Genomic DNA, 67,901 nt, shown 5'->3' on the forward strand with positions numbered 1-67,901 from the left:
CAGAGGGCGATATTTACAATCTTAGATCTAAGGAAGGTACAACTCCCATGCGAAACCCTAGATTACCAAACGATATTCTATCAAGTTCAGGGGGCGATACGAAATATTTACAGAATATAAAATCTTAGCACAGTACATATAGCATAGTATTCACAGTATTATATATAATTTTGGTTCTATGGACGGCACAACATGAAATATTATATAACTTAATTCTGTGGACGGCACAACACTAACTTATTCTATAACTTAACTCTGTGGACGGCACACAACATACAAATGGGGCCTTCTCTACGTACAACAGACTTCTACACGCCTTTCCCCATAATCAACCCTGGGGAGTGTACAAGAGCACCCAGCACGTGGTGACATGGTGGGAAGGTGTACTTTTTTCTTTTGAAGTTTTATGGGGGGGCGTCCCTCTTATGAACATTTCAGATCATGTAGTTTGGCCCACCTTCCTAACTGTAAGTGTACCCGCATGCTTAATGCATTTATTCAAGGTGAATGCTATTCGTTACATTTTTTCTTTTCAATGTTTGTTTTTTTACTTATGTATTTCTTCCTAGCTTGTCTTTTTTTGTGCCAGTGCGCTCTCTCTTATTGTATATTTTGCTTGTGTGTTTGTTTTCTTAAGACTTGTATGGGTTGCTTGTTCTGTATTCTTTCTCATATTATATAGGTAGACTTGACGTCTCAACAATGTCATGTTTTTTCAAGGTACAGTTCATCATCGGACGATAGCTTGTAGATCTTTTTCCTTTTCCTCTCTCTCTCTCTCTCTCGGGGTAGTTTTCAATTGTACTTTTTCTGATTCTTTGCTTGTAGATGGTTTCGCTTTCTCTATTCTTATCCTCTGTCCTTTTTCTGCTAATTAGTTAGTGTTTTATTTGGTCGTTTTTTGCTTCTGTTATCCTATTTCATCTTGGGGTTCTAATTTTTCTGCTTCTTTTATTGTTCTTGTCGTTCTTGTTTTTGTTGTTCTTTCACTTCCATTTGCTTTTGTTGTTGGTTCTGCTGTTTACTCTGTATTTGATTTTGCTTCTCATTCGGTTCTTTTTTTTTTGGCTGTTTCTGTTTATGGATTGGTTGTTGCTTCTGTTGTTGCTGTTGTTTAGACTTTTGTTTTTGAAAATGTCTGCCTTCTTGTAACTCGTTTTCTTTTTCTGGGAATTGTTGTCTTTGTTGTTTATCCTGTTTCTCTTTTGATTTTTCTATTTTTAATGCTGGTTGTGTTTTTGTCTGTCTAGGGAAGATCGTCTTACTTCTGTGGTGTAACTGTTCTACTCGTAGTTGTGGTTTTTTTTCTTCTTATTTTTACCTGCACCTCTTTGGAGTGCGTCCCGCTTTTCCATACATACAAAATACATCCTTTGTACCAAGTTTTTATAAGGAATCCATTAAAAAGAGGACCGTTTTGATTGTGCAGAACTTCTCTTTTTCCACTTCTTGTATTCTAATGTGTCATGTTTACCCCGACCCAGGGTAGCCCAGTTGAAACATGTATTATCAAAGTGATTATGACAAGCCATTTGTTTGATGTTAAACATTGCCGCAGGCTACCACTAATCCATTACCTAAGATTGCCGTGGTTAGAAGTGGAGAGCCGGACCTCGGAGTTGCGAAGCCACAGATAGCCAATTATGACCTAGGTGTGGAAATATTTGTCCAAGATCAAAAGAAGTTGCCTGAAGAAGTGGGAGTGTCTTAACTTCTTTTCCCTGCAGACAGACAGACAGGTTGAACTGGCCACTAAGACGATTGGACAGGGTCACAGCGCCACCCAATCAGAATCGAGATGGGGAGAGACCTTCATTTGGGTAGAATGTTATCTCCGCGTCTTCCGGCAAGAATTAGTTCGCTAAGAGAAATTACCCAGAGTGGAGGTTAGCGTAACTCCGAATAGCCATTCGTTATTGGCGGGAAAATCTTAGAACAGGAAATTCTAAGTACAGAGAGCTTCAAATAAGGTCAGTTTGATATTTGTTCGGTCTTTGTGGAATGCGACTGCATTTTAATTGTAGGTCGTATGTATACTTTATTATTACTAGAATTGTAGTACGAAGAATGACTTTGTTTTGTTAATATGTTTGCATATTTTGAAGAAATGAGTTGATATTTGTAAAGAATTATATAGCTTGCTAGCCGTCGTAAGAGTTAATATTGTAATTCGTCGCTATGTGGGTATTTTATAAGCAGACTAACACATGTGTTCATATGATTATAGATTTTGCCATTGTTGAATATTTGTGTAATGTACAGACATGCGTCTGATTGTTGTCAGATTGTAGTACAATGAGATTAAATATATATGTGTATATACTGATGTGACGCAATGTATTGATGTTTGTATGACAATTCGCTGATACCGTGTTATTACGCTATTGTTTACCCTGCAAGAAGTGTGTGGGAATTTCGATGTGTACGCATGCGTGACCGAAACCGTGATGGCCTTACCTGCTGATTAATTGTCGATATAGTGTGAGGTGAGATTCGACAAAACATATGTTAACGCCTTGTGGTGTTTCACAGGAAGCTTTGAGGGACAGACCAGTTACAGTTTGGTCCCGTAGTCTCAGATAGAGAGACGGAGGAAAGGAGAAGAAAGGGGAGAAGTCAGGAGAAGTTGAAGTCTGGGAGCGAAATTGGAGGAGGAAATAGTAGAGAGGGAAACGAAGTCGAAGGAGGTGTTAAAGGAACGGAAAGAAGGAAGGAATTAGCGGGAAAGAAATAGATGAGTAGATGCAAGGACGGGGGAAAATCGAACTCACACTGTAAATCACGGGATGAATTAGGCCGTCACTTGGTCGAGGGAAAGACGAGTGATTGGAAGTTATCGTTTTTAAATTATCGAATTTATTAAATTGTTATTGATTGAATTTCATCTTCGTGTTCTCTATAATTTAACCGTCGGCATAGCTGACTGGGGGCTCAGAGCTGTAAATCAACCTCGTCATTAATTTAACTTTCTAACCTTACGAGCCAGGGTGGAACTTTCATCATAATTTAATTAAATTATATTGGAAGAACTCCACCCCAATGTGTGCAAACGTCTCATAATGCCATTTTTATTTCGTATCCCGGAACTGTATCCGTTCTAGCCCTTACAACTTTAAATTGTAACTTTTGCTGAAAATTTTTCACCGTTGCTTTGAGTTGGATTTCAATGGTATGTGTTTAATATGTAGCTCTCCTGTTCTCCTTTTAATCTTTCTCAGAAATGATTTTGGTTCTTTTAATTTAATTGTCCCACCAGCAATTTCCATATCACCATATAGCATGATTGGATCTGTCCCTTTGGGTCTTAAGATGAAACCATTCTGCCCATTCATGTTCAAAATATCCGTTAGGTTTGTGAAGTCTTTTTTTACATACTTAAAGATGCAATCATTGTTCCCACTGATGGGTTTCTTTCTCTGCTGGTAGTTTTGTCGTGTCAATTTTCTTTTTATAGGAACACCTCAGAAAAGCTCCCTCTTATGTTTCAATTCTTTCTGTGTCGAAATATTTCTCAAGTTCTTTTATTTCTCTATGCCTCGCCTCTTTTCTTTTTTTTTATTCCTGGTGCTGTTTGTGCGCTGAGTTTGGTTCTGTTTGTAATAATTCAATGCAATTTAAAATTTGTATAGTTTTATAGTTTTATACTTGCACATATTATATTGATTCATATCTCTCTTGATGGTACAGTTTTCCATGCAGTTTTTCATCGTCCGGTTTATTTTCTTGCTGTTAGCTTTGTAGTTGCCATTGCCGATGAAAAAACAGACTTTACTTCTCAAGGAGTATCAGAAGTTCGAGCTTGGAGAGAACCCCAATAATACACGGGTCTTATGCTATATAAGCTAGCCAATACTTAGAAATCTAAAAGTAGCTCACGAAATCGGGGTGGCTTATTCGCTGTTTGTAGAGGAGGCAAGAAACCTAACGGATTCAGAAAAATAAGGATAATTTTTTTTAATAAACCAACGAAAATAAACCATTATTCATCAGTAAATAATTGTTTTCAATAGATATAGGCTCTTCCTTTACCTACCAGAGTTATATCCCTTGACTTTGTCCAATGACAAAGTAATTGACGTCGAATTTCTCTGTCTTACAATAGAGTCATACTCTGAAGTAACATACCTTTATGTGTATTTCGTTGAAAATACCGATTTAGTTATATTGTTTGCAACACGATGGAAAGAAAATTAACCAAAAATTAATAATTTATAAGATAATACTATTGTAAAATACAGGCGAGATAACTTTTTAATAGTTCTATCATTTATCCGACAGAGTTATCTCCCTTCATCAAGAGTGTTTGTATGTAACAATGGGATATACTGAAATATTAATTATTTTTTTTTTATACTTCTTCGAAAACGCCGATCTGGTTATATTATTTGCGACAAAGTGTCTTGAACTCCTGCAAATATCAAAATATTTGCCAGGTGCATTTGTTGATTGAAAAATTATTTCTTCGCCTGTCTCTTCATTTGTCGCTACAACTGCTTTGGTGTTCTTATCATTACAGCCAGTATTTCCAAATTTTTCTATTCTGACTCTGTGCAATAGCTTGTAAATTACCCAAGGAATTATCTTTTGGATCTGGAATAATATGATCGATCACAAAATTTTTTCGATTAATCCATGAAAACATTCATAGATACATTTATGACAACGATACATTTTATTCCCTCCAGCATTGAATACGAGATAAACAGTATTAATAACATTCCGTACTGATTTTTTTAGTCGACAGTTCCTGATGATATCATCACGAGTTGCTTCAGAATTCTGTATGATGGTATGTTTCACAAATTCATTATGCTCCATTACATATAAAAATATTATTTGTCTAAATATATATTTTGAAAATCTGGCGAGATAGTCTTCGGCGCTTTTATGACCTTGTCATTAATGGAGTTATTTTTTTAAAAATCATGCTATCGTTTTAGCTCTCTGTACTTTTTCCACCACATTGCACACACCACTGCGTTTCTCCTCTAACCCCAAAACCACACTTCAAACACGGCTTTGGTCCTAGACTCCCTCTTCGTACGCTTTGTAGGTGAATTCTACAGAATTTGTTTACGCAGACTTTCTTACAGCGAGTTGTAAAACCCATCATTAGTCATTTTCAGTTATTCTTTGTTTGAATCATTATATATAATTATACTTCAATTTAAGTATATATTTGCCTTAATTATAATATGGAAGAATTTTAAAGATTATCTACAATCGAACCTTCTAAAGCTAGATTCGATCTTGACAGAAGAACCCATGACTTGCGGAGGCGAGCTCTGGTTCATCTGACGGAAACTCTGATTAAAAGTATTCATAGCGCCAAGAAAGAATTTCGTGACGATGTTGCAAATAAATTTGATCAGTTTGTAACACCTAATGGTGAGATTTATCGAACTGAATTTCTTCATACAAAAATGAAAGATATTGTGTCAAAATACACCAACGATCATGAAAAATTGCTCAGTAATTGTTTTACGATTCTATCATTCGCAGCTCATTTTGCTTGAGAGAAAATTCGTGGAAGCCTACAAGGTTTGATTTTCTTGACGATATAGTACTGGCATGGTGGATTATAGAACACCAGATACAATTATAAGGACGTTATCTCGGTTGATATGGTTGCATGTTATCCTGGAAACTTTCTTGGAATGGGAAAGTTTTCTTAATACTTTAAGAGATTAGGACATCCAACGCACGAGATGATAAGGGTTAAGATAAACGGACCTTTAGCAGATTTTGACTTGACTGTATTTACTTGCATTGAGTCGCTCGAATGTGTACCAAAAATCCTTCATCAGATTGTCGCTGTTTGGTTTGGAAAACATGTTAGCGAACGAGGTTGAACTGCAATAGTTTTATTACGATATATGCTCGATGTAAAATGTATTAATATCGTTGATTGTAAGTGAAACAATTACATCATATAGTCCGCAGAAACAAATTTGGTCACCACAACAAAAGAAGTATTCTGATGATGAAAATCCTGATATAACTGATTTTGAGAATAAAATTGCAAAAGATCTTGGCAGAAAAATAATTATGAAATTTACCGAAGGAGGATAATATGATCATGAACAACATTGTACAAGATTAATTATAGATGATGCTGAACTTGATTGTATTATTACTGATACAACGAAGAGAAACACATTTATAAGTCAAAGTAATGTTAACTTATCAGACAAAAAAGTTAGGTACAGTTGTGAGTCACCACAATTTACAAATGTAGAATCTTTAATGCTCGCGTACATTTCGATAAATTTATTATCGATGATAAATAAATGTCCTGATACCGCCCTTAGAGTAGCCACATATTCATTTTATATCACTAAAAAGAATGCAGTATTGCTAGAACAATTACATATCGGCGCTGATGCCTCGTGGGGCTAATGGAGAATAAAACAAAAAAGATACTTAGTTATACTGAATCTGCCGACGTTGAAATCTAGGATATTTATTACCGAAAAAATATCGAATATCAAAATTGTCATTAGCACCATCAGTATATGATCATGTGACCAGACATAAGACTGTTTATCTCAATGGACCGTGAGGTTCGGTAAACCAACACGTGTGATCGAATTATTTTGTCGGAGTTCTTCAAGATAGGTTGATATAATTGTATTAACCCCTACACATAGACTCGCCAGAGAAATGAACGAACGAGGAGTTAAATCTCATACTTATCACAGATTCTTTCGGTGGAAGGGGGATGCATAGACTCCTGAACGAATGGGTAAAAAATATATTCCAAAGATTATTATCTGAGATGAAATATGTGCAGTGTCGTTGGAGACATTAAAAATATTTTTTGATTGATTGTTGTCAAGAACATTGCTGAGATAATGTGTGGTGATCATGGTCAACCGCCACCTTTTGTTGCATGGTCTCTGCATTAATGATTAGAAACGTTCGTAGATTATTATGAGGAAATAACTAATGATTATAAGCGCTTGATCCAGAATTAAGCTAGCTTAAGAAATTAATCAGACTCCAACCAAATAAAATTCATTGTGAAATAATACGTGAGATGATTTCAGAAACTCCTATGAATGATTTTTGGAATATGTGGAGACCAGATGGTTTGATAGTTGCAAGTAGAAAGATAGTTCGTTATACACTTCAACAACAATTATTTCTGTTACATAAAGTTTTCAAATCTACCTGTAGCATTGTCTTATCGACCAGCAGATACTCGACGGCAAAATATCGACGTTGAAATTCCAGGTTGCGGTAGTAAACAAAATATTGTGTTAAATGTTATTCTTTTAGTTCCTGTAAGTGTTGTTGAGAGCGCGTTAACGATGGACAAAACTCCGTGGACGCTGGGATATGCTATAACGATTCATTCGTCACAAGGATTAACTATTTCTGATACTAATATTTGGATTTTGGATGATCGCATCGAATGGTCAAACCTAGCTTATCTCGCAGTGTCTAGAGTCAGAAGAATATCTTAGTTGCAGAGGGTTATCATAAGCATCACAGAAAGTATAAATCAAACTCAGGAAACCATTGCTGGCAATAGCGATGATGTAGTAAGAAAAAAAAAGTAATAAACAGTGTCACAAAAAATAAACCCGACTTTGATCTCGACGCTGAATTTATAAAGACATTGAAACAGCAACAGAATAATCATTGTGCGAGCCGTAACACAGTAATGTTGTGGCAGTATTCAAATAATAATCCAAGACAGTTTACCGTATATAGAATTAATAGTAGTCTTGGTGACACGCTAAAATGTGTTACTGACTTGTCTTGAGTTTAATCGACGTCAAGGCGCTAGTTCACAAAAGTGAAGACGGTGGTAATTGTGTGTCTTCAGGAATTACTTGTAATTGTTCACGTACAAATCCACGCTGAGCAGCAGTCGAATCTAATCTGTAGATTGCAGGTCTAACCGTGGATCTTACCACACTGGAAATGTTATGTGTCGTCACACTAAAATAGGATCAGTTGCTCTTTTTTACCACCTTCGAGTTCACCAGGTTCATATAAATATCTTACAGTCACATTACCTAGTACTGGTTCCTTTGAGAAGGAGTCTTGTCGTTGTATTGGTATGTTTTTTTGTGTGATTGCATTGATGGGTTTCATAGAAATTGCACGAGTAATTTCATTATTGAATGTAGCTATTATACATGGTAGTCTTGCAACCAAATCATGAGATCTCTTGTCTTTCTGAATTATTTCATTTGCATTCTCATATCCAAACAATCGCTCGTCAGTGTTTGATTAAATCGTTCAACAATCGCCTGATCACGATGATTTGCTGTATGTCCTCGTCTGATTTTGACATTATGTTTTTTCATCAGAGATGATATTGCACCAACAAATTATTTGCCAGGATCAACCGGTGAAATTGTGGCCATTGTAAGGGTCCTCGTTGATAAATTCATTCAAAAGCAGATACAACAGATGCTGGTGTAGTTGATAGCGGTTTTGCCTCTTTATATATACTTGCAACGTCAACGACAGTCAACGTGTATTTATATGTGTGTGATTGACGTCTACCAGTTTTAACGGTATAGTGTGGTATAAACAAAATATCTGTTTGATGAACTTCATTAGGAGCGCTGACATCAAAATGTGCATACTGATTTTATTTTAAGGTGCTGATAGTTAAATTTGCCATATTGCCTGTCGTGCTAACCAATTTTCAGCAACAGAACGTGTGACATTTGCTGCATCAGCAAGTTTACTAATCGCTGCTCTACTCCTCAAATATCATCTTCGGCTATAATAAATCAGTTCCATTATCATAACCGGCTGATTAATTACCGGTCCCTAGTACTAGTTTACCTTTCATCGCAGATTTTCCTACGAAACTAGCAAGTTTATCTCTGAGTGATCTATTTTCTATAGAATTTAACGAGTGAATCAACTTAACATCTGCAATATGTCGTTGTTGTAAATTTTTATACGCTACATCATGAACGTGACATGCGTGATCAATAGCATTTATTGGATACTCTCCGGGTCTTGGTTGATCTCGCTCGTCAAGTCGGATGTCAAGTCGGGTTCCAGGACCACAATAATTACATCGAGGATGATGTTTTTCTCCTGGGTATTTAGCCAATGGACCTCCTGGTGATTTTCCTAATGAAGCAGCGATATCAACACCTGTTTTCCTTGACTTGTCAAGAGAGATAAATTTTATATATATTTAAACCTCAAGCACAACTTTAATTTATGATCATGTTAGAACCCATTAGTCCCGTTTATCTGCGATGTCATAATCCGATATTATCAAGGATACATTTAAAGTTTACTGACCAGAACGGACACGCGCTTGATTGGCGACATGCATTCTTGAATATAATTTTGTATGTAACATCATAAAGATCTTTTCATAGAGGGTTTTATATAATATGTTATAGAGACTAAGTTGGAGTTTGACAAATAATTATTTCTTGATTTAATCAAGGGGTATTATATAATGTATCAGTTTTTGTATACAACAAAGCGATACTTGAAAGTGCCGTCAGAACAATATTAAAACTATCCACCCTTGACAAAGGCAAGGCTGAAAAATTTAGTTTTAATATAATTATTGATGAATATGGCGATGAAGAATTTTTATTAACGCAGGAACAGTTAAATGAACTGCAGCGAGAGCATATTATTATGATTGTGTGCGATATAGATCAGATTCTGAATTATCCATATTCCTGCATTGGATTTGACCAGCTTAAAATGATATTATCTAATTCCCTTCACAATGCAGAATAAAAATAAATTTCAATGATAATAACATCATTGAATCTGATTTTTAAAAAAAAACAGATTTAATCAAATTGATGGGTATATTAATCATAATTTTTCAGATTATCACACAATTTCATCAAATTGATGAGTATATACCCAAATTCTATCAGATTATTAGTAAAATGCATTAACAATTTTATATTCAATGATTTTAACATCTATTTCAAAATGATTTTATCGTTATTAATATTATTTCAGATTAATGGTTAATTTCACAGATTTAACGGGTATAGTACCCAACTAAAGTCAGATTATCAACCAATTTCATCAAATTGACGGGTATATTAGCCAAACTAAATCAGATTATCAAACAATTCCATCAAATTGACGGGTATATTAGCCAAACTAAATCAGATTATCAAAACATTTCATCAGATTGATGGGGGAGATGATAATCAAAATAATAAAAGTCTCATCGAAAACAAAATAAATAAATAATTACATAATGATAATTTCACAAATAACAAATAAATATACTATAACAGAATTTATTATTTACTGATTTTCGTCCAGATTTCAGGTAAATGGTACTCAGCCTGACAACGTCAAGGCAGTCAGATTTCATAATTTGCTGGGGTAGAGGGTAATCCAGATTGAGAAATTCAGATTTTTTAATTTAATCGGGTAATGAAAATCAAAATTGTTAAAATCCTGCTGAAAACAAAATTACATAATAAACATTATAATCTGAATTTTAAAAAATTGAATAAATATAAAAATATAAAAAATATTATAATCTGGATAACTATTATCAGAATAAATATTATAATCTGAATAATTATTAGAATGTGAATCATTATTTTAATCTGGATAAATATTATTATCAGAATAAAAATGAAAATCTTATTCTTCACTGATTATTGAATTTGCTGGGGTAAATGATACTTAAATTTGTGATCATCGATCACATTTCAAAATTTGTTCTGGTAAATGATACTAAAATAAATAATTATAGGATTGATTTCATATTTTAATAGAGTAAATGGCACTCAGAATAAAGAAAATCCTACTAGAAACAGAAAAAATGAAACATTATATAATAATTTCACAAAATAAAATAAAATAAAATAAAATATTATCAAAACAAAAATAAATCTGAAAAAATAAATCTGACTCAGAATAAATATTATAATCTGAATAAAATTATATCTGAATAAAATCAGAATAAATGTTATAATCAGAATAAATATTGCATGTGTTCTTATTTGTTAACACTTCCTCTATCACATTCACTAGTGACTTTATCCTTGTTTTTATTTTCACAATCCTTTACCACAGACAAAGCTGAAACGCAAGCAGTTGCAATAACTTTCACTTTCAAAATCACTACGGTCACTGCTGACAGCGCTTTCCTTTTCACTTCTACAATAAAACGTTTCACGATCTGACATACTCTTTTTCAACTGCCTTACGTGTGGATTAATATTTTCTTTGTTTCGTAGTCGTGAGATAATTCCGATCTAATTTTTTCAATCGCGCGTGAGAGAGAAACGAATTTTTCAACTACTGTATCTTTGACTCTCGCCTAGGTTTGCAACTTAGATTGTTCATTCAGCTTAATGAATCGTTATTCTTCTGGAAATATACACCTATCTTCAAATTTTCGCTCCGGTGGCCTAGTGTTTAGAGACTCCTCCTTAGATGCGGGAGGTCTGGGTTCGATCCCCGGCCGAGTCATACCAAAGACTTATAAAAATGGTACTATCAGCGCTCAGCATTAAGAGGTTAGTGTTAGGACTGGTCGGCCTGGTGTCAAGATAATGTGACTGGGTGGTACATCATGCTACATGTCTGCGGCATGATACCTCATTGCTAGACATCACTATAAACTTTCCACCCTGCAGACATCGTAGCGAGATGACTGGAAAATTGTTAAAGCTACGTTAAAAATCCAAATCACAAACTCAAACAAATTTTCGCTGATGTAATGATTCAAAATCACAAATCAGTTTCTCAGGATTCAGTTGATCAGATATTTTTATACCGTCATATTTGTAATTTTTAATTGCATAAATAATAGCATAATCTTTTCAAAATTCATTATATAATAGGGAGTCATTATACTTTACTTAGTAACCAATTGTGGTGTTTCAGCTACAAGTTCTAGACACCACCAGTAAGATGTTGCGGTTAATTTCTTATCTGCTGCATCGAGAATAGATGTTTCTTCGTTTCCTTTATTTAATATGACAGACACAACTCCAGAAAACTTATCGGTTGAATGCCGCCAGGGATACGTTGTAAATATCTCAAAATTTGCATCACTGAACACAGACAGTCTGTACACACCAGTGACTTCTGTAGTATGTTTGAGAGTTTAATTTTGATGTGACCATGTTGAGAATCCAGACGATACTGTGTATAATATGTTGGTAATCTGTTCCGGAGTTACTCCCAGGGGGATTTTAATCAGATCAATTTTTTTTAACGATTCTCAGGAATTCCACTTACGACATCTTCTAGTGTTTTCTTAATCGTTTCAATGCTCGTCTTGATGTGAGAGAGCTTCACGTCAGCAGTCAACGGAGCACCAAAGAATTCCTCTGCGATTTCACTAAGTTTTCTAAAGTTTCTACGGAGGTTTGTAAACGTACTTACGTGAACTCGTCCCGCAACGTGGATAATCTACCATCTGTGGTATAGTAGTAAACGTCCACACATTTTTTTTTCTCGCGGCATCTTCATCAGATGTTGGATCTCTTAAAACAACTATCTTTTTTCCGATCATGCTGAGTTCGCCTGTCATTATATCACCAGTGTTAAGCAAACGATTAGCAACACTTCTTGCAATTTCATGTCTAATAGTTGCAAATTATATATTTGAGTCTTTAAATTTTCGTCATTAGTAAATAATGGAATGTTATCCATGGCCGCACCAAGAACTCTACGAATTATATCATTCCATTTGATGTTGCTCGTTTTTAAAACACCGTATTTATCCTGAAAAATAGCAACTTCATCTCGGTCAACTCCAGCAAGGTTCATAAGTTCAGCAAGGTCATCTTTAGTCGCGAAATTTGACAAATCAATATCATCTTTTTTTTCTTGCCCACAGTGATAACACTGGTAGAAGAAGATCTTCCGTAAATATCAACCATTATACATTAAGATCTGTTTAAAACGACGCGGTTACTTGTATAATCATGAACGGCTTTATGAGGGGCATTGGAAGACTTTGATTTAGCGTCAAGTACATTAATTACTTCACGACCACATATAGGTGAATTTGTCATTGTTTGTGTTGGTAATGTTGAAAGGCGTTGAAAACACTTGAGTTTTTATTGTGTTTATGTATTTTAAAAACTCAACTGGTGGAGGAAGCCCATACGAATCAATTAAACGATTCCATGTGGAACAATTGCGTATGCCACCCAATGAGTACCAGGCCCTGAATTATCATCAAGATTAATAATACCTGTTCCAAAATTGTTTGGTTATTTTGATCACGCATAAAAACACCTCTAAAACTTTTTATATTTAATTTTTTAGCAGCATCAAGTAAATTGAAATTTGAAATCGGTAAGAAACTAAAGATTTTTGCTAACGAAGTGTTCCTGGAAGGTTCAGACCTTTTCCGTATCGATAAGGGGTTCATGGTAATCTTAGACCTTTCCCTCTTTCCTTAATCCTTTTCCTGTTGCTTTCTTTAATGCCATTCCAGCAGCGGTTACAACAGCACCTAACGCGGCTGCTTTTGCTACAGCTGGAGCGGCAGCGGCAATTAACGCTGGTATAGCTGCAAGAAGTAGAAATATACCACCAACTTTAACCATATCTTTAATAGCGCTCGGAGAAAGGTGAAGTTGAACCCCTGTTTTTGATTCCAAGGCTTAATTAAAATGTTTAAGTTGAGTCTTGGTTAATGGTAATTTGTTTGGACCGCCATTAGAAATTTGATCTTTTTTTAGTGATATTTTTGTTCCGCATTTACCCGCGAGTTTTGATTGTAACTTTTTCACCTGACCGGCAGTCAGCGTGACATTAACCTGGCTATGCGACATTTGTATAATATGATACGTGATTTAATTACATGTTTTCTACTGAAGCGTCAATAACCCTCATTCTTCCACCAGCACCTTCAAGTAACATTGATTTATCTGAAAGAATTACTGCAATTGCTCTGTAATTAGCACCACCAGCTGGGTTTACACGAGCTCTAAAGCGTATATCAACGACAGATTGTCTGGATAAATCAAGATGTTCCAATGAAAAATAATAGAACGGATACAGATTTCTAAAATCTAAGTGTGAAATTTGTAGACCGGTATCTATATGTTGATCACGTCTCATAAATGTCATTAAACGATGATATGCACGTACTATGTAGTGTCCATTTATTCGTACAGAAACCTCACTAGTATTAAAATTATCAATTATCATATGACTACGTTCTTGATTATTTAATCGTTCAGCATTTTGTAAAGCGATAAATATGTGTCTTGGTGCAGAAACTCCTTGTTGTGATGCAATATGCCATGTAAATAACCCAGCAATATTACTATGAATACTATCTGTGCTCATTGTGCTCATTGACATCCATGATAGCAATGATTTACGACCTGAATCCATAAAAGAAAGTAATCGCTGTTCTTCAGCAAGCTATTGGGTCATTACTGGCATCCATTATGAAAGTTTAAATAAAATTACTTTACCTTCAGCAACAGCGGCTAGTCGCAAAATAGCATCATTATCGTTACCCTTTCTCACAAGTACAACTATATGTTTCGCTCCAAAGATAACTTTTCTGACATTTCTAAAATAATCCAAAGATATGAGATAATGGAATAGCGCATGAAAATCTTCTACGACCATCTTTCAAGATTAATTTGCGTCTAGCAAAACCTAAGTTGTAATTTGGTATGGTGTTAATAATCATGTTTTCAGCATCAATATCAGCAGCGCCTGCATTATTTCTTGGTCGTCTTATATCATACTGGTTACTTTCAGGATGATCAGCGTTATCTTTGGCGAACATCATTGACGGCCTAGATGATATAGTATAATCATCTGAATATCTTGCTAAACCTATTATTGTTGTAGCAACATCAACGTCCTTTTGAATTGTTTCAACATTTCTTCCATCAATCATGTAGGTGGCACTTTCAAATAACGCCATAATACCATTGTTAACAAACTCAACTATGAGATCAGCTCCATATGCTGTATTAAGAGGAACATCTGTTACAAGCTCTCCTTCTACCTCAATAAATGCCTCAGCGCGTAAGAAGTATCTGCTTGTATCTTGAACTTGTAATTCGATTTGGCCACGCTGATTTGGTTGTCTTGCGTCATAAGAACAAAATTGATAATCGTGTATTGATTCATCTTTGAGAACCGGGGCGCCCATATCGATAACGCCAGATCGGATACACGTTTGAACATTTTATTATAATTGCCATGATCTAAATCATGGTCGTCTAACACGAAGACCACTTCCTGAAATAAAACTTGTATTCGTCGGTATCATTTCGTTAGCAAACTTTGTGGGAACAACTTCATTAGCAGCCGGTTCCGCTAGTTTTTGATTTGCGGCTTGATTTATTATTTTATTGACATTTGCGGGCATAACTGCAGTGCTGGGTAATTTTACTCGCTGCGGTTTTCGTCTAATTAACCGTGCTAGTCTATCCCTCATTGTCGAGAACGCTTTACCGGCAAATTATCAATTGCGCCAGGAATTTTTTCACGAACAACTTCACTAGATTTCATTCCTAGTTGTTTTGCAATCGGTATTGCTTTTTGGGGCTTTAACAACATCGCCGATCTATCACAGTAAACGTCTTCGTAAGTTGGTAATATTGAATTTACTATCCCGACGGTGATCGGTCTTGAAAAATGATTTTATCCATTCCTACTTCTTTCTTGTCATCATTTCACATGATATTCCGTTCGATCCATAGCTTGTATAACTTTTGCAATTTTCTCTAATCTAGTTTCACTTCTTATTCAGACCTTCCACGTCCAGCAAAAATTATATCATCTGATATAGTGAAAAAACCATCCAAATCTCCAGCTGCTTTAGTGAGTTTTCTTTGAAATATTTCGCTCTAGACCTTTAGTCCAAATGGTGACCTCGCCCATCTGTAACGCCCGGATGGTGTAATTATTGTAGTTAGTTCACTTGATTTCTGATCAAGTTTCACATGCCAGTATGCCTCACGGACATCAAGTTTACTGAGGACTTTGCCATTAGCAAGTTTCGGTACCACGTCATCAAGTGTCAAAAGTTTATCATGTTCTCCCTTCATCCTCACCATCATCGTCATTATTACAATTATTATTATGATATTGTTTACTATTTCAGAAGCTATGGCACACAGAGACACGGCAGATACCTTCTCGCAGATCTCATTGATTCTGATGGAAATATTGCATCAACTTGGAGTCAATGAAGGGATCCGCTGTAGAAGGAAGAACACATGGAAACAGTGTGAGCAACTGAAATCATTCATCGACACATATGTCAGACGAACCGATGTTATAAACAACTCATCCTGTAAGATATTTGGCAGTCAAATTGAAGGGTCAACCATACCGGGCCTGAAATCAGATCTTGATGTAGTGCATTTTCATTCATTCATCATAGCAACAACCAATATGCAAGATGCAGTCCCTGGAAAAGTAAATTTCCTTGTGGTAACTGACGAGCATACACCCCCTGGGTATTGTAAGCTACAAAGGCTAATATGGACTCAATATGGCTTTAGACCACTGCACAGAGGAGATATAGACCTAAACTTCATGTTGGATGCTGACTGTAACGGTCGGATAGTATTGAATTCTTCACGTCTTGTTCTAGACCTTGATCTTGACAGGCATGGGTCAGCAGTGACTAAAATATCCCCTCCATTAAATACTGACAAGACATTTGGCATTGGAGTAAATAGTTGGCTACAGGAAACTATACCATGGCTGTTGGGGACAAGAAGATCTAACTGGATTTCGCGCCATCGTTTAGAGAATATCCTTAAGACGGGGGTATTTCTAGTTCCGGTTGGATTTGCTGAAAGCAGAGAGAAAGGTCTTGAATTTAGAATCTCCTTTACTTCATTTGAGAGAGAGCGGATGTGGAGACTGAACAACATACAAATGGCTTGTTACATTTTGATTAAAATCATCAAAAAAAGTTTCATCGAACCTATCATTGGGGAATGTCTTAGTAGTTACCACTGCAAGACTGCATTGTTCTACTTGATAGATAATACAGCAGAGGATTGCTGGAAACCTAATAAACTGCTGTTCTGCTTAAAGATGCTTTTGAAAACAATATGTGACTGGGTTAAAGACGGAATTTGCCCAAATTATTTCATTCCCCAGGAAAATATGTTTTTAGGGAAAATGACGGGACTTGTGAGGCAGAAGTTGTACAAGCTATTGGTCAGCCTAATTGATATGGAATTCAAATATCTGGTGATGACCGATTGTGATCAAATTGGCCAAGCACTGTCTAATGCTTGTAGTAGAATGTCTACTTTACAGGAAATACCAAGTAAAATGGAAAATTTAGTAATAGTGGCAGGGGATGAAATACCGGTGTTCAAATTTGAAACTATCATTGCCACCGAAGTACTCAATGTTCTACAAATGGGTTACGACAAGCTCCTGAAACTGTCGGGCCAAAATGTAACACGTGATCTTATGTTCACACTGATCCATGGATTCCAGACAAGCAGCAGACATATGAAGGACATATTGTCTGTACTGACAAGGTTTCTCTCCAGTCACATTGGCTGCCAATTGGCATCATCATGTTTAGCATTACAGATCTTTCATCTTGAAGATTTGGATAATGCACATAAGTTCCTCCTTCATGGAACAGGATCGGACGTTGCATCAGGGAAACTCAAACTTGCTGGGTTCTATCTCAGGTTGGGATATCTAGCTCATGCTGATGCAGTGCTAAGTGCTGTAGAGCAGGACTTAGTGGTACACCATGTGTCTGAAGTAATGCGTTATTATCCACGTATGGAGAACCATCTAAAGGTTCCAACCATGGAGAAAATTCTCTCGGAAAACATGACAACTAGCCAAATGTTTGAATCATGTATAGCTGCATCTGTTACATATCTACCGTCAGAGACTCACATCATTCTGCCTCCCTTTTGTTATGAAATGTTCCGGTCAATAGGTTCTGATCCTGCCCTCAGAGATCCAGACAAACACTACTGGTATGATTGGGCAGTGGTGGATGCCAGACCCTACCTGTACTTTTTTCAGTATCTGACCTACTCAGCCCTAAATATGCTAATGCAAAGACAAATCTCTCTGATTAACCTAGCCTGGTCATACACTAATGAAAGAACAATATTTCCTGATACATGCCTGAATCTACTTGCATATTGTCTTAGACAAGAAGGAAATCTACATACAGCTCTTCTGGCTCTCTACCGATCCCTTCAAATTAAGCCAGAACACAACGCAGCAGTCTGGCAAATTGGAATCGTATTGAACCAACTATATAACAGCTAAAAGATCCCATGATAGAACGATAAACTTGACATCAATCTGAACAGCACAAGTGATATTACAATATAATAAGAAGAGCTACAATACGAGGTTATGTGATATAGATGTAATTCATCAAAAAGACAAAAGTGATTAGTAAAAACATATGAAGAATTATTATTCTTTATTCCTTGAGGTTACACATGTTCTAAAATTATCAATACTTACTAGATTAAGGCAGTACTGAGAATTTATGTTGCAGACATGGAATGTGACCTACTTTCAAAGCGTTAACTAAAAGTATTGAGCATTAATGTATGACTATTAGACAATCAGAACATAAAAAGTACAACTGCAAATGATATATCCTTATCGTGCCCGCTGCCCTAAAAATAAATCTTGAAATTTAAGTTAATGGATGAATAATGTCTGATAAGGTGCAAACCCGTGTAAAGTTCTATCAGAATATCTTTGGCAGTTAAAATTTGACAGCCTTGATAAGAAATGGTCACAGACGAATATTATCCGTTACCGTAACCTTGCTCAAATAGTAAGAATCACAACCTCAAATTCTATTTTGACATATTTTTCACAAAAATACAAAGACAAATGAAAAATGAGTAAGTTGTATCGTTCATCGTCACAAGAACTAATTTAGCGGACAGCGTTCATTAAATTCTACAATTCATCCTTGTATCTAAGATTAAAGTGTGACAACCACTTGACATCTCAAAAGTCAATTGACAATAATAAATGAATGTGTTCATGAAATACGGATATGCCACCAAAGTTTACAAAATGACCTAAATGTAAAACTATCTCATGCAAAGACATATTGACGGATCTACAATCTCAATATTCTATTCGCCTGCTACTGACATGGTGATACATACAAAACTACTTACTCCACATCTACAACAAGTATATACCTAGACTACAAAGGTTAATAAAATCCTTGGAACAACGCTGGAAGAAAAGCCTCCTACGTTACGATGTGTGTGGTGAGTGTAAAACAAACACTAAGAAAGTGACTGAGCGCAATCTTTGCAGTCCAATAGTACAGTAAATATCATCATTAGTGGTAAACACGGTACTGATGGGATAATATTTTGAGTTATAGAAAGAACATCTTTTGTCTTAGAAGTATTACAATTGCATAATTATGTTTTTAAAATAACCGATATATTCAATTCAATCAGTACATTCAACTGATTCTTATCATTCAAGTTTTTGTTACTTGAAGTAAAATAGCCCCACTAGTAGCTATTCTTAAACATAACAATGATCCATACGGTGGAGGTAGTTATATTTCACCCGGTGTTGTAAATATAACATCAACGATTGCAGTCAATCTTGTATCTGATGCAATTGATAGCACTTATCAAATAGATCTTGAAAAATCCAGTCAGGCCCAGCAGGAATATATCTTATATACACGTACACCTCAAGCACCCCTTGGATTATGATCATGTTAGAACCCATTAATCCGATTTATCTGCGATGTCATAATCCGATATTATCAAGGATACATTTAAAGTTTACTGACCAGAACGGACACGCACTTGATTGGCGACATGCATTTTTGAATATAAATTTGTATGTAACATCATAAAGATCTTTTCGTAGAGGGTTTTATATAATATGTTATAGAGTCTAAGTTGGCGTTTGACAAATAATTATTTCTTGATTTAATCAAGGGGTATTATATAATGTATCAATTTTTGTATACAACAAAGCGATACTTGAAAGTGCAGTCAGAACAATATTAAAACTATCCACCCTTGACAAAGGCAAGGCTGAAAAATTTAGTTTTAATATAATTATTGATGAATATGGCGATGAAGAATTTTTTATTAACGCAGGAACAGTTAAATGAACTGCAGCGAGAGCATATTATTATGACTGTGTGCGATATAGATCAGATTCTGAATTATCCATATTCCTGCATTGGATTTGACCAGCTTAAAATGATATTATCTAATTCCCTTCACAAAGTCAATGCAGAATAAAAATAAATTTCAATGATAATAACATCATTGAATCTGAGTTTTAAAAAAATCAGATTTAATCAAATTGATGGGTATATTACCCGTAATGTTTCAGATTATCACACAATTTCATCAAATTGATGAGTATATACCCAAATTATATCAGATTATTTGTAAAATGCATTAACAATTTTTATTCAATGATTTTAACATCGATTTTAAAATGATTTTATTGTTATTAATATTATTTCAGTTTAATGATTAATTGCACAGATTTCACAGGTGCATTACCCAACTAAAGTCAGATTATCAACCAATTTCATCAAATTGACGGGTATATTAGCCAAATTAAATCAGATTATCAAACAATTTCGTCAGATTGACGGGGGAGATGATAATCAAAATAATAAAAGTCTCATCGAAAACAAAATAAATAAATAATTACATAATGATAATTTCACAAATAACAAATAAATATACTATAACAAAATTTATTATTTACTGATTTTCTTCCAGATTTCAGGTAAATGGTACTCAGCCTGACAACGTCAAGGCAGTCAGATTTCATAATTTGCTGGGGTAAATGCTAATCCAAATTGAGAAAATCAGATTTTTATAATTTGATAGGGTAAATAAAACTCAAAATTGTCAAAATCCTGCTCAAACAGAAAATTACATAATAAACATTTTAATCTGAATTAAAAAAACTGAGTAAATAAAAAAATCTAAAAATAAACTATAATCTGAATAACTTTTATCAGAATAAATATTATAATCTGAATAAATATTATAATTTGAATAAATATTATAATGTGAATAAATATTTGAATGTGAATAACTATTAGAATGTGAATAAATATTAGAATGTGAATAAATATTAGAATGTGAATAACTATTAGAATGTGAATAACTATTAGAATGTGAATAAATATTAGAATGTGAATAAATATTATTATCAGAATAAATATTAGAATGTGAATAAATATTATAATCTGAATAAATATTATAATGTGAATAAACATCATTATCAGAATAAAAATGAAAATCTTATTCTTTACTGATTATTGAATTTGCTAGGATAAATGATACTTAAAATTGTGATCATCGATCACATTTCAAAATTTGTTCTGGTAAATGATACTAAACTAAATAATTATAGGATTGATTTCATATTTTAGTAGAGTAAATGGCACACAAAATAATGAAAATCCTACTAGAAACACAAAAAAATTTAAAATTACATAATAATTTCACAAAATAAAATAAAACAAAATATTATCAAAATAAAAATAAATCTGACAAAATAAATCTGACTCAGAATAAATATTATAATCTGAATAAAAATAAATCTGAATAAAATCAGAATAAATGTTATAATCAGAATAAATATTGCATGTGTTTTTATTTGTTAACACTTTCTCTATCACAATCACTAGTGACTTTATCCTTGTTTTCATTTTCACAATCCTTTACCACAGACAAAGCTGAAACGCTAGCTGTTGCAATAACTTTCACTTTCAGAATCACTACGGTCATTGGTGACGGCGCTTTCTTTTTCACTTCTACAATGAATCGTTTCACGATCTGACATACTCTTTCTCAAGTGCCTTACGTGTGGATTAATATTTTTTTGTTTCCAATTCGTGAGATAATTCCGATCTAATTTTTTCAATCGCGCGTGAGAGAGAAACGAATTTTTCAACTACTGTATCTTTGACTCTCGCCTAGGTTTGCAACTTAGATTGTTCATTCAGCTTAATGAATCGTTATTCTTCTGGAAATGTACACCTATCTTCAAATTTTCGCTCCGGTGGCCTAGTGGTTAGAGAGTCATCCTTGGATGCGGGAGGTCTGGGTTCGATCCCCGGCCGAGTCATATCAAAGACATAAAAATGGTACTAACAGCTGCCTCGCTAGGCTCTCAGCATTAAGAGGTTAGTGTTAGGACTGGTCGGCCTGGTGTTAAGATAATGTGACTGGGTGGGACATCATGCTACATGTCTGCGGCATGATGCCTCAGTGCTTGACATCACTATAACCTGCCACACTGCAGACATCGTAGCGATATAACTGACAAATTGTTAAAGCTACGTTAAAAATCCAAATCACAAACTCAAACAAATTTTCGCTGATGTAATGATTCAAAATCACAAATCAGTTTCTCAGGATTCAGTTGACAAGATATTTTTATACCGTCATATTTGTAATTTTTAATTGCATAAATAATAGCATAATCTTTTCAAAATTCATTATATAATAGGGACTCATTATGCTTTACTTAGTAACCAATTGTGGTGTTTCAGCTACAAATTCTAGACACCACCAGTAAGATGTTGCGGTTAATTTCTTATCTGCTGCATCGAGAATAGATGTTTCTTCGTTTCCTTTATTTAATATGACAGACACATCTCCAGAAAACTTATCGGTTGAATGCCGCCAGGGATACGTTGTAAATATCTCAAATTTTGCATCACTGAACACAGACAGCCTGTACACACCAGTGACTTCTGCAGTATGTTTGAGAGTTTAATTTTGATGTGACCATGTTGAGAATCCAGACGATACTGTGTATACTATGTTGGTAATCTGTTCCGGAGTTACTTCCAGGGGGATTTTAATCAGATCAATTTTTTTAACGATTCTCAGGAATTCCACTTACGACATCTTCTAGTGTTTTCTTAATCGTTTCAATGCTCGTCTTGATGTGAGAGAGCTTCACGTCAGCAGTCAACGGAGCACCAAAGAATTCCTCTGCGATTTCACTAAGTTTTCTAAAGTTTCTACGGAGATTTGTAAACGTACTTACGTGAACTCGTCCCGCAACGTGGATAATCTACCATCTGTGGTATAGTAGTAAACGTCCACACATTTTTTTTCTCGCGGCATCTTCATCAGATGTTGGATCTCTTAAAACAACTATCTTTTTTCCGATCATGCTGAGTTCGCCTGTCATTATATCACCAGTGTTAAGCAAACGATTAGCAACACTTCTTGCAATTTCATGTCTAATAGTTGCAAATTATATATTTGAGTCTTTAAATTTTCGTCATTAGTAAATAATGGAATGTTATCCATGGCCGCACCAAGAACTCTACGAATTATATCATTCCATTTGATGTTGCTCGTTTTTAAAACACCGTATTTATCCTGAAAAATAACAACTTCATCTCGGTCAACTCCAGCAAGGTTCATAAGTTCAGCAAGGTCATCTTTAGTCGCGAAATTTGACAAATCAATATCATCTTTTTTTTCTTGCCCACAGTGATAACACTGGTAGAAGAAGATCTTCCGTAAATATCAACCATTATACATTAAGATCTGTTTAAAACGACGCGGTTACTTGTATAATCATGAACGGCTTTATGAGGGGCATTGGAAGACTTTGATATAGCGTCAAGTACATTAATTACTTCACGACCACATATAGGTGAATTTGTCATTGTTTGTGTTGGTAATGTTGAAAGGCGTTGAAAACACTTGAGTTTTTATTGTGTTTATGTATTTTAAAAACTCAACTGGTGGAGGAAGCCCATACGAATCAATCAAACGATTCCATGTGGAACAATTGCGTATGCCACCCAGTGAGTACCAGGCCCTGAATTATCATCAAGATTAATAATACCTGTTTCAAAATTGTTTGGTTATTTTGATCACGCATAAAAACACCTCTAAAACTTTTTATATTTACTTTTTTGCAGCATCAAGTAAATCTAAGTTTGACATCGGTAAAAACTAATGCTTTTTGCTAACGAAGTGTTCCTGGAAGGCTCAGACCTTTTCCGTACTGATAAGGGGTTCATGGTAATCTTAGACCTTTCCTTCTTTCTTTAATCCTTTTCCTGTTGCTTTCTTTAATGCCATTCCAGCAGCGGTTCCAACAGCACTTAACGCGGCTGCTTTTGCTACAGCTGGGGCTGCAGCGGCAATTAACGCTGGTATACTGCAAGAAGTGGAAATATACCACCAACTTTACCCATATATTTAATAACGCTCGGAGAAAGATGAAGTTGAACCCCTGTTTTTGATTCCAATGCTTTATTAAAATGTTTAAGTTGAGTCTTGGTTAATGATAATTTTTTGGGCCGCCATTAGAAATTTGATCTTGTTTTAGTGATATTTTTGTTCCGCATTTACCCGCGAGTTTCGATTGTAATTTTTTCACTTGACCAGAAGTCACCGTGACATTAACGTGACTATGCGACATTTGTATAATATGATACGTGATTTAATTACGTTTTCTACTGGAGGGTCAATAACCCTCATTCTTCCACCAGCACCTTCAAGTAACATTGATTTATCTGAAAGAATAACTGCAATTGCTCTGTAATTAGCACCACCAGCAAGATTTACACGAGCTCTAAAGCGTATATCAACGACAGATTGTCTGGATAAATCAAGATGTTCTAATGAAAAATAATACATCGGATACAGATTTCTAAAATCTAAGTGTGAGATTTTTATAGACAGGTATCTATATTTTGATCACGTCTCATCAATGTCATTAAACGATGATATGCACGTACTATGTAGTTATTTTCAAAATTTAAAGTTATATCTTCAGATGGTTCCTGGTGTCCATTAATCCGTACAGAAACCTCACTAGTATTGAAATTGTCAATTATCATATGACTACGTTCTTGATTATTTAATCGTTCAGCATTTTGTAAAGCGATAAATATGTGTCTTGGTGCAGAAACTCCTTGTTGTGATTCAATATGCCATGTAAATAACCCAGCAGTATTACTCTGAATACTATCTGTGTTCATTGTGCTCATTGTCAACAATAATAGCAACGATTTACCATCTGAATCCATAAAAGAAAGTAATCGCTGTTCCTCAGCAAGCTATTGGGTCATTACTGGCATCCATTATGAAAGTTTAAATAAAATTACTTTACCTTCAGCAACAGCGGCTGGTCGAAAAATAGCATCATTATCGTTACCCTTTCTCACAAGTACAACTGTATGTTTCGCTCCAAAGATAACTTTTCTGACATTTCTAAAAAAAATCCAAAGATATGAGATAATGGAATAGCGCATGAAAATCTTCTACGACCATCTTTCAAGATTAATTTGCGTCTAGCAAAACCTAAGTTGTAATATGGTATGGTGTTAATAATCATGTTTTCAGCATCAATATCAGCAGCGCCTGCATTATTTCTTGGTCGTCTTATATCATACTGGTTACTTTCAAGATGATCAGCGTTATCTTTGGCGAACATCATTGACGGCCCAGATGGGCTAGTATAATCATCTGAATATCTTGCTAAACCTATTATCCTTGTAGCAACATCAACGTCCTTTTGAATTGTTTCAATATTTCTTCCATCAATCATGTAAGTGGCACTATCAAATAACGCCATAATACCATTGTTAAGAAACCCAACTATGACATCAGCTCCATATGCTGTATTAAGAGGAACATCTGTTACAAGCTCTCCTTCTACCTCAATAAATGCCTCAGCGCGTAAGAAGTATCTGCTTGTATCTTGAACTTGTAATTCGATTTGGCCACGCTGATTTGGTTGTCTTGCGTCATAAGAATAAAATTGATAATCGCGTATTGATTCATCTTTGAGAAACGGTGCGTCTATATCGATAGTGCCGGATCGGATACACGTTTGAACAATTGCCATGATCTAAATCATGGTCGTCTAACACGAAGACCACTTCCTGAAATAAAACTTGTATTCGTCGGTATAATTTCGTTAGTTAACTTTGTGAGAACAACCTCATTAGCAGCCAATTCCGCTAGTTTTTGATTTGCGGATTGATTTATTATTTTATTGACATTTGCGGGCATAACTTCAGTGCTGGGTAATTTTACTCGCTGCGGTTTTCGTCTAATTAACCGTGCTAGTCTATCCCGAGAACGCTTTACCGGCAAATTAACAAATGCGCCAGGAATTTTTTCACGAACAAGTTCAGTAGATTTCATTCCTAGTTGTTTTGCAATCGGTATTGCTTTTGGGGCTATCCTCGCAAGTAAACCTTTAACAACGTCGCCGAGTCCATCACAGTAAACTTCTTCGTAAGTTGGTAATCGTGAATTTATTACCCCGACCCTGATCGGTCCACGTTGATCATCGTATTTGTTATTCATTTATTTAATCAAAGCGATCTTAATCACTATAATAATCATCAACGATTTCATCAATGAGAGATCGATAAACATTGATATCCATGATACCGCCTGTAAATAATCTTCGCAAATATCAGATATTTCATTAACGATTTCTGGAAAATTATTTCCAGCACGTTTTCCTCCAATCAGAATTTCTAGCCGTTCAACGTCATAGAGAACATTGTTAGGACAAGTAATAAAACCACTTCCTTGAGTAGTCAAAGGGAAACTACTCCCAATAGCGCCGGGAGCATATCATAAAATTCTTCTTTAGAATCTTTCTTTCTTGGTAAAAGAGACGATTTCTTTCTCCACTCAGTTTCTCTCTCATTCAATTCTTCTCTTTTTTGTCTCGCTTTTTCTTTTTCTTGATCCATTTCTCTCAACATCTGTTCCATTTCTTTTTTAAACTCTTCAATTGACTCCCGCCTCGATGAAGAAGATTGTTGTTTTCCTATTTGTTGCAGAGGTGGAGGAAGTTGATATGAGGGCTCTTGATTAAAAGATTTTAACATCCTTGGTAATTTTGATAGTTTTTGTCGTTCTATTTCTCGCTGCCGGGGAGACGATTGTTGTTGTTATATTTATTTCAGTGCCTCTCCATAAAGAATTTGTACTTCTTTAACTAGACCTCCGTATTCTAAATCATCATATCAGGCTTGTTTTTTGTTTTTATATCTGCGGTATATCCATTTAATAAGATTATTATCACTTACGCCCTCATCACCAGGTTTTAAGATGTTAGATTTATTGTACATACCAATTAATATTGGTATTAATTGTCAGTATTTACTGAGAACACTTTTGATTTTTGGTCAATAGAAGTGAGTTAAGATGTTTTGATAAGTTTTATTGATCCCTAAATGCTCATCCAATTGAGTTTCATGGACCAGACTAAGTATTTCCTATCTGTAAGGTTTTGGAACTACAATTTGATAGTTCACTGACCATTCATCATCAGCAGGTACCTCGGGAAGTCTCCATTTTCTCATAAGAATTCAATTTTTAATGAATGACAGACAGGAACTTCAGTAGCTTCAGTTTCACTAATGGCCCTTTGAAACAAAAGGTAGATCACAGGATCTTTATCATGTTCGATAACAAGTGATTGTCGATTATCACCTTGATTATAATAAAGAGAATGAGTCGATAAAAGAGGTTCCCTGTGATGAATATCTTCTGATTGATCCAAACATGGAATGAAAGTGACCTCATCATAATCCTGACCAATACACGTGTCAGCTAAAGGAATACTTTCCTTATCAACATCATTTTCAAGAGCTTTCTTTGTCATAGCGCTGGTTACTGCACAAGCTGGAAATAAATCAGGGAATTCGTTTTTAATTGGAACGACTTTCTGATTCAAGCGAGGCTTGTCAGTTACAAGTGGATTAACCACAACCTTGTCAACAGCTAAGCCATTGGCTACTAAGAAATGAAAGCCCTCGACGGGTAAAACAGAGACTGTTCTGATTGTCACGGGTCCTGAGACTAAGTCTGATGACAAATTTACACAATGAAGAGAAATTTTAACATAGCTGCACTCTACTCCCTGAATAAGAAACACTCTCATTTCTCATTAGAAGAAGACTTCTCAGAAAAAGGCAAAGGACCTGACAATAAAAGACTCTGAGAAGCTCCTGAGTTCCTTAAAATATTAATAGGGATAGAATAGGCTGAATCACCGAAGAGTGATATAGAACCCTTCGATACGAATGGTTCATACTTCTCCATAATCAAATCAGACTGGGGTTTATTAGACCCAACAAATGTATTGCTTTCACTACATGACCGTGACCTTGACCTCGTAAAAATAAGAGCATTTGGAATAGGTCTGTCCTAATTATGATGTCCATTTTGCAGTTTTTAGCAATCAGAAATAACGTGTCCTTTTTTCTTGCAATAGGTACACGTAGGACGAGACAAGGATCTTGAATCAAGCTTCTCTGAAGTTTGATGTTTAGAAGTTGTGCCAGTTTAAATTTTAGAAGGGCTTGTATAAGGGTGAAATACCTTTCTGCCAGAAGACTGTTGAGTAGAAGTCTTATTTACAAAAGAAGATTTATGAATTAAAGAATACTCATCAGCAGCACGAGCAGCATTTTCCAAGGTTTCAATCTGATGCTCATCAAGATAAGACTTAATGTCACTATGAACACAGTTTTTGCAATCTTCAAGTAATTCAAGTTGTTTGAGACTTTCATAATCTTGTTCAACTTTCTTGGCTAAGCACCATCTATCAAATAACTGCTCTTTTTCTCTAGCAAATTTGACATGGGTTTGTCCAGCTTCTTTTCGTTAGTTGACGAAGTTTTGCCGATAAACTTCATGGACTAACTCATAACTTCTTAAGATGCATTCTTTGACTGTATCATAGCCACCACTTTGTTTTTCATTTTACATTGATATTCTCTTTTCCCTCTCTCCCTCTCTCCGATTGTAAATGCATTTGTTCTTTTTGTAATTGCATTTGTCTTTCTTTCTCTCTTTCTTCCGCTTGTAAATGAATTTGTTCTTTCTATCTTTCCTCTCTCTATCTTCTTTCTCAAATTATAACTATACTTTTTCTTTTTGTAATAACATTTGTTCTTTTTTCTTTCTCCAATTTCATTTGTTCTTTTTCATTTTCCAACTGCAACGGCATTTGCATTTGTTTTTCTTCTTTATCCTGGTGAACTGACTGTGAATTGTAAATATCACTAGCCTTACCAGTGAGTACACATTATGATAACTGAGCCCAATGCTACCTTGGCCACTTCAAATTTTCAGCAAGTTTTTCCAAAAGAGTACAATATTTGTCTACTTCCTTTTCTCTAAAGGTAACTTTACAGTTCCGTCACCATGTCTAGTAAGTCTCTTGAAAGAGATTTCATTAGAATAATCAATAACCATATTCACCTTTCCATCCCTTCAGCCGATCCACCCATCCAATGCTCAGTCAATCAAATCAATCAGCCCCATCAGAAAATAAATTACAATGAATCGAAATTGGAGCTGAGAATCAATATTTTCATTGTCAAAAAATTGTATATATATATATATATATATATATATATATATATATATATATATATATATATATATATATATATATATATATATATATATATATATATATATATATAACGATTTACGCCTGCATAAGGACATTTATGGGAGGTAAGATTAGGTCTATAATTTCCCGCCAGATTGTCGTGCAACGCGCTGTCAAGGTCCAATATATATAAAGTTTTCAATCACGTGTTCTGCCCAGCTAATCTCAATCCTTTCGCACCGGTACCGTGCGGAGGGATCCTCTCTGTTAGGGGCTTTGGCGTCAGTTGAGCCAATTTCTTTCTGGGGTGTGGACGCGTTTTCTTTTAATGCGAAATTTTTTTTCCCGTTGTTATCGGTTCACTTTGTTAGAATTTCCTCGTTTCCTGGGATTTTGACAACGACGTAACGTCCTGAAAGTTAAGTATTTACTTATATTAAATTGTTTCCATTCCACAAATTCTCCTAACCTTTCTTTTGTTACACATTATGTCACTATCAAACTGGGTCATTCCATCTGTAAAAGATTGCAGCGTCATTTGAAATCAGAAATAGACGATCGATTACGTCCCGAGTGTAATATTTGGCGCTGTTCTAGAATTTACATGTGTGGGGTTGGCGGCAGAATATTCGACACAATTACCAGGCTCGATCTCTGTCGTACGCAAAATTAAACCAGAGAACCATAAAGCTAAATGTAGATATACTTCCCATTGTCTCTTGCATAAATTCATTTCATCAACACATGTGTCTAAGAGTGTTTTATCAGTCTGTTGTTCTTGGTTCACTGTTGAGCAGGATTTGCAAACGACTCGTGTTTGTTTTCTTTCAGTTGGTTCCTTACCACTGGATTGTGTTTCATCCAAATGGCTCCGTACCACTGGATTTTATGTTAGCCCTCTATTTCCCATGTGGTTCCGTACCACTGGAATTTATGATTACCAGTTGATTCCGTATCACTGGCCTGTGTGTTTACCAGTGCCGTACCACTGGATTTTATAATTACCGGTTGATTCCGTATCACTGGCCTGTGTTTACCAGTTGGTTCTGCATACTGGATTCTATGATTACCAGTTGATTCAGTATCACTGGCCTATATGTTTACCAGTTGGTTCCGTACCACTGGCAATTGTGTTTACTAGTTGGTTCCTAATGTTTTACGTTTGCTACGATTTTCATGCTTCACATACTTCGGTCCCGCATCTCACTACTAGACACTTGATCAGTAATTTAGGCTTTCTGCTTACACCACTTTGCTCCAGGTTAATGGGCTATGTGTTGCCCAGCTCGTTTACACACACACACACACACACACACACACACACACTCCATTAGCAAAAATGCGAGCAACATTTAGGCGGCCGCGGTCGCCTGAAGGATATGTCTAGCCTCGCCCAAAAGTCAATGAAGACATTCTATTGTTTCTGTCAAAATAAAAAGCGTATTAGGTTTGTGATCATAATGATGAAAATAAAGGTTAATTCGCCGGATTGGATTTATGCGATGGTTGTCCAAGAGTTATTCGTTGGTACGTTACTGTCTTTTGAATGGATACGTGTAGTTTTTCAGTCTTGTTGCGTTTCTGAAGCAATAAAAGACGCGTGAGACAAGTCGAATCGAGCAGATGGTTGGGGTCAAGCTTGCACTCCTTGTGTCTATTTAAGTACCGATAAGGTGATTTCGTGTTGTCAGAGATTTCATCGTACCTTACTGATAAAACATCTGATTCAAGTGGTGTTGGCCTTTGAGCAGGTAAACGAAATTGTGTGTCCTTGTTAGATGTTAGATCTTAACAATAACAGTTAAGGATATTAAGATGCCTCATGATATTATGACTTGCTACACGCACGTGTTTTCACTAATTTTTTAAGCATCATTACAGACACTTTTAATCCATTGCATTAAATCCTTAACTGCTTTTTAATACTTACATTTTTCAAGTACAGTACAACTTCGATTTTCCATCAGGGAGCGGAACCGAGACCATGACGGATATGAGAATAGATGGATAATATAATATGTACATCAAAAGTATTATACAATAGACCGGGTCATCAGAAAAACATAATATCTACATATGTATATGTACCTGTTTTTAATATTTTGATGTATAATGCCCTGACGGTTAACAGTGACTGACGGTTAATCAAGTGCCGAATAATCGAAGTTCTCCTGAATATCATATCCATTGGAAATGGAACATTCCTAGCATAGAGATGGACTAAGAATTGAATTTACTGTATTTGACTATTATTTTGTTAAGTACATAAAATCTGAGCCATAATAAATTTGTATAAACATGAAATTCCATAATTAAATTAAATATGAATATTTCTGATTTCTTTTTTGTCCAATGTTCCATCTCACAATAGGCTAGGATATTTCTGACGGTTTAAAAAGTATTAAAAAAAAACTTGTCTTGGCGGAGTGGATTATGTTTTATCCTTAATTTCTATATGGGATTGTATCCTACACCACAAAAACACATAGGTTATTATATATAATTTGTCGATAAATTGAAAGCGACGAATATGGGTGTATGTGGTGCCAGGAATTATAAGTTTTCTGACATGTCAGATAAATTGTAGTAAAATTTTAGTTGTAAGTAGTGGGAATTTTGTACACTTACTCCTAATAATACAATGTAATGCGTCCACCCTAATATTGATGTTGTTTATATATATTGTGCATGAGTAGGGGACATACCAGTCTGCTGCTTAACAGGCAGATAAAACCAGACGTGGTTCTCAGAGCAATACAAATTTTATTAGGTCATCATGTACATACTACACATCCCATCATATGCTAGTAAGAGACATCAGTCATGTGACTACATTGATAAGCTGAATGAATCCATTATTCTCTGTTTCAAAATATGCTACATTTTATTCAACATCCTTTTTCTTTAAAGAACTAGTAATCGCTACTTCATTAAATGATTATTACTAATACTTGGGATATTGCAGACATGTAGTGTATAGTGAAAGCTTAACTTTAAATCTGTTCTTTCTGAATCTATTATCATATTATCTGTTCATATTCTCTAAGCAAAACAATGCAAAGTGAACTGAATAGAGTCAACGTGTTAAGAGTTAATGATTCACTTGTAGCACAAAAAGTCTTTCAGATAAGCAGGCTCCCTGATGTTTCTCTTGGGTCTGACTCTTAGCAGCGGGTGAGGGGGCCTTCAGATCTCTTTGTAGGAGTCCTTATTTTGAAAAATAGAACATAATAATAAAACTTGTAAACAAAAATTGATTTCTAAGTGTCTATTTGACAAATTGATGTCTCTTAAAGCCCACAATTTAGGCTGATACAGTTTTCTCTTTTTGGGGCACTTATCTGAGGTAAGCCACCACCACCCGCTGATGTAGGTTTTATCTTTGATTTTATCCGAAGATTTTATCAAGGCTCTACGATATCTTGAATGAGGATCATGCAAATTTATCGTTATAATTCCGTGCGGAATTGATTGTGCTTTTAAGAAAAGTTTTTAAACTTAATTATATATCCATGTCTCCTGGGCACAAAGTTTGATGAACATTTCGTAAATTATGTGTATCAAGTCCATTAAACACAACTGAAATAGTACAACTATCTTTGATCACTTCAGGTATTTGTGTATATCGTTGGGTATCATAAATGCTATCTGTATTTTTATGCTGGCCTCAAGAACATATTCTTTCCGCATTCAACTGTTTGTCCAATATCATGTCACCATACACTTCTAAATTATTAATAATTCCATCGAGTTCATCTACGGATGGAGCTTCATCAGTGTCGGTAATAAAATCAATAAAGTCTTCATAAATAATTTTGTATTTTCGTTAAACTCTTTAAGTACATATTAGCATCTCTGATCATCGACTGACGGAGCTACTAAATATAATTTATTCCATTTGAGCAATCTCAAAATAGATAATAATTGTGCTTTACCAGATCCAGATGGACCTATTTTTATCATTCTCATGGAATTTGGTAACGCTGGATCATGTGTTGCAGGTTCTTTCTTTCTTGTCACTGAAAAATCAAAGACCTCCATGATATACAAATGTAATAAATGATATGGTTTATATTGTGTTCGATGTTAAACATTTACTCCCACAGAAATTTATCTGTAATAACAACAAAAAAAAAAAAAACTACACTTACGGGCAAATGTTACAGTGTGGCACAAAAAATATAAATTTATTTCTAACAATAACATTGGTGGTGATATCGCGGCTCGTTACTAAGATTACAAAGAGCCCTGTGGGCTAAATATCCAGATGAAAAACAGCTTCCAGGATATAATTATTCCGGTCCTTCAACTCGACAAGATAATCCAAGACCTGGTGAAATATCCAATAAATGCATTTGATCAAGCATGTCACGTTCATGATGTAGCGTATAAAAATAAAGATTTAGAACAACGACTTATTGTGCAGACGTAAAGTTGATTCACTCGTTAAATTCCATGAAAAAATAAATCTCTAAGAGAAAAACTTGCTAGCTTTCTTGGTTTCTGGTAAAATCTGCGACGAAAGGTAAACTAATTTTAGGTGCTAGTAATATTTCAACCAAATATTAAAATAATGGAATCGATTTATTATAGACCAAAAGGATATTGGAAAGGTAGATCAGCGATTAATAAACTTGCTAATACAGCAAATGTTACCGTTCTGTTCCCGCAAAATGGTTAGCACGAAAGGCAATATGACAAATTTACCTACCAGCACCTAAAGGAATTCATTACGCACATTTTGATGTCAACTCTCCAAATGAATTTCATCAGGCAGATATTTTATTTTTACCACACGATACTATTAAAATTGGTAGACGTCAATCAGGCACGTATATATAAGCGTCGACTGTCACTGACGTTTCAAGTAGATATAAAGAAGCAGAACCTCTATCAACTCAAACAGATCACTTGCTGATGGGACCATTAATCGGGTGTTTCTTCAGGGGAAAAACCCATTTAAGTCTAAGTCCATTATCCTGACGCGGATTGTTTCTAAGTTCTAACAAGGCTTCATATTGATCTCTACCGTCTATGAGTGTCTTCTACAACATGTTCTTAATGACTTTAACAGCAGATTCAGCCTTTCCGTTTGCTTGCTGATCATTTGAGGCTGACGTTCTGTGGTAAAAGCCCAATTTTGTAATGTACTGTGCAAACTCCTTTCCGTAAACTGGGGTCCATTATCATTAATAATCGTGGTAGAAATTCCAAATGTGGACAATTGTTTCTTAAGTGCGATTACACCTTGGCTACAACTTGCCGTACTTAAATAGCCCACTTTAATCAAATTTTAAAAAAAACCTTCATTTAAAACATACACATGACCACCTTATTCCAAGGTCTGTCTACATCACTGTGCTGTAAAAGTGGCTCTCGTTGGTTTCTAGGTTTGCATTCCTCACATGCTTCACATGATTCAACCATTTGTTTAATTTCTTCTGCCATTCCTGGCCAAATTATCCTTACTCTAGCTTGCCTGATCATGCTATCGTAGCCTAAATGAGTGTTGTCAAGACCATTCTCCATATCTTTTCTCAAATGATTTAGGAATTATAATTGCCTCACCTTTGACAATTATTCAATTTTGAACAATAAGGACATCCGCATGTCAAAATATGGTAACGATGAGTATGATACTTTGTCTCTAGCTTCAGGCCAGCTATCAATAATGAGTTCCAAATGTAACTGCATATCAGCGTCTTCCAAAGTTGCTTTCTTGACTTGTTGCAGCTCGAATCTGGAAAGTTGTCGAACATAACGTTCAGGATCCTTGTCGTTCAGGTTCTACGTCGAGACGTTCTAGATAAGTTCGGCTTTTCAGCGATAACAAGATGTATTCCTTTCACAAATCTAAATTCGATGTTATATCGAAACAGTTTCATCATGATATCTTGTAATCGTTTTGGGGCTTTGCTCAAAGGCTTCTTTAGTATCGCAGCTAACGGTTTGTCACCATTTTGTATTATGATTTTTCTTTCATATGTGTATTGGTCCAAATGTTCCAGACCCTGAAGCATCAACGAAACGTCCTCTTCAATCTGCGCCCGCCTTCTTTCGGACTGTTTCAGTGCTTCCTTAGACCAATTCCAGAGAAAATCTTTACGTGTGAGCTCAAGAATAGGTTCCAGTTCATTTGCAAGAGCTGGAAGAATTTTCGCCATATACTGCATCAGGCCCCATAGCCTCTTCACGTCATAAATATCCGTTGGTGTGGACATTTTGTGTATTGCCTTGAACTTTGTATTGCCTGCCTTGATTCCTTCACTAGTTATTTTGTGACCATGAAAAATGATTTCAGTCATTCCTACTTCTTTCTTGTCATCATTTAAGATGTTCCGTTCAATGCATCGTTTGTACAAATTTTGCAATTGCAAATCTAGTTTCACTTCTTGTTCAGAGCTTCCACATCCAGCAACAATTATATAATCCGATATAGTGAAAAAACCATCCAAATCTCCAGCTGCTTCTGTGAGTTTTCTTTGAAATATTTCGCTCGAGACCTTTAGTCCAAATGATGACCTCGCCCATCTGTAATGACCGAAAGGTGTAATCATTGTAGGTAGTTCACTTGATTTCTGATCAAGTCTCACATGCCAGTATGCCTCACGGACATCAAGTTTACTGAAGACTTTTCCATTAGCAAATTTCGGTAACACGTCATCAAGTGTCAGAAGTTTCTCATGTTCTCTCATCATATCACCATCATCATTATTGTTATTATTATTATTATTATTATTATTATTATTATTATTATTATTATTATTATTATTATTACATTGTTTACTATTTCAGAAGCTATGGCACACAGAGACACAGCAGATCCCTTCTCTCAGGTCTCATTGATTCTTATGGAAATATTGCATCAACTTGGAGTCAATGAAAGGATCCGCTGTAGAAGGAAGAACACATGGAAACAGTTTGAACAACTGCAATCATTCATCGGCACATATGTCAGACGAACCGATGTTATAAGCAACGTCTCCTGTAAGATATTTGGCAGTCAAATTGAAGGGTCAACCACACCAGGCCTGAAATCAGATCTTGGTGTAGTGCATTTTCATACATTCATCATAGCAACAACCAATATGCAAGATGCAGTCCCTGGAAAAGCAAATTTCCTTATGGTAACTGACGAGCATACACCCCCTGGGTATTGTAAGCTACAAAGGCTAATATGGACTCAATATGGCTTTAAACCTCTGCACAGAGGAGATATAGACCTAAACTTCATGTTGGATGCTGACTGTAATGGGCGGATAGTATTAAATTCTTCACATCTTGTTCTAGAGCATGATGGTGACAGGCATGGGCCAGCAGTCACTAAAGGATGTCCTCCATTTAATATTGACAAGACATTTGGTATTAGAGTACATAATTGGCTACAGGAAACTATGCCATGGCTGTTGCGGACGAGAAGATCTAACTGGATTTTGCGCCATCGTTTGGAGAATATCCTTAAGTGGGAGGTATTTCTAGTTCCGGTTGGATTTGCTGAAAGCAGAGAGAAAGGTTTTGAATTTAGAATCTCCTTTACTTCATTTGAGAGAGAGCGGATGTGGAGACTGAACAACATACAAATGGCTTGTTACATTTTGATTAAAATCATCAAAAAAAGTTTCATCGAACCTATCATTGGGGAATGTCTTAGTAGTTACCACTGCAAGACTGCATTGTTCTACTTGATAGATAATACAGCAGAGGATTGCTGGAAACCTAATAAACTGCTGCTCTGCTTAAAGATGCTTTTGAAAACAATATGTGACTGGGTTAAAGACGGAATTTGCCCAAATTATTTCATTCCCCAGGAAAATATGTTTTTAGGGAAAATGACGGGACTTGTGAGGCAGAAGTTGTACAAGCTATTGGTCAATCTAATTGATATGGAATTCAAATATCTGGTGATGACCGATTGTGATCAAATTGGCCAAGCACTGTCTAATGCTTGTAGTAGAATTTCTGCTTTGCAGGAAATACCAGGTAATATGGTAAATGTAGTAATAGTGGCAGCGGATGAAGTACCTGAATTCAAATTTGAAACTATTATTGCCACCGAAGTACTCAATGTTCTCAGACTGGGTTACGACGAGCTCCTGAAACTGTCGGGCCAAAATGTAACACATGATCTTATGTTCACACTGATCCATGGATTCCAGACAGGCAGCAGACATATGAAGCACATACTGTCTGTACTGACAAGGTTTCTCTCCAGTCACATTGGCTGCCAATTGGCATCATCATGTTTAGCATCACAGATCTTTCATCTTGAAGATTTGGATAATGCACATAATTTCCTCCTTCATGGAACAGGATCGGACGTTTCATCAGGGAAACTCAAACTTGCTGGGTTCTATCTCAGGTTGGGATATCTAGCACATGCTGACGCAATGCTGAGTGCTGTAGAGCAGGACTTAGTGGTGCACCATGTGTCTGAAGTATTGCGTTATTATCCACGTATGGAGAACCACATCAAGGTTCCAACCATGGAAAAAATTCTCTCAGAAAACATGACAACTAGCCAAATGTTTGAATCATGTATAACTGCATCTGTTACATATCTACCGTCAGAGACTCACATCACTCTGCCTCCCCTTTGTTATGAAATGTTCCGGTCAATAGGTTCTGATCCTGCCCTCAGAGATCCAGACCAACACTACTGGTATGATTGGGCAGTGGTGGATGCCAGACCCTACCTGTACTTTCTTCAGTATCTGACCTACTCAGCCCTAAATATGCTAATGCAAAGACAAATCTCTCTGATTAACCTAGCCTGGTCATACACTAATGAGAGAACAATATTTCCTGATACATGCCTGAATCTCCTTGCATATTGTCTTAGACAAGAAGGAAATCTACATACAGCTCTCCTGGCTCTCTACCGATCCCTTCAAATCAAGCCAGAACACAATGCAGCAGTATGGCAAATTGGAATCGTGTTGAACCAACTATATAACAGCTAAAAGATCCCATGATAGAACGATAAACTTGACATCAATCTGAACAGCACAAGTGATATTACAATATAATAAGAAGAGCTACAATACGAGATTATGTGATATACATGTAATTCATCAAAAAGACAAAAGTGATTAGTAAAAACATATGAAGAATTATTATTCTTTATTCCTTGAGGTTACACATGTTCTAAAATGATCAATACTTACTAGATTAAGGCAGTACTGAGAATTTCTGTTGCAGACATGGAAAGTGACCTACTTTCAAAGCGTTAACTAAAAGTATTGAGCATTAATGTATGACTATTAGACAATCAGAACATAAAAAGTACAACTGCAAATGATATATCCTTATCGTGCCCTCTCCCCTAAAAATAAATCTTGAAATTTAAGTTAGACGCCTGAATAATGTCTGATAACGTGCAGACCCGTGTAAAGTTCTATCATAATATCTTTGGCAGTTAAAATTTGACAGCCTTAATAAGAAAAGGTCACAGACGTATGTTATCCGTTACCGTAACCTTGCTCAAATAGTAAGAATCACAACCTCAAATTCTATTTTGACATATTTTTCACAAAAATACAAAAGACAAATGAAAAATGAGTAAGTTGTATCGTTCATCGTCACAAGAACTAATTTAGCGGACAGCGTTCATTAAATTCTACAATTCATCCTTGTATCTAAGATTAAAGTGTGACAACCACTTGAGATCTCAAAAGTCAATTGTCAATAATAAATGAATGTGTTCATGAAATACGGATATGCCACCAAAGTTTACAAAATGACCTAAATGTAAAACTATCTCATGCAAAGACATATGGACGGATCTACAATCTCAATATTCTATTCGCCTGCTACTGACATGGTGATACATACAAAACTACTTACTCCACATCTACAACAAGTATATACCTAGACTACAAAGGTTAATAAAATCCTTGGAACAACGCTGGAAGAAAAGCCTCCTACGTTACGATGTGTGTGGTGAGTGTAAAACAAACACTAAGAAAGTGACTGAGAGCAATCTTTGCAGTCCAATAGTACAGTAAATATCATCATTAGTGGTAAACACGGTACTGATGGGATAATATTTTGAGTTATAGAAAGAACATCTTTTGTCTTAGAAGTATTACAATTACATAATTATGTTTTTAAAATAACCGATATATTCAATTCGATCAGTACATTCAACTGATTCTTATCATTCAAGTTTTTGTTACTTGAAGTAAAATAGCCCCACTAGTAGCTATTCTTAAACATAACAATGATCCATACGGTGGAGGTAGTTATATTTCACCCGGTGTTGTAAATATAACATCAACGATTGCAGTCAATCTTGTATCTGATGCAATTGATAGCACTTATCAAATAGATCTTGAAAAATCCAGTCAGGCCCAGCAGGGATATATCTTATATACATGTACACCTCAAGCACCCCTTGGATTATGATCATGTTAGAACCCATTAATCCGATTTATCTGCGATGTCATAATCCGATATTATCAAGGATACATTTAAAGTTTACTGACCAGAACGGACACGCGCTTGATTGGCGACATGCATTTTTGAATATAAATTTGTATGGAACATCATAAAGATCTTTTCGTAGAGGGTTTTATATAATATGTTATAGAGTCTAAGTTTACAAATAATTATTTCTTGATTTAATCAAGGGGTATTATATAATGTATCAGTTTTTGTATACAACAAAGCGATACTTGAAAGTACAATATTAAAACTATCCACTCTTGACAAAGGCAAGGCTGAAAAATTTAGTTTTAATATAATTATTGATGAATATGGCGATGAAAACATTTTTATTAACGCAGGAACAGTTAAATGAACTGCAGCGAGAGCATATTATTATGATTGTGTGCGATATAGATCAGATTCTGAATTATCCATATTCCTGCATTGGATTTGACCAGCTTAAAATGATATTATCTAATTCCCTTCACAAAGTCAATGCAGAATAAAAATAAATTTCAATGATAATAACATCATTGAATCTGAGTTTTAAAAAAATCAGATTTAATCAAATTGATGGGAATATTACCCGTAATGTTTCAGATTATCACACAATTTCATCAAATTGATGAGTATATACCCAAATTCTATCAGATTATTTGTAAAATGCATTGACAATTTATATTGAATGATTTTAACATCGATTTTAAAATGATTTTATCGTTATTATTATCATTTCAGTTTAATGATTAATTGCACAGATTTCACAGGTGCATTACCCAACTAAAGTCAGACTATCAACCAATTTCATCAAATTGACGGGTATATTAGCCAAATTAAATCAGATTATCAAACAATTTCATCAGATTGACGGGGGAGATGATAATCAAAATAATAAAAGTCTCATCGAAAACAAAATAAATAAATAATTACATAATGATAATTTCACAAATAACAAATAAATATACTATAACAAAATTTATTATTTACTGATTTTCGTCCAGATTTCAGGTAAATGGTACTCAGCCTGACAACGTCAAGGCAGTCAGATTTCATAATTTGCTGGGGTAAATGCTAATCCAAATTGAGAAAATCAGATTTTTTTAATTTGATCGGGTAAATGAAACTCAAAATTGTGAAAATCCTACTGAAAACAGAAAATTACATAATAAACATTATAATCTGAATTAAAAAAACTGAGTAAATAAAAAAAATCTAAAAAGAAATTATAATCTGAATAACTATTATCAGAATAAATATTATAATCTGAATAAATATTATAATGTGAATAAATATTAGAATGTGAATAAATATTAGAATGTGAATAACTATTAGAATGTGAATAAATATTAGAATGTGAATAAATATTAGAATGTGAATAACTATTAGAATGTGAATAAATATTAGAATGCGAATAAATATTATTATCAGAATAAATATTAGAATGTGAATAAATATTATAATCTGAATAAATATTATAATGTGAATAAAAATTATTATCAGAATATAAATGAAAATCTTATTCTTTACTGATTATTGAATTTGCTGGGGTAAATGATACTTAAAATTGTGATCATCGATCACATTTCAAAATTTGTTGTGGTAAATGATACTAAACTAAATAATTATAGGATTGATTTCATATTTTAGTAGAGTAAATGGCACACAAAATAATGAAAATCCTACTAGAAACACAAAAAAGTTAAAAATTACATAATAATTTCACAAAATAAAATAAAATAAAATATTATCAAAATAAAAATAAATCTGACAAAATAAATCTGACTCAGAATAAATATTATAATCTGAATAAAAATAAATCTGAATAAAATCAGAATAAATGTTATAATCAGAATAAATATTGCATGTGTTTTTATTTGTTAACACTTTCTCTATCACAATCACTAGTGACTTTATCCTTGTTTTCATTTTCACAATCCTTTACCACAGACAAAGCTGAAACGCTAGCTGTTGCAATAACTTTCCCTTTCAGAATCACTACGGTCACTGGTGACAGCGCTTTCTTTTTCACTTCTACAATGAATCGTTTCACGATCTGACATACTCTTTCTCAACTGCCTTACGTGTGGATTAATATTTTTTTTGTTTCCTATTCGTGAGATAATTCCGATCTAATTTTTTCAATCGCGCGTCAGAGAGAAACGAATTTTTCAACTACTGTATCTTTGACTCTCGCCTAGGTTTGCAACTTAGATTGTTCATTCAGCTTAATGAATCGTTATTCTTCTGGAAATGTACACCTATCTTCAAATTTTCTCTCCGGTGGCCAAGTGGTGAGAGAGTCATCCTTGGATGCGGGAGGTCTGGGTTCGATCCCCGGCCGAGTCATATCAAAGACATATAAAAATGGTACTAACAGCTGCCTCGCTAGGCTCTCAGCATTAAGAGGTTAGTGTTAGGACTGGTCGGCCTGGTGTTAAGATAATGTGACTGGGTGGGACATCATGCTACATGTCTGCGGCATGATGCCTCAGTGCTTGATATCACTATAACCTGCCACACTCCAGACATCGTAGCGATATAACTGACTAATTGTTAAAGCTACGTTAAAAATCCAAATCACAAACTCAAACAAATTTTCGCTGATTCAAAATCACAAATAATTTTCTCAGGATTCAGTTGACAAGATATTTTTATACCGTCATGTTTGTAATGTTTAAATAATAACATTAATCTTTTCAAAATTCATTATATAATAGGTACTCATTATATTTTACTTAGTAACCAATTGAGGTGTTTCAGCTACAAATTCTAGACACCACCAGTAAGATGTTGCGGTTAATTTCTTATCAGCTGCTTCCAGAATAAATATTTCTTTGTTTCCTTTATTTAATATGACAGACACAACTCCAGAAAACTTATCGGTTGAATGCCGCCAGGGATACGTTGCAAATATCTCAAATTTTTCAGCACTGAACACAAACAGCCTGTACACACCAGTGACTTCTGCAGTATATCTGAGAGTTTAATTTTGATGTGACCATGTTGAGAATCCAGACGATACTGTGTATACTGTGTTGGTAATCTGTTCCGGAGTTACTCCCAGGGGGATTTTAATCAGATCAATTTTTTAACCATTCTCAGGAATTCCTCTTGCGACATCTTCTAATGTTTTCTTAATCGTTTCAATGCTCGTCTTGATGTGAGAGAGTTTCACGTCAGCAGTCAACGGAGCACCAAAGAAATCCTCTGCGATTTCACTAAGTTTTCTAAAGTTTCTACGGAGATTTTTAAACGTACTTACGTGAACATCATACTCGCCCGCAACGTGGATAATTTATCATCTATGGTATAGTAGTTAACATCCACACATTTTTATTGTCGCGGCATCTTCATCAGATGTTGGATCTCTTAAAACAACTATCTTATTTCCGATCATGCTGAGTTCGCCTGTCATTATATCACCAGTGTTCCGCAAACGATTAGCAACACTTCTTGCAATTTCATATCTAATAGTTGCAAATTATATATTTGAGTCTTTAAATTTTCGTCATTAGTAAATAATGAAATGTTATCTTTGGCCGCACCAAGAACTCTACGAATTATATCATTCCATTTAATGTTGCTCGTTTTTAAAACACCGTATTTATCCTGAAAAATAACAACTTCATCTCGGTCAACTCCAGCAAGGTTCATAAGTTCAGCAAGGTCATCTTTAGTCGCGAAATTTGACAAATCAATATCATCTTTATCATCTTTTTTTTTCTTGCCCACAGTGATAACACTGGTAGAAGAAGATCTTCCGTAAATATCAACCATTATACATTAAGATCTGTTTAAAACGACGCGGTTACTTGTATAATCATGAACGGCTTTATGAGGGGCATTGGAAGACTTTGATATAGCGTCAAGTACATTAATTACTTCACGACCACATATAGGTGAATTTGTCATTGTTTGTGTTGGTAATGTTGAATAACAGATAGGCGTTGAAAACACCTGAGTTTTATTGTGTTTATGTATTTTAAAAACTGAACTGGTGGAGGAAGCCCATACGAATCAATTAAACGATTCCATGTGAACAATTGCGTATGCCACCCAATGAGTACCAGGCCCTGAATTATCATCAAGATTAATAATACCTGTTTCAAAATTGTTTGGTTATTTTGATCACGCATAAAAACACCTCTAAAACTTTTTATATTTACTTTTTAGCAGCATCAAGTAAATCTAAGTTTGACATCGGTAAAAACTAACGCTTTTTGCTAACGAAGTGTTCCTGGAAGGCTCAGACCTTTTCCGTACCGATAAGGTGTTCATGGTAATCTTAGACCTTTCCCTCTTTCTTTGATCCTTTTCCTGTTGCATTCTTTAATGCCATTCCAGCAGCGGTTCCAACAGCACCTAACGCGGCTGCTTTTGCTACAGCTGGGGCTGCAGCGGCAATTAACGCTGGTATAGCTGCAAGAAGTGGAAATATACCACCATCTTTAACCATATATTTAATAGTGCTCGGAGAAAGATGAAGTTGAACCCCTGTTTTTGATTCCAATGCTTTATTAAAATGTTTAAGTTGAGTCTTGGTTAATGATAATTTGTTTGGGCCGCCATTAGAAATTTGATCTTGTTTTAGTGATATTTTTGTTCCGCATTTACCCGCGAGTTTCGATTGTAATTTTTTCACCTGACCAGAAGTGAGCGTGACATTAACGTGACTATGCGACATTTGTATAATATGATACGTGATTTAATTACGTTTTCTACTGGAGCGTCAATAACCCTCATTCTTCCACCAGCACCTTCAAGTAACATTGATTTATCTGAAAGAATAACTGCAATTGCTCTGTAATTAGCACCACCAGCAAGGTTTACACGAGCCCTAAAGCGTATATCAACGACAGATTGTCTGGATAAATCAAGATGTTCCAATGAAAAATAATACATCGGATACAGATTTCTAAAATCTAAGTGTGAAATTTGTAGACCGGTGTCTATATTTTGATCACGTCTCATAAATGTCATTAAACGATGATATGCACGTAATCTGTGGTTATTTTCAAAATTTAAAGTTATATCTTCAGATGGTTCCTGGTGTCCATTAATCCGTACAGAAACCTCACTAGTATTAAAATTGTCAATTATCATATGACTACGTTCTTGATTATTTAATCGTTCAGCATTTTGTAAAGCGATAAATATGTGTCTTGGCGCAGAAACTCCTTGTTGTGATTCAATATGCCATGTAAATAACCCAGCAATATTACTCTGAATACTATCTGTGCTCATTGTGCTCATTGTCAACAATAATAGCAATGATTTACCATCTGAATCCATAAAAGAAAGTAATCGCTGTTCCTCAGCAAGCTATGGGGTCATTACTGGCATCCATTATGAAAGTTTAAATAAAATTACTTTACCTTCAGCAACAGCGGCTGGTCGCAAAATAGCATCATTATCGTTACCCTTTCTCACAAGTACAACTGTATGTTTCGCTCCAAAGATAACGTTTCTGACATTTCTAAAAAAATCTAAACATATGAGATAATGGAATAGCGCATGAAAATCTTCTACGACCATCTTTCAAGATTAATTTGCGTCTAGCAAAACCTAAGTTGTAATATGGTATGGTGTTAATAATCATGTTTTCAGCATCAATATCAGCAGCGCCTGCATTATTTCTTGGTCGTCTTATATCATACTGGTTACTTTCAGGATGATCAGCGTTATCTTTGGCGAACATCATTGACGGCCCAGATGGTCTAGTATAATCATCTGAATATCTTGCTAAACCTATTATCGTTGTAGCAACATCAACGTCCTTTTGAATTGTTTCAATATTTCTTCCATCAATCATGTAAGTGGCACTATCAAATAACGCCATAATACCATTGTTAAGAAACCCAACTATGACATCAGCTCCATATGCTGTATTAAGAGGAACATCTGTTACAAGCTCTCCTTCTACTTCAATAAATGCCTCAGCGGGTAAGAAGTATCTGCTTGTATCTTGAACTTGTAATTCGATTTGGCCACGCTGATTTGGTTGTCTTGCGTCATAAGAATAAAATTGATAATCGCGTATTGATTCATCTTTGAGAAACGGTGCGTCTATATCGATAGTGCCGGATCGAATACACGTTTGAACAATTGCCATGATCTAAATCATAGTCGTCTAACACGAAGACCACTTCCTGAAATAAAACTTGTATTTGTCGGTATAATTTCGTTAGTTAACTTTGTGAGAACAACCTCATTAGCAGCCAATTCCGCTAGTGTTTGATTTGCGGATTGATTTATTATTTTATTGACATTTGCGGGCATAACTTCAGTGCTGGGTAATTTTACTCGCTGCGGTTTTCGTCTAACTAACCGTGCTAGTCTATCCCTCATTGTCGAGAACGCTTTACCGGCAAATTAACAAATGCGCCAGGAATTTTTTCACGAGCAAGTTCAATAGATTTCATTCCTAGTTGTTTTGCAATCGGTATTGCTTTTGGGGCTATCCTCGCAAGTAAACCTTTAACAACATCGCCGAGTGCATCACAGTAAACTTCTTCGTAACTTGGTAATCGTGAATTTATTACCCCGACCATGATCGGTCCACGTTGATCATCGTATTTGTTATTCATTTATTTAATCAAAGCGATCTTAATCACTATAATAATCATCAACGATTTCATCAATGAGAGATCGATAAACATTGATATCCATGATACCGCCTGTAAATAATCTTCGCAAATATCAGATATTTCATTAACGATTTCTGGAAAATTATTTCCAGCACGTTTTCCTCCAATCAGAATTTCTAGCCGTTCAACGTCATAGAGAACATTGTTAGGACAAGTAATAAAACCACTTCCTTGAGTAGTCAAAGGGAAACTACTTCCAATAGCGCCGGGAGGATATCATAAAATTCTTCTTTAGAATCTTTCTTTCCTGGTAAAAGAGACGATTTCTTTCTCCACTCAGTTTCTCTCTCATTCAATTCTTCTCTTTTTTTGTCTCGCTTTTTCTTTTTCTTGATCCATTTCTCTCAACATCTGTTCCATTTCTTTTTTAAACTCTTCAATTGACTCCCGCCTCGATGAAGAAGATTGTTGTTTTCCTATTTGTTGCAGAGGTGGAGGAAGTTGATATGAGGGCTCTTGATTAAAAGATTTTAACATCCTTGGTAATTTTGATAGTTTTTGTCGTTCTATTTCTCGCTGCCGGGGAGACGATTGTTGTTGTTATATTTATTTCAGTGCCTCTCCATAAAGAATTTGTACTTCTTTAACAAGACCTCCGTATTCTAAATCATCATATCAGGCTTGTTTTTTTTGTTTTTATATCTGCGGTATATCCATTTAATAAGATTATTATCACTTACGCCCTCATCACCAGGTTTTAAAAAGTTAGATTTATTGTACATACCAATTAATATTGGTATTAATTGTCAGTATTTACTGAGATCACTTTTGATTTTTGGTCAATAGAAGTGAGTTAAGATGTTTTTATAAGTTTTATTGATCCCTAAATGCTCATCCAATTGAGTTTCATGGGCCAGACTAAGTATTTCCTATCTGTAAGGTTTTGGAACTACAATTTGACAGTTCACTGACCATTCATCATCAGCAGGTACCTCGGGAAGTCTCCATTTTCTCATAAGAATTCAATTTTTAATGAATGACAGACAGGAACTTCAGTAGCTTCAGTTTCACTAATGGCCCTTTGAAACAAAAGGTAGATCACAGGATCTTTATCATGTTCGATAACAAGTGATTGTCGATTATCACCTTGATTATAATAAAGAGAATGAGTCGATAAAAGAGGTTCACTGTGATGAATATCTTCTGATTGATCCAAACATGGAATGAAAGTGACCTCATCATAATCCTGACCAATACACGTGTCAGCTAAAGGAATACTTTCCTTATCAACATCATTTTCAAGAGCTTTCTTTGTCATAGCGCTGGTTACTGCACAAGCTGGAAATAAATCAGGGAACTCGTTTTTAATTGGAACGACTTTCTGATCCAAGCCAGGCTTGTCAGTTACAAGTGGATTAACCACAACCTTGTCAACAGCTAAGTCATTGGCTACTAAGAAATGAATGCCCTCGACGGGTAAAACAGAGACTGTTCTGATTGTCACGGGTCCTGAGACTAAGTCTGATGACAAATTTACACAATGAAGAGAAATTTTAACAAACTGCACTCTACTCCCTGAATATGAAACACTCTCATTTCTCATTAGAAGAAGACTTCTCAGAAAAAGGCAAAGGACCTGACAATAAAAGACTCTGAGAAGCTCCTGAGTTCCTTAAAATATTAATAGGGATAGAATAGGCTGAATCACCGAAGAGTGATATAGAACCCTTCGATACGAATGGTTCATACTTCTCCATAGTCAAATCAGACTGGGGTTTATTAGACCCAACAAATGTATTGCTTTCACTACATGACCGTGACCTTGACCTCGTAAAAATAAGAGCATTTGGAATAGGTCTGTCCTAATTATGATGTCCATTTTGCAGTTTTTAGCAATCAGAAATAACGTGTCCTTTTTTCTTGCAATAGGTACACGTAGGACGAGACAAGGATCTTGAATCAAGCTCTTCTGAAGTTTGATGTTTAGAAGTTGTGCCAGTTTAAATTTTAGAAGGGCTTGTATAAGGGTGAAATACCTTTCTGCCAGAAGACTGTTGAGTAGAAGTCTTATTTACAAAAGAAGATTTATGAGTTAAAGAATACTCATCAGCAGCACGAGCAGCATTTTCCAAGGTTTCAATCTGATGCTCATCAAGATAAGACTTAATGTCACTATGAACACAGTTTTTGCAATCTTCAAGTAATACAAGTTGTTTGAGACTTTCATAATCTTGTTCAACTTTCTTGGCTAAGCACCATCTATCAAATAACTGCTCTTTTTCTCTAGCAAATTTGACATGGGTTTGTACAGCTTCTTCTCGTTAGTTTACGAAGTTTTGCCGATAAACTTCATGGACTAACTCATAACTTCTTAAGATGCATTCTTTGACTGTATCATAGTCACCACTTTGTTTTTCATTTTACATTGATATTCTCTCTTCCCTATCTCCCTCTCTCCGATTGTAAATGCATGTTCTTTTTGTAATTCCGTTTGTCTTTCTTTCTGTCTTTCTTCCGCTTGTAAATGCATTTGTTCTTTCTATCTTTCCTCTCTCTATCTTCTTTCTCAAATTATAACTATACTTTTTCTTTTTGTAATAACATTTGTTCTTTTTTCTTTCTCCAATTTCATTTGTTCTTTCTCTTTCTCCAATTCTTTTTGCAACCTTTGTTCTCTTTCTTTCTCCAATTTCATTTGTTCTTTTTCATTTTCCAACTGCATCGGCATTTCCATTTGTTTTTCTTCTTTATCCTGGTGAACTGACTGTGAATTGTAAATATCACTAGCCTTACCATTGGGTACACATTATGATAACTGAGTCCAATGCTACCTTGGCCACTTCAAATTTTCAGCAAGTTTTTCCAAAAGAGTACAACATTTGTCTACTTCCTTTTCTCTAAAGGTAACTTTACAGCTCCGTCACCATGTCTAGTAAGTCTCTTGAAAGAGATTTCATTAGAATAATCAATAACCATATTCACCTTTCCATCCCTTCAGCCGATCCACCCATCCAATGCTCAGTCAATCAAATTAATCAGCCCCATCAGGAAATAAATTACAATGAATCGAAATTGGAGCTGAGAATCAATATTTGCATTGTCAAAACATTGTATATATATATATATATATATATATATATATATATATATATATATATATATATATATATATATATATATATATATATATATATATATATATATATATATATAACGATTTACGCCTGCATAAGGACATTTATGGGAGGTAAGATTAGGTCTATAATTTCCCGCCAGATTGTCGTGCAACGCGCTGTCAAGGTCCAATATATATAAAGTTTTCAATCACGTGTTCTGCCCAGCTAATCTCAATCCTTTCGCACCGGTACCGTGCGGAGGGATCCTCTCTGTTAGGGGCTTTGGCGTCAGTTGAGCCAATTTCTTTCTGGGGTGTGGACGCGTTTTCTTTTAATGCGAAATTTTTTTCCCGTTGTTATCGGTTCACTTTGTTAGAATTTCCTCGTTTCCTGGGATTTTGACAACGACGTAACGTCCTGAAAGTTAAGTATTTACTTATATTACATTGTTTCCATTCCACAAATTCTCCTAACCTTTCTTTTGTTACACATTATGTCACTATCATACTGGGTCATTCTATCTGTAAAAGATTGCAGCGTCATTTGAAATCAGAAATAGACGATCGATAACGTCCCGAGTGTAATATTTGGCGCTGTTCTAGAATTTACATGTGTGGGGTTGGCGGCAGAATATTCGACACAATTACCAGGCTCGATCTCTGTCGTACGCAAAATTAAACCAGAGAACCATAAAGCTAAATGTAGATATACTTCCCATTGTCTCTTGCATAAATTCATTTCATCAACACATGTGCCTAAGAGTGTTTTATCAGTCTGTTGTTCTTGGTTCACTGTTGAGCAGGATTTGTAAACGACTCGTGTTTGTTTTCTTTCAGTTGGTTCCTTACCACTGGATTGTGTTTCATCCAAATGGCTCCGTACCACTGGATATTATGTTAGCTTTCTATGTCCCATTTGGTTCCGTAAAAACTGGAATTTATGATTACCAGTTGATTCCGTATCACTGGCTTGTCTGTTTACCAGTGCCGTACCACTGGATTTTATAATTACCGGTTGATTCCGTATCACTGGCCTGTGTTTACCAGTTGGTTCTGCATACTGGATTCTATGATTACCAGTTAATTCAGTATCACTGGCCTATATGTTTACCAGTTGGTTCCGTACCACTGGCAATTGTGTTTACTAGTTGGTTCCTAATGTTTTACGTTTGCTACGATTTTCATGCTTCACGTACTTCGGTCCCGCATCTCACTACTAGACACTTGATCAGTAATTTAGGCCTTCTGCTTACACCACTTTGCTCCAGGTTAATGGGCTATGTGTTGCCCAGCTCGTTTACACACACACACACACACACACACACACACACACACACACTCCATTAGCAAAAATGCGAGCAACATTTAGGCGGCCGCGGTCGCCTGAAGGATATGTCTAGCCTCGCCCAAAAGTCAATGAAGACATTCTATTGTTTCTGTCAAAATAAAAAGCGTATTAGGTTTGAGATCATAATGATGAAAATAAAGGTTAATTCGCCGGATTGGATTTATGCGATGGTTGTCCAAGAGTTATTCGTTGGTACGTTACTGTCTTTTGAATGGATACGTGTAGTTTTTCAGTCTTGTTGCGTTTCTGAAGCGATAAAAGACGCGTGAGAAAAGTCGAATCGAGCAAATGGTTGGGGTCACGCTTGCACTCCTTGTGTCTATTTAAGTACCGATAAGGTGATTCGTGTTGTCAGAGATTTCATCGTACCTTACTGATAAAACATCTGATTCAAGTGGTGTTGGCCTTTGAGCAGGTAAACGAAATTTTGTGTCCTTGTTAGATGTTAGATCTTAACAATAACAGATAAGGATATTAAGATGCCTCATGATATTATGACTTGCTACACGCACGTGTTTTCACTAATTTTTTAAGCATCATTACAGACACTTTTAATCCATTGCATTAAATCCTTAACTGCTTTTTAATACTTACATTTTCAAGTACAGTACAACTTCGATTTTCCATCAGGGAGCGGGACCGAGACCATGACGGATATGAGAATAGATGGATAATATAATATGTACATTAAAAGTATTATACAATAGACCGGGTCATCAGAAAAACATAATATCTACATATGTATATGTACCTGTTTTTAATATTTTGATGTATAATGCCCTGACGGTTAACAGTGACTGACGGTTAATCAAGTGCCGAATAATCGAAGTTCTCCTGAATATCATATCCATTGGAAATGGAACATTCCTAGCATAGAGATGGACTAAGAATTGAATTTACTGTATTTGACTATTATTTTGTGAAGTACATAAAATCTGAGCCATAATAAATTTGTATAAACATGAAATTCCATAATTAAATTAAATATGAATATTTCTGATTTCTTTTTTGTCCAATGTTCCATCTCACAATAGGCTAGGATATTTCTGACGGTTTAAAAAGTATTTTAAAAAAAACTTGTCTTGGCGGAGTGGATTATGTTTTATCCTTAATTTCTATATGGGATTGTATCCTACATCACAAAAACACATAGGTTATTATATATAATTTGTCGATAAATTGAAAGCGACGAATATGGGTGTATGTGGTGCCAGGAATTATAAGTTTTCTGACATGTCAGATAAATTGTAGTAAAATTTTAGTTGTAAGTAGTGGGAATTTTGTACACTTACTCCTAATAATACAATGTAATGCGTCCACCCTAATATTGATGTTGTTTATATATATTGTGCATGAGTAGGGGACATACCAGTCTGCTGCTTAACAGGCAGATAAAACCAGACGTGGTTCTCAGAGCAATACAAATTTTATTAGGTCATCATGTACATACTACACATCCCATCATATGCTAGTAAGATACATCAGTCATGTGACTACATTGATAAGCTGAATGAATCCATTGTTCTCTGTTTCAAAATATGCTTCATTTTATTCAACATCCTTTTTCTTTAAAGAACTATTAATCGCTACTTCATTAAATGATTATTACTAATACTTGGGATATTGCAGACATGTAGTGTATAGTGAAAGCTTAACTTTAAATCTGTTCTTTCTGAATCTATTATCATATTATCTGTTCATATTCTCTAAGCAAAACAATGCAAAGTGAACTGAATAGAATCAACGTGTTAAGAGTTAATGATTCACTTGTAGCACAAAAAGTCTTTCAGATAAGCAGGCTCCCTGATGTTTCTCTTGGGTCTGACTCTTAGCAGCGGGCGAGGGGGCCTTCAGATCTCTTTGTAGGAGTCCTTATTTTGAAAAATAGAACATAATAATAAAACTTGTAAACAAAAATTGATTTCTAAGTGTCTATTTGACAAATTGATGTCTCTTAAAGCCCACAATTTAGGCTGATACAGTTTTCTCTTTTTGGGGCACTTATCTGAGGTAAGCCACCACCACCCGCTGATGTAAGTTTTATCTTTGATTTTATCCGAAGATTTTATCAAGGCTCTACGATATCTTGAATGAGGATCATGCAAATTTATCGTTATAAATCCGTGCGGAATTGATTGTGCTTTTAAGAAAAGTTTTTAAACTTAATTATATATCCATGTCTCCTGGGCACAAAGTTTGATGAACATTTCGTAAATTATGTGTATCAAGTCCATTAAACACAACTGAAATAGTACAACTATCTTTGATCACTTCAGGTATTTGTGCATATCGTTGGGTAACATAAATGCTATCTGTATTTTTATGCTGGCCTCAAGAACATATTCTTTCCGCATTCAACTGTTTGTCCAATATCACGTGATCATACACTTCTAAATTATTAATAATTCCATCGAGTTCATCTACGGATGGAGCTTCATCAGTGTCGGTAATAAAATCAATAAAGTCTTCATAAATAATTTTGTATTTTCGTTAAACTCTTTAAGTACATAGTAGCATCTCTGATCATCGACTGACGGAGCTACTAAATATAATTTATCCCATTTGAGCAATCTCAAAATAGATAATAATTGTGCTTTACCAGATCCAGATGGACCTATTTTTATCATTCTCATGGAATTTGGTAACGCTGGATCATGTGTTGCAGGTTCTTGCTTTCGTGTCACTGAAAAATCAAAGACCTCCATGTTATACAAATGTAATAAATGATATGGTTTATATTGTATTCGATGTTAAACATTTACTCCCACAGAAATTTATCTGTAATAACAAAAAAAAACAACTACACTTACGGGCAAATGTTACAGTGTGGCACAAAAAATATAAATTTATTTCTAACAATAACATTGGTGATGATATCGCGGCTCGTTACTAAGATTACAAGAAGCCCTGTGGGCTAAATATCCAGATGAAAAACAGCTTCCAGGATATAATTATTCCGGTCCTTCAACTCGACAAGATAATCCAAGACCTGGTGAAATATCCAATAAATGCATTTGATCAAGCATGTCACGTTCATGATGTAGCGTATAAAAATAAAGATTTAGAACGACTTATTGTGCAGACGTAAAGTTGATTCACTCGTTAAATTCCATGAAAAAATAAATCTCTAAGAGAAAAACTTGCTAGCTTTCTTGGTTTCTGGTAAAATCTGCGACGAAAGGTAAACTAATTTTAGGTGCTAGTAATATTTCAACCAAATATTAAAATAATGGAATCGATTTATCATAGCCCAAAAGGATATTGGAAAGGTAGATCATCGATTAATAAACTTGCTAATACAGCAAATGTTACCGTTCTGTTCCCGCAAAATGGTTAGCACGAAAGGCAATATGACAAATTTACCTACCAGCACCTAAAGGAATTCATTACGCACATTTTGATGTCAACTCTCCAAATGAATTTCATCAGGCAGATATTTTATTTTTACCACACGATACTATTAAAATTGGTAGACGTCAATCAGGCACATATATATATAAGCGTCGACTGTCACTGACGTTGCAAGTAGATATAAAGAAGCAGAACCTCTATCAACTCAAACAGATCACTTGCTGATGGGACCATTAATCGGGTGTTTCTTCAGGGGAAAAACCCATTTAAGTCTAAGTCCAGTATCCTGACGCGGATTGTTTCTAAGTTCTAACAAGGCTTCATATTGATCTCTACCGTCTATGAGTGTCTTCTACATCATGTTCTTAATGACTTTAACAGCAGATTCAGTCTTTCCGTTTGCTTGCTGATCATTTGGGGCTGACGTTCTGTGGTTAATGCCCAATTTTCTAATGTACTGTGCAAACTCCTTTCCTTAAACTGGGGTCCATTATCATTAATAATCGTGGCAGAAATTCCAAATGTGGACAATTGTTTCTTAAGTGCGGTTACACCTTGGCTACAACTTGCCGTACTTAAATAGCCCACTTTAATCAAATTTTAAAAATAGTTGATCACTACAAGATACTGTCTACCTTGATTTACAACATACACATGACCACCTTATTCCAAGGTCTGTCTCCATCACTGTTCTGTAAAAGTGGCTCTCGTTGGTTTCTAGGTTTGCATTCCTCACATGCTTCACATGATTCAACCATTTGTTTAATTTCTTCTGCCATTCCTGGCCAAATTATCCTTACTCTAGCTTGCCTGATCATGCTATCGTAGCCTAAATGAGTGTTGTCAAGACCATTCTCCATATCTTTTCTCAAATGATTTAGGAATTAAAATTGCCTCACCTTTGACAATTATTCAATTTTGAACAATAAGGACATCCGCATGTCAAAATATGGTAACGATGAGTATGATACTTTGTCTCTAGCTTCAGGCCAGCTATCAATAATGAGTTCCAAATGTAACTGCATATCAGCGTCTTCCAAAGTTGCTTTCTTGACTTGTTGCAGTCTCGAATCTGGAAAGTTGTCGAACATAACGTTCAGGATCCTTGTCGTTCAGGTTCTACGTCGAGACGTTCTAGATAAGTTCGGCTTTTCAGCGATAACAAGATGTATTCCTTTCACAAATCTAAATTCGATGTTATATCGAAACAGTTTCATCATGATATCTTGTAATCGTTTTGGGGCTTTGCTCAAAGGCTTCTTTAGTATCGCAGCTAACGGTTTGTGACCATTTTGTATTATGATTTTTTTTTCATATGTGTATTGGTCCAAATGTTCCAGACCCTGAAGCATCAACGAAACGTCCTCTTCAATCTGCGCCCGCCTTCTTTCGGACTGTTTCAGTGCTTCCTTAGACCAATTCCAGAGAAAATCTTTACTTGTGAGCTCAAGAATAGGTTCCAGTTCATTTGCAAGAGCTGGAAGAATTTTCGCCATATACTGCATCATGCCCCATAGCCTCTTCACGTCATAAATATCCGTTCGTGTGGGCATTTTGTGTATTGCCTTGAACTTTGTATTGCCTGCCTTGATTCCTTCACTAGTTATTTTGTGACCATGAAAAATGATTTCAGTCATTCCTACTTCTTTCTTGTCATCATTTAAGATGTTCCGTTCAATGCATCGTTTGTACAAATTTTGCAATTGCAAATCTAGTTTCACTTCTTGTTCAGAGCTTCCACATCCAGCAACAATTATATAATCCGATATAGTGAAAAAACCATCCAAATCTCCAGCTGCTTCTGTGAGTTTTCTTTGAAATATTTCGCTCGAGACCTTTAGTCCAAATGATGACCTCGCCCATCTGTAATGACCGAAAGGTGTAATCATTGTAGGTAGTTCACTTGATTTCTGATCAAGTCTCACATGCCAGTATGCCTCACGGACATCAAGTTTACTGAAGACTTTTCCATTAGCAAATTTCGGTAACACGTCATCAAGTGTCAGAAGTTTCTCATGTTCTCTCATCATATCACCATCATCATTATTGTTATTATTATTATTATTATTATTATTATTATTATTATTATTATTACATTGTTTACTATTTCAGAAGCTATGGCACACAGAGACACAGCAGATCCCTTCTCTCAGGTCTCATTGATTCTTATGGAAATATTGCATCAACTTGGAGTCAATGAAAGGATCCGCTGTAGAAGGAAGAACACATGGAAACAGTTTGAACAACTGCAATCATTCATCGGCACATATGTCAGACGAACCGATCTTATAAGCAACGTCTCCTGTAAGATATTTGGCAGTCAAATTGAAGGGTCAACCACACCAGGCCTGAAATCAGATCTTGGTGTAGTGCATTTTCATACATTCATCATAGCAACAACCAATATGCAAGATGCAGTCCCTGGAAAAGCAAATTTCCTTATGATAACTGACGAACATACACCCCCTGGGTATTGTAAGCTACAAAGGCTAATATGGACTCAATATGGCTTTAAACCTCTGCACAGAGGAGATATAGACCTAAACTTCATGTTGGATGCTGACTGTAATGGGCGGATAGTATTAAATTCTTCACATCTTGTTCTAGAGCATGATGGTGACAGGCATGGGCCAGCAGTCACTAAAGGATGTCCTCCATTTAATATTGACAAGACATTTGGTATTAGAGTACATAATTGGCTACAGGAAACTATGCCATGGCTGTTGCGGACGAGAAGATCTAACTGGATTTTGCGCCATCGTTTGGAGAATATCCTTAAGTGGGAGGTATTTCTAGTTCCGGTTGGATTTGCTGAAAGCAGAGAGAAAGGTCTTGAATTTAGAATCTCCTTTACTTCATTTGAGAGAGAGCGGATGTGGAGACTGAACAACATACAAATGGCTTGTTACATTTTGATTAAAATCATCAAAAAAAGTTTCATCGAACCTATCATTGGGGAATGTCTTAGTAGTTACCACTGCAAGACTGCATTGTTCTACTTGATAGATAATACAGAAGAGGATTGCTGGAAACCTAATAAACTGCTGTTCTGCTTAAAGTTGCTTTTGAAAACAATATGTGACTGGGTTAAAGACGGAATTTGCCCAAATTATTTCATTCCCCTAGAAAATATGTTTTTAGGGAAAATGACGGGACTTGTGAGGCAGAAGTTGTACAAGCTATTGGTCAATCTAATTGATATGGAATTCAAATATCTGGTGATGACCGATTGTGATCAAATTGGCCAAGCACTGTATAATGCTTGTAGTAGAATTTCTGCTTTGCAGGAAATACCAGGTAATATGGTAAATGTAGTAATAGTGGCAGCGGATGAAGTACCTGAATTCAAATTTGAAACTATTATTGCCACCGAAGTACTCAATGTTCTCAGACTGGGTTACGACGAGCTCCTGAAACTGTCGGGCCAAAATGTAACACATGATCTTATGTTCACAATGATCCATGGATTCCAGATAGGCAGCAGACATATGAAGCACATACTGTCTGTACTGACAAGGTTTCTCTCCAGTCACATTGGCTGCCAATTGGCATCATCATGTTTAGCATCACAGATCTTTCATCTTGAAGATTTGGATAATGCACATAATTTCCTCCTTCATGGAACAGGATCGGACGTTGCATCAGGGAAACTCAAACTTGCTGGGTTCTATCTCAGGTTGGGATATCTAGCACATGCTGATGCAGTGCTAAGTGCTGTGGATCAGGACTTAGTGGTGCACCATGTGTCTGAAGTATTGCGTTATTATCCACGTATGGAGAACCATCTAAAGGTTCCAACCATGGAGAAAATTCTCTCGGAAAACATGACAACTAGCCAAATGTTTGAATCATGTATAGCTGCATCTGTTACATATCTACCATCAGAGATTCATATCGCTTTGCCTCCCCTTTGTTATGAGATGTTCCGGTCAATAGGTTCTGATCCTGCACTCAGAGATCCAGACCAACACTACTGGTATGATTGGGCAGTGGTGGATGCCAGACCCTACCTGTACTTTCTTCAGTATCTGACCTACTCAGCCCTAAATATGCTAATGCAAAGACAAATCTCTCTGATTAACCTAGCCTGGTCATACACTAATGAGAGAACAATATTTCCTGATACATGCCTGAATCTCCTTGCATATTGTCTTAGACAAGAAGGAGATCTACATACAGCTCTTCTGGCTCTCTACCGATCCCTTCAAATCAAGCCAGAACACAATGCAGCAGTATGGCAAATTGGAATCGTGTTGAACCAACTATATAACAGTTAAAAGATCCCATGATAGAACGATAAACTTGACATCAATCTGAACAGCACAAGTGATATTGTAATATAATAAGAAGAGCTACAATACGAGATTATGTGATATACATGTAATTCATCAAAAAGACAAAAGTGATTAGTAAAAACATATTAAGAATTATTATTCTTTATTCCTTGAGGTTACACATTTTCTAAAATGATCAACACTTACTAGAGTAAGGCAATACTGAGAATTTATGTTGCAGACATGGAAAGTGAACTACCTTCAAAGCGTTAACTTAAAGTATGAGCATTAATGTATGACTATTAGACAATCAGAACATAAAAAATACAACTGCAAAGGATATATCCTTATCGAGCCCTCTCCCCTAAAAATAAATCTTGAAATTTAAGTTAGACGCATGAATAATGTATGATAAGGTGCAGACCCGTGTAAAGTTCTATCAGAATATCATTGGCAGTTAAAATTTTACAGCCTTGATAAGAAAAGGTCACAGACGTATGCTATCCGTTACCGTAACCTTGCTCAAATAGTAAGAATCTCAACCTGAAATTCTATTTTGACATTTTTTCACAAAAGTACAAAGGACAAATGAAAAATGAGTAAACCTTATCGTTCATCGTCGCAAGAACTAATTCAGCGTGCAGCGTTCATTAAATTGTACAATTCATCCATATATCTAGATAAAAGTGTGACAACCACTTGACATATCAAAAGTCAATTGTCAATAATAAATAAATGTGTTCATGAAATACGGATATGCCACCAAAGTTTACAAAATGACCTAAATGTAAAACTATCTCATGCAAAGACATATGGACGGATCTACAATCTCAATATTCTATTCGCCTGCTACTGCCATGGTGATACATACAAACTACTTACTTCACATCTACAACAAGTATATACCTAGACTACAAAGGTTAATAAAAGCCTTGGAGCATCGCTGGAAGAAAAGCCTCCTATGTTACGAAGTGTGTGGTTTGTGTAAAACAAACACTAAGAAAGTGACTGAGCGTAATCTTTGCAGTCCAATAGTACAGTAAATATCATCATTAGTAGTAAACACGGTACTGATGGGATATTATTTTGAGTGATAGAAAGAACAACTTTTGTCTTAGAAGTATTACAATTGCATAATTGAATGTGTGAAACTAACCGATACATTCAATTGGATCAGTACATTCAATTGTTTTTTATCATTCAAGTTTTTTGTTTTATTGACTTTTATTCGTGACAATATAGACGTGGAAATGAAATTTGTTTCACCATTCACTTTGTATTTATTATCTGCATTACCTTGATTTTTACTCATCAAAAGTGACATGTATTGTAAATTTAATATTGCATAATCAAAATATATACAAGAAATCGGTCTAGATCAGTAATACACTTACACTTATGCTGTTGTGATTTAATTCAAAGGTGTTTTTGTCACTAGGCACAGAAAAAGCATGCATCTCATTTAGGACGCGGTGCTACACTTTGGCCAGAGTGATGCAGCTCAATTACTGTCATCCGATCAGATAGGATCATATATCTTTGCATGCCTTTCAGCAAGAACTGTATATTGCTTGCCTTCAAAGTGTTGTTCGGGCAGGAAATGCTGAAGCAAAGCATTCACGTTATCGGCGTTTACTGAAAAATCACAGAGTAGATGACTTTACATAATACCCTTCAATTCCAGCATGCCTATCAATAGCCTAATACATATATCAAGGTATGTCACAGATAGGAAATTTTTATTTATCTGGTGAATTAATGACATTGTTGACTGTTCTGCGCCATAGATAATTTCACTACCTGAGGAGTAGTGAATTTAAATTAAACTTGGACTCTTAATAAAGTGAATTTCTACTGATGGGTTTAATTCTGATTTATGTCTCCGGAGGATTTACCCAAATATCGCCATCCATTTTAAGATATTATTACAATAAAAAAGCACTATTCCACATGCATGACTGAAAAGTAATAATGATATGAACACATTTGAGCCTAAGAATGATGGGAAACTCTGTATTGGTGATTTGTATTGTGTTGAATCGGAAAACGATTTATGTGGGCCCGAGATTTATCTCAAATGTAAATAATATCGCCAATCTATATTAGTTTGCGGATATCATTGTCGATCCAATCCTTGGATGATACATCTCGATGGAATAGATCAAAACATCAGCATTTATTGTCTACGTATCTTTTTCAGTTATTGGCTGCACATAACAACTACTGGCTACCTTTAGTGGTATTATTTTAGAATATGTTTTTACTCAAGTTAACGTTTAGTGCTCTAGTTAATTTTCCAACTAAGAATGGAGTCAAGGTAATCGGTGGCTTTGAGATACAATTCTGCTTCTTGTGGATGAAAATATTTTGTACACTTGGGTTATATGTAGTATTATTCCTATATTTTCAAATATTAAAATTATAGAAGTTTTCAAATTCACGGTTTTAGGACACAGTCTAATTCAGATAGATAAGCCTTCTGTTTCTAAGATGTTTCTAGTGTGGGTTTTGATGAACCTGCTATATATTTGATCTGTTATAAAAATAAAGAGTATTCTCCATGTTGTGCGGGAGTTATCAGAGGGAATAAGTAATGGTAATAAACTCGCATAGGCCATGTTTTAGTGGAATCCCTGATATCGTTGAAATAAAATCTCATTAAAATTCCTCACAAGCACATCATCAGGATCATCAACATGGTAACATCAAAATAACTCTCTCAAACATACCGCAGAAGTCCCTCGTGTGTATAGATTGTCCCTGTTCAGGGGTGCAAAAATTTAGTATATTTTCCACGTATCTATGGCGTCGTGCAAATGATATTTTTTTCTGGAACCGTGTCTATTGTGTTAAATAAAGCGTTTATGCTGGAACCATCTGATAGAAAATTATCCGCAGCGTCTTATTTTAGGTGTTTGCAATTTGTCGCTGGAAAACATCAATTGATTACTTAGTAAAGAATATGATTTCACAATTGTCAGATCTAAATTTTGTAAACAAATACAGATTCGAACAAGCATTTGAGTGGTAAACCAAACTGAAAAATATCGTGAGGAGTATACAGTATTAAAAAAAATATCGTAGACGTTTACTTGTCGTTCACATAATTGTGTATTCGGCGTCCGCAGTTATCGCTGGAACCGGTGTATTGTTATCAACAGTAACAATGACATCACCAGCAATTATAACAATTTGTGTTTCATCTGCAACAATTGCTGATATTCTTAATATCATCGCTAAAAAATATCGACATGTGAAAATACAAAATTGCGTGAGTATGCAATAATGTTGCATACAGCGACGCTAGCATACTCCAAATTATCATCGTTGATATCATCAGGTCTTAGCGATGGAATGATATCTAATAGCGAGTTCACAGAAATGATCAAGATCTGCAACGAAGGTGTAAATGTACCTTTGGAGACTGTATCAGAATCTACGTCCGAGTTAGATAATAATAATGTCAACGTCAAATGAATTACTGAAACAGATCGTCGCTAATACAACGTTGAAAACCATGATGATACCAGCAAGCTCAACCAAGCCTGAATTTAGCGTGAACTTTCCAACTGCAATTCCAGTGAGGGAAATAGCACTAGCACAATTACGAGTATATCACAGCTGGCCAAATATTAGATCAAATTCATTCGGTGAGTTGCAAGCAAATCATTATTTGGTATTTTTGTATATAAAAAAAACAGATGGAACTCCCGATTGGCAAATCGAACAAATCAACGATGAATTCCAACTCAGAACCAAATCTATTATAGGAAAAGAATATACAATATATATCACTGTTCACGAACTAACATTATCAGCCGTGATAGAAATGAACTCTCTAGAGTATCCTGTAGATATATATCAATCGTCAATCAGAACAGTATTAGGATGGCCTGAAATACCACCTGTTTATCAAGGACCGTTAGAGCCTAAATGTGTCGACTTTGTCACAGATAAAAAATATTTACAAAACTTCCAGAATATCGAAAATTAATTACTTGGAAGTCTACTATCTTAAAATGTTATGCTACTAATGGTGAATTACTTCCCAACATGTAGGAACACACACACACACACACACACACATACATATGTATATGAATATATATATATATATATATATATATATATATATATATATATATATATATATATATATATATATATATATATATATATATATATATATATATATATATATATATATATGACAATACTATACCAACAAGCATTGATGAAACATTTGTCAAATCATCTTCCGACATAATTAAAATTCAGCATGCACGTGCATTTGGCGACATGCAAATTTTTTTTCCAATATTAAACAAGTTTTACAATAACGACGTAAAACAACAGATTATTGAAACGATACAACATTTAAACCAGATTATATCAGATCTTAAATATATTAACAAAGCTATTACTGAAACAGTGATTAGATACGATGAGTTCTTTTTACAAAACCCTATATAAAGAATCTTAGACGGGTGTTTCTCAATCATTATAAAATAACCGAAACAGAGTTACCAGCATTTAAATTACCAGGATTTAATTACGACGAATTAACAAAATCAGTCAACGATATCAAGGATGAATATTTTCCCAATGTACTTAAAGTTAGTGTTATCGCGTAAAGAAAATAGAAGACCCAAGAATTTGCAAGATTTTTTAATCAGAACTAAACAGACAGAAAATAAAAAAATACACTCTTCGTCATCTAAATGTAACAGACACCGGTGTTCTCAATGTGCAAACATAAGAGAAAGTACTTCTTTCAGTAGTGCTAATACAAAAGAGATATTTTCTCTACGCGATAACACTAACTGCATATCAACTGATGTGATTTATTTAATAACCTGTAAAAAATGTAGCATGCAATATGTTGGACAAACACTACAACAAGTTTACAAGAGAATGAATAATCATCGCTTTCATATAAAAAATTATAGAGATCCCCAGTTTTCCTCTAATGTTTCAACATACTTTAACACCAATAATCACTCTCTACTTGATTTTTCTTTCATGCCAATAGATATTGTGCATGGTGACATGAATAGACTCATAAAAGAAACTTATTGGATTCATAAGTTAGATACTCTGTATCCTAATGGACTTAATGCTAATGCACTATATAAAATAGTATAATTTAAATTGATATATTGTATATTCTTTATAACAAAATAATTATATGTATGACTGTTTGTCTCTAGTTTATTTTATTATTTTACTAATTCAAGTTTCATTAGAGACTCGTGTATCTTTTAGATCCTGTCATATATAATTGTTATGATGATGCATATCGTTTATGACGTTACGTAATGACGTAATTGTTGTTTTAAAATAAAAGACGTTATCCGTTACTTTCAAAACATTTCGTGCCTGCAGAAGCATACATTAAATGCGAAACTAGTTGCACAGAATTTTCGGCGTTTGTGTTGTTTTTTTATCACAATGTATACAACAAAGAGATACTTGAAAGTGCCGTCAGAACAATATTAACACTATCCACCCTCGACAACGTCAAGGCAGAAAAATTTAGTGTTAATATAATTACTGACAATTATGGCGATGAAGAACAGTTAAATGGACTACAGCGAGAGCACATTATTATGATTGTGGGCGATAGAGATCAGATTCTGAATTATCCATATTCTTGCATTGAATTTGATCAGCTTAAAATGATATTATCTGATTCCCTTCACAAAGTCAATGCAGAATAAAAATAAATATCAATGATAAAATTATTGAATCTGATTTTTAAAAAATCGAATTTAATCAAATTGATGGGTATATTACCCATAATTTTTCAGATTATCACACAATTTCATCAAATTGATGAGTATATTACCCAAATTATATCAGATTATTATATGCAAGTTTTTTCCCCGTTAACTTTACATTGTCAGAATTGTGCAATATTACCAGATATTGAACCCGCGCGACAATACACATATAGCATTCACGTGCATAAAGGAACTACTTTCTACTGTAAACAAACAATGGACACAGACGCCAGTACTTTTGATTTGTAAGCAAATCATATACACTCGCGTAGAGGCGCTTTACGTTGGGGTTGTTTAAATGTGTTTCTGAATGAAATCAAACAGACGTTTCGTGGACTGTCACATACCAGCTGCTTTGCCACATTCCGCGTTGATACAATGTTTTGGATTTAGGCTAGCTACAGTATATAACAGACCCAAGATAAGGTCCTTACAAGTAACATACAAGTGACAAGTCATATACTCTCTTCTTTAGCTGGTGATAAGAATGGCAAAAAATATACTTACAGTTTGACGTCCTGAATTTCCTCAAAATGTACTTTCTTAGTTCTGCAAATCCGAATTACATGAGTCATGTCATAGGTTCTCAATCTCATTTCGAAATTGTACTGTAATTTCGATGATAACTGCAATTACATCCTCCTTACTACACTCAAAATGAAATAAGCATTAAATTCCATAACGTCTTTTTGATAATTGCAATTGAAAGACTTCATATTTTTCCCACATTATGATTTCAAACATTCAATGACAGAAACAGAAACACATTTGCAGATGTCAACACGCTTCTCCCTAGCTTCTTCAATCCCATGTATTTCATGTGGAATTGTCACTTACAAATCCAGTCCATAATCACGAAATTTCATAGAATCGAGAAAAATACCAAAATCTATTCATTCCAGATCAAATGGAAAAGTTGTTGCAATGCATATTCAATCACAGTATGACTCCAAATTTCAATTTTAACTAGACACGCCATTTTCTTTCGAAAGTTATGTCGAGCGCGCGACTAAGTTCAAATTTATCTGGGCGGAGTTATGTGCGCAGTAATAATGTTGTGTAATGATAAATATGCGCTTGTGTACTTAGTTTGGAATACGGCATACGTTCATTTACGTTGTTCCTTGTAGTGTATTTTGTTTATATAATTAAGCCTTAGGTAGAATAAAAAATGAGCATATAATAAAAAGGTTACTGCATTTGTATGAGAAAATATGAACTCGTATTGTCGGAAGGATATACTGCACTCCCATGGTCGTGCAGTATTCCGTCCAAAAAAATCGTTCATATTTTCCCATACAAATGCAGTAACCTATGACTATTAGTAAAATTCATTAACAATTTTATATTCAATGATTTTATCATTGATTTTAGAATGATTTTATCGTTATTAATATTATTTCAGATTAATGGTTAATTTCACAGATTTGACAGGTATATTACCCAACTAAAGTCAGATTATCAACCACTTTCATCAAACTGACGGGTATATTAGCCAAATTAAATCAGATTATCAAACAAATTCATCAAATTCATGGGGTAGATGAAAACCAAAATAATAAAAATCTCATTTAAAAAAATACATAATGATAATTTCACAAATAACAAATAAGCATACTATTACAGAATTTATTATTTACTGATTTTCGTCAAGATTTCAGTTAAATGGTACTCAACCTTGACAAAGTCAAGGCAGTCAGATTTCATAGTTTTTGGGGTAAATGCTATTCAACATTGAGAAAATCAGTCAGAGTTTTTAATTTCATGAGGTAAATGAAACTCAAAATTGTGAAAATCCTACTGAAAACAGAAAATTACATAATAAATATTACAATCTGAATTAAAAAACTGAATAAATATAAAAATCTAAAAAATATTATAATCTGAATAGCTATTATCAGAATAAATATTATAATGTGAATAAATATTATAATGTGAATAAATATTATAATCTGAATAAATATTATAATGTGAATAATTGAATCTGAATAAATATTATAATGTGAATAAATATTATAATCTGAATAAATATTATAATCTGAATAACTATTATCAGAATAAATATTATAATGTGAATAAATATTATAATGTGAATAAATATTATAATGTGAATAAATATTATAATGTGAATAATTGAATCTGAATAAATATTATAATGTGAATAAATATTATAATCTGAATAAATATTATAATGTGAATAAATAGTATAATCTGAATAAATGTTATAATGTGAATAAATATTAGAATCTGAATAAATATTATTATCAGAATAAAAATGCAAATCGTATTCTTCACTGATTATCGAATTGGCTGGGGTAAATGATACTTAAAATTGTGATCATCGATCACATTTCGAAATTTGTTGTGGTAAATGATACTTAAAATAATAATTATAGGACTGATTTCATAATTTGCTAGAGTAAATGGCACTCAAATTAATGAAAATCCTACTAGAAAGAGAAAGAAAAAAATTACATGATAATAATTTTCACAAAATAAAATAAAAATAAATATTATCAAAATAAAAATAAACCTGAAAAAAATAAATCTGAATAAAATCAGAATAAATGTTATAATCAGAATAAATATTGCATGTGTTTTTATTTGTTAACACTTTCTCTATCACAATCACTAGTGACTTTATCCTTGTTTTCATTTTCACAATCCTTTACCACAGACAAAGCTGAAACGCTAGCTGTTGCAATAACTTTCACTTTCACAATCAATACGGTCACTGGTGACAGCGCTTTCTTTTTCACTTCTACAATGAATCGTTTCACGATCTGACATACTCTTTCTCAACTGCCTTACGCATGGATTAATTTTAAAAAATTGTTTCGTATTCGTGAGATAATTCCGATCTAATTTTTTCAATCGCGCGTGAGAGAGAAACGAATTTTTCAACTACTGTGTCTTTGACTCTCGCCAAGGTTTGCAACATAGATTGTTCTGTCAGCTTAATGAATCGTTACTCTTCTGGAAATGTATATATATCTTCATCACTTTAAACTGCCACACTGCAGACATCGTAGCGATATGACTGAAAAATTGTTAAAGCTAGGTTACAAATCCAAATCACAAACTCACACAAATTTTCGCTGATGTAATGATTCAAAATCACAAATAATTTTCTCAGGATTCAATTGATCAGTTATTTTTATACCGTCATGTTTGTAATTTTTAATTGCATAAATAATAGCATTAATATTTTTAAAATTCATCATATAATAAATATAAATTTAAAACTCCTAGATTACCAAACGATATTATAGCAAGCTCAGAAAGCGATATTTACAATCTTAGATCAAAGGACGGCACAACACCCATGTGAAACCCTAGATTACCAAACGATATTCTATCAAGTTCAGGGGCGATACGAAATATTTACAGCATATAAAATCTTAGCTCTAAGAACGGCACAGTACATATAGTATAGTATTTACAGTATTATATATAATCTTGGTTCTATGGACGGCACAACATAAAATCTTATATAACTTAATTATATGGACCGCACAACACTAACTTATTCTATAACTTAACTGTGTGGACGGCACACAACATACAAATGTGGCCTTCCCTACGTACAACAGATTTCTACACACCCTCCCCCAAAATCAACCCCGGAGAGTGTACAAGAGCACCCACCAC

The 67,901-nt window shown here is 34.9% G+C and overlaps 3 protein-coding genes across 3 annotated transcripts; all 3 read left to right on the forward strand.

Moving 5' to 3' along the window:
• Positions 1 to 16,082: 16,082 nt before the first annotated feature.
• Positions 16,083 to 18,246, forward strand: LOC149777410 (uncharacterized). The gene has a single exon (XM_089941393.1). The coding sequence runs from the start codon at positions 16,087 to 16,089 to the stop codon at positions 18,244 to 18,246; it is 2,160 nt and encodes a 719-aa protein (XP_089797519.1). The 5' UTR covers positions 16,083 to 16,086.
• A 12,821-nt stretch (positions 18,247 to 31,067) lies between these two features.
• On the forward strand, positions 31,068 to 38,761 carry LOC149777411 (uncharacterized). Its single transcript, XM_089942850.1, has 2 exons — positions 31,068 to 31,118; positions 36,163 to 38,761. Exon 2 carries the CDS (start codon positions 36,168 to 36,170, stop codon positions 38,325 to 38,327), a length of 2,160 nt encoding a protein of 719 aa, XP_089798976.1. The 5' UTR covers positions 31,068 to 31,118; positions 36,163 to 36,167; the 3' UTR covers positions 38,328 to 38,761.
• A 17,549-nt stretch (positions 38,762 to 56,310) lies between these two features.
• LOC149777412 (uncharacterized) lies at positions 56,311 to 60,196 on the forward strand. The gene has a single exon (XM_089941394.1). It carries the CDS (start codon positions 56,311 to 56,313, stop codon positions 58,468 to 58,470), a length of 2,160 nt encoding a protein of 719 aa, XP_089797520.1. The 3' UTR covers positions 58,471 to 60,196.
• Positions 60,197 to 67,901: the final 7,705 nt, after the last annotated feature.

This window comes from Sinohyriopsis cumingii, chromosome 18 (assembly GCF_028554795.1).
Source record: "Sinohyriopsis cumingii isolate HCF-2022 chromosome 18, ASM2855479v2, whole genome shotgun sequence".
Classification (NCBI taxonomy): Eukaryota; Metazoa; Mollusca; class Bivalvia; order Unionida; family Unionidae; genus Sinohyriopsis; species Sinohyriopsis cumingii.

Excerpts from the sequence above, each read along its gene's own strand:
- LOC149777410 (XM_089941393.1), top strand. The coding sequence starts at position 16,087 with ATGGCACACAGAGACACGGCAGATACCTTCTCGCAGATCTCATTGATT.
- LOC149777411 (XM_089942850.1), top strand. The coding sequence starts at position 36,168 with ATGGCACACAGAGACACAGCAGATCCCTTCTCTCAGGTCTCATTGATT.
- LOC149777412 (XM_089941394.1), top strand. The coding sequence starts at position 56,311 with ATGGCACACAGAGACACAGCAGATCCCTTCTCTCAGGTCTCATTGATT.